Source organism: Rattus rattus, chromosome 7 (genome assembly GCF_011064425.1).
Source record: "Rattus rattus isolate New Zealand chromosome 7, Rrattus_CSIRO_v1, whole genome shotgun sequence".
Classification (NCBI taxonomy): Eukaryota; Metazoa; Chordata; class Mammalia; order Rodentia; family Muridae; genus Rattus; species Rattus rattus.
The window spans coordinates 130083207-130154095 of NC_046160.1; the positions used below are offsets into that span (position 1 = coordinate 130083207).

At 52.1% G+C, this 70889-nt stretch overlaps 2 protein-coding genes across 2 annotated transcripts; one reads left to right on the plus strand and one right to left on the minus strand.

Moving 5' to 3' along the window:
- The first annotated feature begins 9366 nt into the window (after nt 1-9366).
- Nucleotides 9367-16475, plus strand: C7H14orf180 (chromosome 7 C14orf180 homolog). Its single transcript, XM_032908914.1, has 5 exons — nt 9367-9658; nt 13585-13713; nt 15416-15545; nt 15886-15921; nt 16247-16475. The coding sequence occupies exons 2-5, from the start codon at nt 13603-13605 to the stop codon at nt 16459-16461; spliced, it is 492 nt and encodes a 163-aa protein (XP_032764805.1). The 5' UTR covers nt 9367-9658; nt 13585-13602; the 3' UTR covers nt 16462-16475.
- A 2044-nt stretch (nt 16476-18519) lies between these two features.
- Tmem179 (transmembrane protein 179) lies at nt 18520-29616 on the minus strand. Its single transcript, XM_032908534.1, has 4 exons — nt 29162-29616; nt 22733-22870; nt 21469-21547; nt 18520-20278 (listed from the first exon to the last, which is right to left on the minus strand). Exons 1-4 carry the CDS (start codon nt 29464-29466, stop codon nt 20099-20101), a joined length of 702 nt encoding a protein of 233 aa, XP_032764425.1. The 5' UTR covers nt 29467-29616; the 3' UTR covers nt 18520-20098.
- Nucleotides 29617-70889: the final 41273 nt, after the last annotated feature.

Here is a 70889-nt window from a genome sequence, read left to right on the forward strand (position 1 = left end):
CCCACAGTGAGAAGCAGCTCTCCTGCTGATAGATCCTGAGGAGCCTGCAGGATACAGAGACCTCGTCCCACTGGGCACCACGCTTGCAAGGGCGGGTTAGTGGAGGCTGACGCTAGGCTAGACCAGGTTACTCACCACCACCTGCCTCTCGGGTAGACAGAGTCATTCTTTACCATCTGTCATTTGGACTAGGATAGGTGATCCGTCATCACCTGCCTTTGAGCTAAGCCAGGTAATCCATTGTGATCTGCCATTGGTCCAGCCTGGGTGATCCATCGTCATCTGTCACTGGGATGGATGATCTAACACCAGCCAGGATCCGTCTGCTCATCAGACCCCATAGAGTAGAGCTGAGTAGAGATGCGGTAAAGACTACAGCCTGCAACCTTCCTGCCCTTGAAGTGGTCCTAGGTTTTGTATGTCCCTTACGGGCTATGCCCTTTGTCTTAGTCAGGGTTTCTATTCCTGCACAAAACATTGTGATCGAGAAGCAAGTTGGGGAGGAAAGGGTTTATTCAGCCTACACTTCCACATTGCTGTTCATCACCAAAGGAAGTCAAGACAGGAACTCACACAGGGTGGGAACTTGGAGGCAGGAGCTGATGCAGAGGTCATGGAGGAGTGCTGCTTACTGGTTTGTTTCCCCTGGCTTGCCCAGCTTGCTCTCTTATAGAACCGAGGACCACCAGCAACACAAGGGGCCCTCCCACCCTTGATCACTAATTGAGAAAACGCCTTACAGCTGGGTCTCATGGAGGCATTTCCTCGAGGGAGACTCCATTTTCTGTGATAACTCCAGCGTGGGTCAGGTTGACACACAGACTGGCCAGTACAGCCTTACTTTCTCAGTCAAAGGTGGAATAGGCCATCTCTCTGGTTTCATCGTGCTAGTTCTGGCTTTCCAGGCTGTCCCTCTGTCTCCTAGTACTTTCAATAAAGCACCCTTCATCTCCTCCTTCCGGAGGCCGTAGATGAGGGGGCTGGGGAAGGCAGAGACAACATGGTAGGACAGAGCCAGCTTCTTGTCCCACTCGGGTCATACCAAGAAGCAGGCCTCGTGGATGTTCATGATTATTTCCTGGGCCAAGGAGTTGATGTGAGGGCTAGACCAGCCCTAAGAGAAAAGGGCTGCAGTTATGCAGCAGGGGCCTGAGGTTGACTCTAGAGATGTTTTGAGATCCTGCACCCATTACACTGGAGTCCGCCTGCCTCGTTTATCACTAACCTCTACACTGTGAGTTGCGACCCCTTTAGGGGGTCAAGCCACCCACTCCTTCACAGGGGTCGCATGTCAGATACCCCACAGATGTGCTTTACAATTCACAGCACCACAAACTTAAAGTTATGGAGTAGCAATGGAACTAACATTGTGGTGGAGGTCGCCACAACATGAGGAACTGTATTGAAGGGTCACAGCATTAGGAAGGTTGAGAGCCACTGCTCTAAGCCCCTGCTCTAACCACGGTGCTATTGATCCCCTAATGTCAACTCAGACTCTGTATCCAACTGCTTTCAGTTGTTTTTTTTTTTTTTTTTTTTTTTTCTTTTTTTTTTTTTTTTTTCGGAGCTGGGGACCGAACCCAGGGCCTTGCGTTTGCTAGGCAAGCACTCTACCACTGAGCCAAATCCCCAACCCTCAACTGCTTTCAAAACATCCGGGCACTTCTCCCTCCTTGCATATGGCTTCCGTTGAGTCTCTCCTACTGCCCCTGACCCATGGGGCCTGACTGCACAGTAAGGTCAACCCTGTGGATGGTGCGAACATCGTTAGAACTCGTACCCCTCACCTGGGCTAGGAACCCCAATGAGGAACTCAGTGTCCAAGGAAGGAAGCGCACACAGAAAGCCCTACTGAGACACCAGAGATCCAGTTATAAGATCTTGGCTGCTGCCACAATGGTTCCAGCACAGTCTAGTCCTGGGTGTCCGTGTGCCCTCCCTACCTAGACTTCAGCACACATAGCAAAGCAAGGGCTCCCACAGAGGAAGGCTTGGCTGAGCTCAACTGGGCATTGGTTGTCTCGTAACACAATAAGGCAGTAGTGAGCTGGGGCCCCGCCCCTGGCTCTAGGGTATCTCACACCATGTCTAGCAGCTGCATGGCTGGTGTAGCTCTGTTGCCTGCCACCCCCTCTGCCTTTGGGCATGACACTGCCTCTTTGGAACCCTAGTCTATGTCAGCCAGTGAGGCCATGGCTGGAGCTCAGCGGGGATTGAGAAGACATACAAGGATTCTTATATTCCAGCCCTCAAACACTTCTGTGACAGACAGTATGGCCCATGTGAAGGCTTCCGCCTGGGATAGGCACAGCCATGTTGTCTCCAGGGGTCCTTGTGGCCCAAAGACCAAGGATAGAAGGCTATCAGAGCCCATACAGGAATCTAACAAGCTCTGGGCAAGAGCCTGATTCTGCAATGGTGTTACCACCAGACCACCCTGAGACAGGGGCTCCTCCTGAGCCCTCCACTCTCAGAAGGCTGGATGTGGCCCCCTGCCCCTCCAGCATCCCTGAGCCTCCTCCAGCCAGCCCCAAGTCCTTGCCGGAGAAACAGCTGTCGCAGCGGCTTTCGGCAGCCCCTGTCTCCGTTAGGGCTTATGTACAGCCCCCCAGGCGGCAGGCTTGTGGGGAGGGACTGACTTTATAAATAAAATTTATCATTGTAATTATGGTTCCTGGAGAGAGCTGAGGACTTTTACGGCCTCTTGGAGGTCATGAATAATTTAGGGGAATGGAACCAAGACACTTTTGTTAGTGTACAATAGGACCCAGAGGTTGCCATCACCTGGCTGCGGGTGGCGCTGTGGCTGGCCACTCTGAGGGTCCCACTGGAGGGGACTAGCCTCTGAAACCAGGAGCCTGTTGGGGGCCAGGGACACTGCCCACATCCTCCTCTTACTGAGGTTTCAGGCTCAGTGACCGGTGACCAGGTTAACTGTCAGAGGTCCCTGCCTCAGTCAGAGACTAGCAAGTGTCAACCCCATATCCAGGCTGTGACTCAGGCAAGACCTTTAGCTGCACTCAAGCCAATGTGTCCCTCCCAAATGACATTCCCAGGTCACACAGCAAGCACGTGCTTTCCCTCCTGCTGCCTGCGCTCCCTGCCGCGTGTTATCCCAAAGGTCTGTGTGACCCTTGAGGATTGCAAGAGGCAGGAAGCACCCTTGCTTACCTCCAGTGACGGAGGACTCACTACCTTACTGCTGGAAGTTCTTCATCAGAGAGTTGTCTACTCAAAGTTCCCCAATCAGCCCACAAGTACCCTCTTCTCCAGACCGTGGACCCAGCCCAGGCTCCTACCATACTCAGTGGAGTCATGTCTGCCCTCACCAGACCCGTCATCTCCTTCCTTCTCTCTCCCCTGAGCTCCCTTCCCTCATGCCACACATCTCCCAGGGCAAGTCACCTGTTAGCTACCCTGCCATGTCCAGTGGTGACTTTGGAACCCTTGACCCTCCCCCTTCTCCCTCAGGCCTTGGGAGCCCCAACACACCACATGCAGGAACCAACTCTGTGTCTGGTTTCTCCTCACCATTCTAACTTCCTCATGCTAGAGCACCTAGGGCCCCACGTAATCACCACGTGCCTCTGTCTCTGAGCATCCCGAAATGCAGATGAAGCTCACACCGAAGGGAAGATCCAAACCCAGGTGTTGGCAGGCCATGGTAGCTTAGGGTCCCCCAGCAATGCGGAGACCTTCCTGCATCTTTGGCTTCTGGTGGCCACTGACACGCATGGCCCATGGCTCTGCCATCAGTCTGTGCCCCGTGGTCACATCTTCTCCTAGTCTGCATCTGTCCCCTGACCCCTGCCTCTCAGGGTCTGTGTGACAGTGCACTGGACAGTCCAGTGTCCCCTCCCATCTCAAGGTCCTTATCTCAGCTTCCTTGCAAAAACCATCCCAGAGCTTTATTCACAGACTCCAGAAATCTCATGGAGATCTCTTTGGGGTATCGTTGTTCGGCCTGCTGCAGAGGGTGACCCAAAACTCACCTCCATTTGGATAGTGTGAGCATCCCAAGATGCATGCATGGACCCACAGCCTTGGAGGTCTCCATCCATCTTTACCCAGACCTCATCTTCTCATCCCCTTGACACCCCAAGCTCACTCATCCACCTTTGGAAAGCAGGAGGCTGCTGCTTCAAAGACATCTCCACGTTCACCCCCAGAGTGCGGACATGCTCAGTGCCCAGAGAACTCTGGGGCAAATAGGCAGGCTCTCCTCTCTTCCAAAGCCCCTGGTTCTAGGTCATCCTGAGCTCTGACTCTGAAATAGGTGAGAGAAAACCAGCAAACAGCTGGAAGCCAAAGCCCTTCCAACAGAGGCTACCTCTGCTTATTGCAGCATATAGAGACGCCTGCAGTGGCCAGACAAGCCAGGGCCCATCCATGGAGACAAATGTGGATCAGAAACTCCAGCTAGCTGCCTCAGTTTCCCCAGCCAATGTGGCTGGGTGTGGTAAGCCCCACTTCAGCAATTTTTTTTTAACCTCCGCTCACTCTCAGCTATGTTTCAGTACGGCCCTGATTTGACGGGGCTTTGGGGACATCGGCTGCTTCTATCTGCCACCTGCTGTCACTTGCTATGTGTTTAATGATGTCACTCTCCAGACAGGAACAGAACACTTGGACACTGTATGATAGAGAACAAAGGCTGGAGACTTAGGATCTATAGGTTCAATACTGTCCTGAAGGTGTGGTGTGTGTGTGTGTGAGTGTGTGTGTGTGAGTGTGTGTGAATGTGTGTGAGTGTGTGTGTGTGTGTGAGTGTGTGTGTGAATGTGTGTGTGTGTGTGTGTGTGTGTGTGTGTGTGTGCGTGTGAGTGTGTGTGTGTGTGTGTGTGTGTGTGTGTGTGTGGGGGAGATGGGGGTGCTTTGCTGGCTCCTCACCCACAAGAAGGACGAAGAACTTGTTCAGATGACGTTCCATTGTTGGCTTCCACGAGCAGGCCTGCAGGCATCTATCCAAGCTAGGAAAGAACGTAGTGGGACCCTCCCCAGAGCCTTGAAGGTACTGATGTGTCTTCCTCTCAATCCGTGACTCAACTCTGAAGTAAGGGAGGGGCTAACACGGTTAGCAGCACTTGTACTAGCAGCAGTAGGAAACAGCCTGGCCCGCCTGCTCACATGCCTAGCCCGTAAATGCCTTGCAGCCACCAGCACCCCGTCTCATCCTCAACTGGTCCCTTTGGTATTTGCCAAGCCTTCAGCACGAGCTCTCCTACCTTCTTCTGGGGTCCCTACTCTGCTTGCCCTACAGGCACAAGCCAGCCCATGACTCACCTGTGCCCTGACCTACCCCTCTCCGAGCCCTTCTCTGTATCCATCAAAAGCTGATCAGTCAAATCCCTTCTTGCCCACGGTCCTGTGGTTGCAGCCTAAAGGCCGTTCCTAACTCATTGCCTCTCTGCCTTGTTTCCTGCTGCTCAGTCCTATTCACAGACTCTTCACACACACACACACACACACACACACACACACATGCACACGCACACTCATGCACATGCTTGCACACTCTTATACACATACATGCACATTCCCATACACACATACATGCACATGCCCACAGGCATGTGCCCACACGCTTTTGTGCACATGCGTACTTCCTTATACAAACATGCACACAAATTCACACACTCTTGTGTGCACACATGCACATCCCCATACACACATTCACACACCATTCCCATACACACACATGTGTGTATGCACCCACACACTCTTGTGCACACACATGTAGACCCCCATACACACATTCACACACCATTCCCATACACACATATACGTGTGTGTATGCACCCACACGCTCTTGTGCACACACATGCACACCCCCCACACGCACATGTGCATGCACACATGCACATGCATGCACGCACACATGCACGCACACACACAGACACACAGACACACACACACACACACACACATACACACACACACACAATCTTAGAGCCTTTCAGAACATCTGAGGCTAATAACTGACAGTACAGTCAGTGGCCCCTGGTCCAGGGTCACAACCCTTCACCCCATAGGCTGCAAGAGTGGGCCAGAGAGCACTTCTGAATGAAGTCCCAAGACTGGATCTGAAGATGCCTCACTTCACTGACAATATCCCAGGGCTGTGTCTCATAGTGGAAGCAATGGCCGTCAGACTCCAGCTTCACCTGCTAGACTGAGGCAGCTGGAAATTCCTACTTGGGAGATCTTTCTGCTATAGCACATAGGATCCTACTCCCCACCTCATCCTGCCCCAGACCGATGGGCTAATTCCTGCCCAGGCCCCTGCACCTCTATCACTACTTGCTGCTCACCCAGGGACCCAGTGTGTGGTGGTCCATAACCTATGACCTTCCCACCGTCCTGCCTCTGTGGAAGGGACCTCTGCATTCCAGCCAGACAAGGCCGGAGAAAGCTTGGCAGCTAGGCCAGCATAACACAGCAGTGGGAGGAACCGGAAAACAGCCAAGGGCTGATAACACAAAGGTCACCACAATGTTCACTGTGTGTCCAGAGAGGCTACGACTACAGAGCCTCCCGGTCTCTGCCCCATGGGTCACCTCCTCCCAGGAAGAAAAACAGCACCATCCCTTCTCCAGTGTTCACTGCCTGTGGCCATACGAGATCTTTATCCTGCATGAGGCCGGTGACTTATTGGTCCATGTCGCTCAGATGACGTAAGACTGTAGTGTAAGAGCAGGGGCGGACGGTCTGGTGCGTAAGTCTGGTCATGCCTGCCTTTAGAAGAGAGGCCATGGTTGTTGCTACTGAGTCATCTGCTAGCCCGGGCCTTATCCTTGACAGGATCATGGCTCACAGTGGAATGCAGCCAGTATAAGCAGACCTGAGGCAGCAAGGCCTGGACAAGCGACTGGAATCATCGGAGGACCCAGAATCCCAGTGTCCCTGGAGTAAATTATCTCTCCTGGTAGAGAGCAGGCTGGAGGTGCAGGGATGTGAGTGAGGGGGTTGCAATGCGACCATCATCGTCTTCATCTCAGGGTTTTATCGGAGTCAGTCAGCATGCCTACCTCTGTAACTTGGGCCCTGTACTCCCGGGGCAGGACACCATAGAGAGCACGAGGCCTCAGACAGACTAGAAGCCATCTCCAGCTCAGAGCTCTACTGTCTGCCGTCACCCCGCCTCTCCAGCCTCACGCATCTGCTCCGCCCTTGATTCCACAGTACAGCTTCTTCACAAGGTTCGCAGCTCTGAAGCTGGCCTGGTATGAGCGAATCGTGCCAAGGCAGGCAGGAATTGTGGAGATGACCCATGCGCAGGCCTGGCCTGCAGTGCACTGGGGCCCTGAGGAATGGAACCTCCCAAATCTGGAGCCAGTGGCCTGTCTCAGGGTTGTCGCAATCTCTGTCAAAGGGGAGGCAATCATAGCTCAGCCCTGGCTATCTGTCTGACTCTGTGGTTCAGCGTGAGGGTCCCGACAGGCAACACGGACCAGCAACAACTGTGCCCTGTATAGAGGTAGGCAGCCCCTTCAGAAGGACTTCTGTGGGGAGCAGCGTGACCTACAGGTGACGTGCAGGGCCTCCCTCTTGAGCGCCGCTGACCGGAACCCACCAGGTCCACGCTGGACTGTGCCCCACAGCCGTCCTGCAGAGCATGGTTGCTTCCTCCTTTGTGGATGCAGGAGACTGCCAGGTGAGTAAACCAGCTCTGGGGACCCGATCTGAGTGACCTTCCCTGTTAGGATCAAGATATCCAGTGACAAGTGCGGGCAAGGCAAGGAGCCAAGTGGTGGGCAGCAGGATGAAGGCCGTCTGAGCAGAGATGACACAAGTCACCATGGACACTCCCGAGGGTGGCCGTGATTCCCTTGCACAAGGCCTGAGGGGCTTCCTGAAGTGGGAACGGTCACAGATAAACCTCAGCTCCTGGTAAAACCAGAATGACATGTGTGTGTATAGGGGGTTGGGGAGAAGCTCAGTTTCAACCTGGTGCCCCTAGGCTTTGAGAGGCTACACCTGGCCTAGGGCTACAATAACCCTAAGTCCATGCCCTGCCCAAAGCCAGGCCTTCTTTGGGAGGAGCAGGCGAGTGACCAGTTCAAACCTAGATGCTGGAGGGCTGGCCTGTGCCCACATAGAAGATGCTGCAGCAGACAGAGCACAGAACCAGGGGCTGCTCCGGGGACAGCACAGGGCCGAGTCAGCGTGCCACAGTCAGACCTAGGCTGATCCGCCCGGTACCTGGCAGCTGACAAGTGGCTTGCAGCCTCCTGGGTTCACCTCAGTCTAGGCTCTGCTTAGAGGAAGATCCACCCTGTCCACCTAAGGCTTTCAGGGCCTAGATCAACCCTGCTTCACTTCGAGGCTCCCCCTAACCTCATCAACACACCAGGATCACTGTGTGGCTACCACTAAGAGAGTGAGGTGCAACTGAGCTGTGCAGACCTACATCTCTCATGAACAAGGCTGGGGTGGGGTATGGGTGGGGCATGAGGCCAGTGCCTGCTCCTGCTCCTCCTGCTCCTCCTGCTCCTCCTCCTGCTCCTCCTCCTGCTCCCTCCTCCTGCTCCTGCTCCTGCTCCTCCTCCTCCTCCTCCTCCTCCTCCTCCCTCCTCCTCCTCCTCCTGCTCCTCCTCCTCCTCCTCCTCCTCCTCCTCCTCCTCCTCCTCCTCCTCCTCCTCCTCCTCCCTCCTCCTCCTCCTCCTCCTCCTCCTCCTCCTCCTCCTCCTCCTGCTCCTCCTCCTGCTCCTGCTCCTGCTCCTGCTCCTTCTCTCCTGCTCCTGCTCCTGCTCCTGCTCCTGCTCCTGCTCCTCCTCCTCCTCCTCCTCCTGCTCCTGCTTCTCTCTCTCCTCCTCCTCCTCCTCCTCCTCCTCCTCCTCCTCCTCCTCCTCCTCCTCCTCCTCCTCCTCCTCCTGCTCCTGCTGCTCCTGCTCCTTCTCCTCCTCCTCCTGCTCCTGCTCCTGCTCCTGCTCCTCCTCTTCCTTCTCCTCCTTCTCCTCCTGCTCCTGCTCTGCCTCTTCTTCCCACCTCTCTGTGTACATCTGCCACTGCTCCTCCTGCTTCTCTTCCTGCTCCTCCTCCTTCTCCTGCTCCTCCTGCTCCTGCTCCTGCTCCTCCTCCTGCTTCTGCTCCTCCTCCTGCTCCTGCTCCTGCTCCTGCTCCTGCTCCTGGCCACGGGTGTGTGAATAAAGCCTAGTTGGGAGCCTTCCTGAGAACACTCCCTCTCGCCTAAGTCAAGAATGTTTGGTATCTGGAGTGCTTCCAGACTATTCCTGGCTGGAACATGGGATTAGGAACAGCAGCCCTTCCAGGGACCCCGCTGCCTTCCTGGCCTACAGGCAGCCTCCTAGGGAGGTGAACAGGGGAGGAGTGTCCACGGTTTCCTGTCTCCCTTCCAGCTGGGAAGAGCAACAGCTCGCAGCAGCCTCTGCCTTCTCTGCACCCCTTGGAGGCCTGTGGTGAAGCTGCTGAGGGGTCTGGGTCTAGACTCAACTCTATGGGGGCTACTGGGCCGTGTGCCCAGCAGCCCCTATAGATCCAGCTGACTAAAGGCCAACAGGCTGCAAGCCTTCAAGGCTGCTGAGGCCACTGCCCCCACGTCTCTGTAATGGAAACTTCTCAGCTGCTCTGTGCTCAACAGCTCGGGTTCCTGCCCCGTGTGGGGCTCTAAGAGGCGGCAGATCGCAAGACAAGGCAGGTGGGCGAGCACTCGCAGGACACAGGAGCCAGGTGGGGCTGGTCTTGGTGTGTGAGCATGTGTGAGCGTGAGCGTGTGTGTTCATGTGCATGGACCCATGTGCATGTAAGGGAAGCCTCACAGAGGCTCTGGCTTCCAGCACCCGGGGCCACCTTCAGTGCGTCCAGGGTGTCTCCAGAAGAGGTGGTTTTGCAGCAAGACAGCCAAGAAATCCAGTACTGATCAGAGGTGGAGACACCCTGTCCCTCCAGGTCCCCAGCATGGAACAAGTGGAGGGAGTGTAGAGGGGGCAGCCATGGCGCAGTGCCAGCCACTGGCCAGAGCTGAGGAAGGACCCTACCTGGGTGGGGCTGGCAGGGCTGGCAGGGCTGAAATTACTTATGTGCCAGCTGTTGCCCTTGGCACACTGCCCTTCCTCAGACTTCCCAAGACACATCACAGACCGTGGAGGTGCGTGAGGAGGGAATTGGCAGGCTCAAAGGTATAGCCAGCCTAGTGAGTAGGATGTGGCAGGGGGGTCACTGTTGACTCCCAGAAACTTCAAGAATCAGGGAGAGGGGCTTTGGACAGATCCTGCCAGGCAGTATAGAAGCTAGACTCCAGAGGATCTCCCGGCTGGGGCTTTGGTGAGATTTGGGATCTAATAAAAAAAAAATTAAAAAAAAAAAAAAAAGAGCTCTGGAGCCCCCGGTTCAGGCTGCCAGCGTTGACTTCCGGACAGATCCCTCTCTCTCTGGCAGCGTGTGCCCCAGCTGTCCGCATGCACCATGCTCACCTGTCTGGACTAAGGAGTGCAACATCCAAGCTTGGCTCTGACACCTGGCTGGTGGTATTCTTTGCCTGGGTCTGGATTCCCGGAGCCCAGAGCCCCCTTGCTTGCTCCTGGACTAGAGGAACTGGGCCTTGACACCAAGTGAGGACAGCTGCTGGGTTGTTTCCCTGAGTGAAGGGCACAGCCCTAGAGGCCAGCCCCTCCCTAACCAGCATGGGGTAGCCATGACACTCCACAGGCCCCAGGCTCCTGGAACTATTTTCCACCCCTTATCACTCATCTGTCACGAGCCAGCCTCTGAGCAAATGCACACTCAAGTTACAGCCCCTGCTGGGGGCCCCTATTGGGGCCAAGGCCTCTGCTCTGGGGCTAGCAGGAGGGGACACCAGGAGGCTTGTCTGTGTCCACTACGTGAGCCACAGATGCATCTCTCTGGACGCTTGATGGGAGTATAAAAGCCAGAGACCTCACTCTACTTGATGAGGTCACAGAAATAAGGATCCAAGACAGATACAACACACACACCTACACACACACACACACACACACACACACACACACCCCACAGACTCACACTCACACACATACACACTACACACACTTGCACTTGCACATTCACATACGCACATACTCACACACACTCACAATACACTCATACACACATTCACATAACACATACATACACACCACATCACACATACACACACTCACATACACACACTCACATTCACATACACACTCACATACACACGCTCACACTCACACACACACAGACTCACACTCACACACACATACACACTACACATTTACACATGTATACCATATACACATACCACACACACACACCAAATGTTCATACATTTACACTTGCACATTCACATATGCACATACCACACACACTCACAATACACTCACACACACATTCACATCACACATACACGCCAAACATTCATACACACCACATTACACATACACACTCACACATACACACACTCGTACTCACATACACACACTCACATACACACACTCACACTCACATTCACACATATATACCTCACATTTACACATGTATACCATATACACATACCACACACACATTCACACACACCACGCACATTCACACACACACACACCATAGGTAAATATACACACACACGGTTCAGGAACATCCATGTTTGTACAAACATACCTACCTGTACATACACAGCTCACACGCATATGTACTTTCTCACATGCTAGCAGACACAAGCCACACAGTTACATTTACATGCACACATGGGCTCTTCACAGGTCCATACTCATATGATACATGCTCATACAAACATGTGTCCTCTCATATGTCATACAATCCCATGTATGTACACTCACTCAGATGTGCATACACACACACACACACACACTGTTATGTATGTACAAACACACACACACAGGTCTAGAAAGACTCAGTAGTTAAGAGACTTGTTGCTCTTACAGACATGTTAGTTCCTAGCACCCGTGTGGTGGCTCACCGCCATTCATAGGATCTGATTCCCTTTTCTGATCTCAGTAGGCAACCTGCATGCACACGGTACGCATACATGCATGCAGGCAAAAACTCACACACATAAAATAAAGAAAGTTTAAAAACTGTTAAAAAAAAAAAAAGAAAAAAAAAAGCACTCACATACTGTCTTACAATCCCTCAGCAGACCCTGGCCACAGAGGCCCAAGAGTGAGAGCTAGCAGCAAATACGGGAGGAGCCACCCCTCCCTTCTACTTCCTTCTCTTTCTGCTCCGTGTAGCCTGCCCCTTCTCTACCCTACTGCAATAAAACCTGGTGCTCCCTTCTGAAGTAATTGAGATGTGCAAATGCATCCGGGCAGACATTGTTAACAGGGCCTCAGCCACCTGCTGTATTTACGCCCGCTGAGCAGAAGACTGGCCGTTCTGTTATCCTCTGTGGAAGACAGTATAGAGGCCACTGGATTAACCTTCAAAGCAGTCATTTTGGGGGAGTCCTCCTTAGGGTAGGGGCAAGCGCCTTACTCTGGTCTCCTCTCAGTCTTCAAGGGTAAAGCCTGTGGAAAGTCTGTGGGAGGCAGAGCCATGTCCCTTGAAACTAGCATTTAGCCCCATTTCAAGGGGATAGTGATGCCCACTAAGAGCTCCAGGCCAAAGACCTGAGAGAATCTGGGTGTGAGAGAAGGAAGACATTTGCCCCGTAGTGTCCTTTCCAGCTTGGGAAGGACGGGGACCACCCTGCCAGCAGCCCTGGAGGATACCTACTTTCCCTCTGACCTCTATGTCTGTACATTGAAGGAGGATGGTGGTCTCATACCTGGCTCCCATGCCCAGACTCCAAGCAGGGTCTGCACCCAGAACAGTACAGGAGGGCCCAGAAGGCATGGCTGAAGCTGGGCTGCTGTGGGGAGTGGAGGAGGGAAAGAGCCATTGCTCTGCAGGCAAAGGAGACACCACTTCACCCAAATGGGAGCTGTAAGAGGGGAGAGAGATGGATTCGGAGATGGAGGTGTAGAGAGAGGGAGATCCAGACAGGGAGACTGGCAGAGAGACAGAGGCCGAGAGTTATGCACCTACGCAGAGGTGGTCAGAGTCAGATAGGACCAGAGATACAGAGGGAAAGACAGAGGACAGAGACAAATGGATTGGGCTATACCGTGCCCCGTCCTTCCCAACACAAAGGCCAACTAGAGGCAACACACCTTCCAGAAAAGCCCCTGCCGTCATCGGCTGCCCGTGTCTCGGCTGTGAGGGCTTATCATACTGACAGAAGTGTTTGCCGCAGCCTTATCAGCAATCTCAGAGCGCTACAAACTCCCGCAATAAACTGCAACCTTCCTGAGTAGCCCACGAGAGTGGGTGGGCGGCTGTAAATCTCAGAGCACCAGCCCAAAGGAATATTACACAGCCATCAAAGGTGGTGATTATGAAGACGACGCCTGCGGAGGAAATTGCTGACAGCAAGCTTTGGAGATGGCAGGGTACGGGATTTATCTGCACTGTGAGCCTACAAAGAGAGGCTGGTGTCTACAGGTCTGGGAGAAAGATGCAGGCTAAGGAAGCCAGCCTGGCTTCCGGGGAGGAATTTTCTCATCCTTTTATCTTTATCTCTGCGTGATTGGCTTGCCCAATAAATAACGCCTTTCTTATCAGAGGACCATGTCCCAGTAAATGAGGTCTGCAGCTCCAGTCTCTCGCCCTAATCCCCACCCACGGACACGCCATCCAACCAGAGAGAATGAGGGGACCACGTGGGGCTCACAGCCTCCCAGGACCGAGAGGGTAAGGCCACATGGCCAGTTGGCTGGCAGTTGTAGCTTTGAAGACGTGGGCTGCTTCTGGGAGTGGGGAGAGAGGCAGGGGCCAGAAGGACAGACAGGATCCCTGTCCTTGTTCTTAAGTTATCCCCTGTCCCCTATCCCTTGTCCCTGGAGCTCCGAGATATGGCCTGGGGCTCGTTGCAAGGCAGGGAAGTGGCCCCATTTTGAAGGGTTTGGTCTTGCCAAAGCACAGGGTGTGGCATAACACAGCCAAGGTAACGGGAGGATGACAGAAGTATGGAGCCAGGCTCTGTTCTGCACCAGGCCAGCCACAGTATGGAAGGACAGAGATATGACAATCAGACTGAAGAAGTTGGAGGGACAGCGGAGGATACTGGGTAGAAAGGGGGTGGGGGCAGAGTCATGGGTAACTATGGAGATGGTAGCTTAGGAATGAGATGTCAATAATGAGAAAGATGCAGACACAGCGGTGGAGGCTGGAAACAGCTCAGTCCAGGAGTAAGCAAGAAGACAGGACAGGGGAGAGATTCAAGGAGCAAGAGAGGGGCTCCAAATAGGAGGGAGCCCAGACCTATGACACCGATGCTCTGTTGACCCTAAGCAAGCCAAGGACGAGGCAATGATATACCAGGCTAACCCTAGCACATGCAGCCATGGGTGGAGCAGGGCAGATCCCCGGGGCTTCTCATCAAGCTCTGCACAGTCCGGTGCCCCGCCAGAGGCAACTTAAAATGGCCCTGGCTTCCTCCCTGTGCTTTGTCCCCACCAACAGCCCGCTGTCCCAAGTTGGAGATGAAGACCTTGAGGTTCACAGAAGCTGATGCCTCAGGGTGATGAGCTGGGTAGGAAGGTACCCCCTTGGGCATGTAGCGTGTGAGCACCGCCTTCCTCCACCTGCCGGTCACCCTGAAGTGCGACCTCAGTGAAGGGAGGGGAGATTCACACAGGATAGGCTCTAACTTGCAGGTTGACTGTAGCCATCGACCAGCTCTGGGATAGCTTGGCCCAGGGCCCCATTGGAGGAAATCGACACACTTCTATCCCTACACCGAGGACCCTTCCCTAAGTCCCAGGTTCCCCATCACAAACCCCTACTGGGGTCTGAACAGTAGCCAGGCATCTGAGCTAATGTAGAGAAGTTGAGGGGAGCAGAGAGGTACATTTCCTCTCTGCTGAGGCTGCAAGGCCAGGTCTACGCTGCCTGGCAACCCCTGCCCAAGGGACTGTGTCAGAGGCCAAGTGTGTCTCCAGCCAAGCACATTGTGGAGCTCTATACCCAGTCCTTGCCGTCCATGTTCCCTGGCCACTGGGCCCTGTGGCCTCTGAACTGTATTCCCAGGGGTCGGTCGGTGTGGTTGTGTATAGGCTGTCTTGAGTTGCTGGGGTTATCTTTGGCTGTCATCATCCCTCTGCGTGTGGAGAACTTCCCTCAGAAGCCCCAGGACTGACAGGGGGACAGAGCCTGTGACACAGCATGGGTCTCCTAGGTACTAAGGTCATTCCTGGTGCAGGCTTCAGTCCATGGAGCAGCAGTGTAGGACTTGAGAGGTCGATGACTGCTCCTGAGGTCTCCGTGCTCCTCTCTGCTCCTCTGCAGCAGGTCCCCTGCATGAAGCCCAGAGGAGCCTGCAGACACCGCAGTCCAGGATGCCAGTCTCGAGCAGGAAGGGCTCACAGCCATCTATTCCCCATCCCCACCCTAGGATGGCGACAGGAAGTGTCCTCCCTCTATCCTAAGACCCAGACGGCAAGAATGTGGGTGCCCTGGGGGTGAGCCACAGAGAAATCAAAGGCACGTGCGGTTCCGAGAGCCCCTGGAGGTGGCTGTCCACTGTAAGAGGGGCGAGGGGGTTTGGTGGGTCTGGGCAGGGCAGGTGGGCAGATGCCCTTGTAACTATGGCATAATCCGGGGCCATCTACTCCTTATTCTGTCTTCCCAGACAGAGCCCCAGTACACCTGCAGATGGGTTCATGGGGTTGGGCCACGGTCAGTGGGACAGCAGCCAACAGAGGAGACTATGGTTGTGGCCTCTCCATCACTGCCCTCTAGGGAGAGGCCAGGTTCTGGGATCTCATTTCCCAGTCAGACCAGCAAGGCTTGTCTTGGTACCTTTGCATGGTGGTGTGAGAGAGCTCATTTCCTGACTAAACCATTTGTGATCTCCTTCCCCAGACATTGCCCGCAAGGACAGGACAGCTGCCATCAAGGGTGAGTTCTGAGGAGGAGCCCCCGTCGGTCGATAGGTCCTGGGCCTCCACTCCACAAGGCAGACCCAGACCCAGCCTTAGCACACCCCTGTCCCCGCATCCCAGCCTCCCTAGACCCTGACTCAGGCTCCCCTGATTGCCCTAGAAGTGATCCCATCCCTACGGGGCCATGCTCCGGGTTCCTCACATGTGGGCCAACTACAAGTTGACCATCTACAGCCAGACAACTCAAGCCCCCCTCCACATCAGCCCCACCACAGAGGGTGCACTTTGCAGGGCCTCAGTGTGGGGGGGGGCTGCTGGACTGACCTGTCGCCCTCCTACAGTCCCCCGCCGTGCAGCTCCTCACGGCGGCTCTCCGCTCCAGCCAGCATTCTGCGGTGGCTCCTTGTTCCTGTGGCTGATTCTGTGTGTTCTGCTTGGAGTGGTGCTGGGCCTGTACTGTGGCCGGGCCAAACGTGTCACAGGAGCCCTGGAGGACCTCTGGGCTCAGCTCCTCGTCCTGACCTCGCACCTGTGGCGTGCGGTCCTTGCCTGTTGACACTGCCTCCTGCAGCTCTGGCACGTGCTGAATGGTGATTCCACCTCTGGAGAGAACACTGGAGGTTGATGCTGTTGGGGGCCTGGAGTGGTTTGCGGGGGATCGTGCATGGTGGGGGCGCCCAGGCACTAAGGCTAACCCCAGGACAGAGCTCTGCTAGCCTGACAAACCCAGGAACTCCAAGGGGCGGCTGTAAAGGTTTAAGTGGGGAAAAAGAGGAGAACACTCTGGCTTGGTGCTTTGGGCAGCTCCTGTCTGGTCAGCACAGGCTGGGATCTTGGGATTTTAAGACTGAATCGGAGAAAGAATTCAACCATCATAACTGAGGATTCCTATGCTCCTGCCCAGTCCTCTGTCTTGGGAGCCACAGCCTGGATGTCACCGTGCATAGCTCTTTGAGGGTGAGCATTCCCTGCCTCTGAGGCGCGTCTGGGAAGGCAAGCCCCGACCTTCAGGAGACAGGGCCTCAGGAGCCTCCCTCTGCAGTTCCTGGAGCCTGGGAGAATCGTGGTCCTATTCTCTGAGCCCAGCTCTGAATCCTCAACTTCAGGCCAAGATCCGTCAGGGGTCACTGTGGTGTGGGAACAGAGTCCAGCCCTGAACACAGTTGCTCTCATAACAGAAGTGTGGCACCAAGGTCCTACTTCCAGGGCCACACACAAGCCCAAAGCCGTCAGGCCCGCCCACCAGCTGCGGGACCTGTGCGTCTTCCTCTGTCAACACAGGCAAAGGGAAGCAGGCACAGGGCAACAGCTTCGGGACATCCTAGACCTGCCTGGAGGGGGAGCCCTGAGCACAGCAAGGAGGCCCAGTCAGACACCAGGAGGATCCACCAGGGGGACCCTGCACTACCCTGGAACAAACAAATGCAAGGTTTGGGAGCCATGGTGAGACTTGGGGTTGTCCTCCTAAGGTGCCCCTCTACTTAAGTGGGCAGACAGAGACCCCATATTAAAATACCCGCGGCCTCTTCAACCTCACGGTTATTACAAGATGAGCGGAGTGAGACACTTGTTGAGGAATCCCTCCAGGTCCAAGTACGTTAATCTAGCTACCAGAGCATACCCCTACCCCTCCACCCACCCACCCACCCCACAGCCCACAGGTCCCTTGCAGCTTTGATTCACAAGGAGTTGGGGGACCCACCATGTCTCTAGGATCACATCCTCCCCAACAAGACATGCCAAGATTCCCAGATCACTGAGGTGCAACCTGCCCGTCTCTAGACTTCAGTGTCCCATACAGTGGTCTCCAGCTACAAAATATGGAGGCACAGTAGGGGAGAGCCCAGTGGAGAGAGAAACCCTGCTTCCAGATGTGGTCTAAAACGGACCAGCCTGGAAAGCCACGCATAGGGATTGGCCATCATCATGGTTGCTGTTTCCTGAACCAATCCAGCTACCCCAGGACCTGCCCCACTCATCCTGCCCTGGTCAAGGACAGGCTCCTTATTGGCTTGTATTCCAGATACGGAAACAGACAGACCTCCAGACCACTCTTCCTTCCCTGCTTCTGAGGGTGGATGCCCTTCAGGAGGGGGACTGGTCACCCCATGTTTTACAATGGAGAGCCAGGGCTTCCCACTTCCATAGCAAGCATTTGCTGCAAAGGCCACAGAAAAGGTGTGCCCCGGTCGCTCTGTAGGGGCCACAAGACTGACCCAGCTAGTTTTGGGTTCCCCTTTGCTTTGCTTCATTCTTACAGTGCGAACACAGCACAGCTAGGCAGAGTCTGCCACGGCTACGTCCCCAGCCTTGTTTTGTCTTAGAATAAATGTTCAAAGACACACACAGAGATACACGTGCCCCAGAGGTGTCACCAAACCCCATCCTTATGCCTGGGGTGGGGGTGTGTAGGAACTGTGGAGGGGGGCAGCCGCAAGAGTCAAACTCCTTACAATGCACAGGCATGAAGGACCACCCCGGGAGCCCTGGAATCAAACAGACTGTTTAAATCCTAAACAAACAGCCAAAGCCTGAAAGCCAGTGGGTAGGGGGTGGGGACCGGAGGTGGGGGCCTGGAGCAGACTGACTAGATAACAAAGACAGACACCTCGTCCACACAGCATCTCAGATGTTCCGTCTTTATTTTAGTTTGACTTGAGGATGAGACACATGGAGGTATAGGGCTCATCACTGTCAGCCTCACCAGGAAGACTGAAACCAGGGCTTCCCTGTAGCAAGCTGCAAAGCAGCAGAGGCGTCTTGCAGGCCACCTGGGGACGGCTCTGCAGCTCCTGCCTGCCTCTTGCCATCCATCCCATGAAACCTCTCTTGGACACACATCCCTGCCCATGGTTACGGCCAACAGGTCCTGCCAATACTCCTAGGCCAGAGACCCTTCCCCAGGAGACCCTGGAACATCAACATCTCGGGGACAAGTCTAGGTGACCGAAGGTCTCCAGACCGGACCAGATCCCAGACTAACTCTCCAGAATCCATGAGAGGCAGGGGCAAAGGCAGACCCACGCCTGAGGCAGAGTCTAGGTCCCAGAGGCCCCATCTAGCCTCCCGTTCCTTCGGGTCCTAGATGGCTACAACCTTAGTAGGTGCCAATCCTGGGGAGACAAAGGAGGAGTCTCAAGTCTAGACAGTGTCCCAATGTCCCATAGATTAGGGCTTGTCTGGGCATCTGGAGAAGAGACCAGGTCAGTTTGGAGACCTCAAAACCCTCCTCCAGCACCCAGATCCTCTGCTGGGAGTTCAGTCAGCCCTCAGAGAAGCCTGGAGTGTCAGTCAGCCTGACCCTGGCCTCCCCAGATAGGTGCCCCTTGCACGCTGACCATCTTTGCCTGCTTTAATTTTTAGGGCCCAACCAACCCCCCAACACACACACACACACACACACACACACACACACACACACACGCTCCTCACAGTGAACCTGGAAGTTAGCGTCTTCCCTCTGAAAACACACCAGCCACTGGTAGAAAGTGGACTTGGACACAGGTCAGGATCACCTTGCTTGGAAATAGGAGACAGCATTGGAGTACAACCTCAGGCTAGGGCCAGGAACACTGAATGCACTCACTGAGATGCAGACGGGCTGGGCCTCTTCTGCCATGGGGCCTTACCTTTCCAATACAGACAACCATGCCTAGAAAGCCTCCAAGGGAGGAGGGTGGAACTCTCCCACTACAGCCAAGCAGCCCCACATGTCCTCTCAGAGCAGGGAGAGGAGCCCAGTCCAGGGTCCTACATTCCTACCAGGATCACCCACCTGCTGCCTTCTGGGGACCTTGGCTGAATGCCGTAGGATGGGAAGACAGCCCCTAGGGGAGGGGCAGGGACTTGGGTGTGCTGGAGCCTGTGGTGGTGCCAACCTGACATTGTCACCTCTGTTCTGCAGTCACACTGCCATCCACACACATGCTCACATACATGCACATATATGGACGAACGATCACACAAGAGAAGGAGTACGCATCACGCTAACCAAGGCCAGAACTAGAAGCCAGAAGCCACTCCCAAGTCTCTGGGTCTCTGCCCCCATCGCTGTCAGGATCTCCAGGGAAACACAGGTCCTCTGCTCACGGTGGGTGGGGCCAAGAGACACATGCAGAGCCGTGTTGGCCAGCCTGGGGGAGGGTTGGGGGTCCCAGGCCCCCCTCATGCAGGCCTCAGGAAAGGGGGTCAGCCTAGATGACAGCACTCTTCTCCCCCTGGAAGGAGGTGCGGGAGGCTGGTCTGGCCAACAGAAGCTCCTTCTCGTGAACCAGGCTGTCCAACAGGTCCTCCTGGCGGTAGTTGTGATAAACCTTCAGGAAAGCCAGAGTGGTGATCGCCAGCCAGGCCAGCCAGGAGGCCCACAGTCCAAACTGCATGGAAGACAGAGCAGCGTCAGGGGGGCGGGGCTCATTGCCCAGTGTGCTCAGTATCCACCTCCTCGCTCTACCTCTGCAGGGAAGGGAACACTAAGGTGGGAGGAGGCAGGGACCTGGGAGCCCGTGCACACCCACATTTGACTCATTTCCTGTGGTAATGGTTACGTCCTACACCCACAAGAACCCAGCTTTGTGCAGAGGCTTGGGGTACTCGGCCATTCTCACCTGAACTGGTGAGGTTCCTGGAGGAGGAGCAGTAACTGGGCTGAGCTCTCCTCCCACCATGACCCTGGGCTCTAAGGAATGCCTATAGATCAGGGAGCCCCTCTAGTCAGGGGAAGAAATTGACCTTTATCTGCTGTTTCCAAACAGCTGAAGGAGAAACAATGTAATCAACTCTGGGTCTGCGCTGCATCAAACCAATTCTCATTTGAGCGTGCTGGTCCTCAGACTGCGCATGCCTCTGTCTAATTAGTCCAAATTAGTCCTAAAGCATCTTAAGCTAAACTTGGCGTGAAGGTCTCTTTGACCGTTTCAGCTCATCTCTGCAAAGAACTTTTGGACTTCCAAGGGCGTTAGCTGACAAGAGTCATCTCAGCCTAGCTTTCCACAAACCAGAGCCTCCAGAAGCCAGCATGGAGCATGGAAGGGCGTTGTGGAGGGTGAAAGCCACAGGCAGTATGGGAAGGGACAGGTGTCCATGTCATGCCTACGTGCCCCTACCCTGCACCACCTCTGCTTGGGGCACAAATGAAAAGTCAGGGGATAGGAAAATCATAAAGCTTTCCCAGGGTCCTAGAGGTCCCCAAATTCACATGCAAGGTAGAGCAACCTGAGGCTGGGATCTCCCTAGGGTAGACCCAGCCACCCAGAACTTTGCATTCTCTAGCTCCTGAGTTCACTCCTCAGGTCTGCCTGTGCCTTCTCTTATCCCCTGCCTCCCCTAATCCCCGCCCATACAAGTCCTGCTCAGAGACCCCACTCTCCCACCTGCCCTAGGATTTCTTCTCTGCTCCTATAGCCTGCATGGCCCCACCATATCTGAGTCTGTTTCCTTGGGATCCGGAGTCTGTTCTATCTGTCAAGTCTCATCCCAATCCCCAGTACAGCCATTCTCTTCCTGCCCGAGACAGACCCCGCCTACTTGCCCGAGACCACGCCCACGCGCCCGAGACCACGCCTACCTGGGCAATTGCAAACTGATGGTAGAAGGCAGAGTTGTCCACGTTCAGCTCCAAGTCCGTTTCCTGGAACTCCTCGCAGCTAAAATAGCATGGAGCCAAGTGGCTAGTGACTTGCGAGCCCCTGAGCCCCAGAGCCCCTGAATCAAAAGTCAGCAGAGCATCTGGCTGGGGATTCCCCTAAACAGTGAGTGGTGTCTTAGATCAACCTGATACAAGCTAAAGTCATGAGAGGAGACAACCCCAATTGAGAAAATGCTCCCGTAAGACCAGGCTGCAGACAAGTCTGTAAGACATTTTCTTAATTAATGATTGGTGGGAAATAGCCCAGCCCATTGTGGGCGGGGCCACCCAAAGCAGGCTCCGCAGATCACCAGGAGCAAGCCAACAAGCAGCATCCCTTCAAGGGGCCTCTGCGTCAGGTCCTGCCTCCAGGTTCCTGCCCTGCTTGAGTTCGCGTCTTGACTTTCTATGGTGGTGAACTGTGATATTGAAGTGTAAGCTGAATAAACCTTTTCCTCCCCAAGCTGCTTTGGTCATGATGTTTCATTACAGCGATCATAACCCTAAGACAGAGGGGCAGTCCTCAAAAGGACAGATGCCTCTAAGAGCTCCACTGGGGGTCAGCTTTGCCCCCTCACTGGGTGGAGCAAGACAGGCTTCAAAGAAGAGGAGCTGCAGACCTTTGCAACTGGCCCTGAGCACAAGGGTGAGCCTCAGCCATCTTGTCACTGTCTGTCTGGCACTCTGCTCTGTTTAGTCAGTCCTTCAGTTCCCAGTCCGAGATGGCCGCGATGCCCCTGAGGCACACTGCAAAATGTCCCTGCATAAGTCTCCACTCACCAACCACAAACTAATTTCAGTGCTATACAGTGGAGTTAGCTTCAGAGGGAGCTGCAGCCAGCTAGTGAGCCAGGCAGTCAATTGCACAGTCCCACCTGGCTCCTCTTGACCCGCAGGGACCTTCCATATGTGATGCTGTAGAGCTACTAGACCAATGAGGTGCCTGACGTTGAGTGGGCGGGTCTTAAGGACAAGGCAACTGGCGTGGGGTGGGGCACAGGCGTGGGTGGGGCACCGGGGTTGGGGGGTGGGGCACGGGATTGGGGGTGGGGCAATGGGGTTCGGGGTGGGAATGGGGGGTTGGGGGTGGGGCACGGGTGCACAAAGCCTAAGATTCGGAATGGGATTCAGGAAGAAAAACATCTGGGGACCCAGGTAAGGGGAGGGTCTTGTAGGTAGCAGAAGAAGCAGGGACAAGGCATACCTGTGAGGTGCAGAGCCCTTCTCAGTGATGGTGTCACACCACATGGTGAAGCCCACACTCACGATGGTGCTGGCAATGAAGACTAGGAAGACCACAAAGGCACTGACCAGGAGGTTCAGGAAGGCGTAGAAGAAGGAGCTGCAGTGGAGTCAAGAGATGGACGCTGAGGGAGACATCCAAAGTTCGGCCCCAAACAGCTCCCCTTGAAACAGGGATGGGAGATGACCAGGTTTTCTGGTGAGCACCTAGGGCCCTGATGGGACTGAATGGGGCTCAAAGGGCTGCTTCTGTCTCCTCTGCTGCCGTCCCTGCAAACGTTCCAACGCTGAGCAGCCCATCCTGCTCTCTCATAGACTGGGAGTTGGGAACTTGCCACCATGATGTAGTGGGGAATCAGGGCCAAGTCAAGAACCCAAGATCATGAGTCCAAAAGCCTAGGAGCCAGCGTTCACAGTAAGACCACTATACACTCTCCTAAGACCACCTACTATCTTAGTCACTCTATGTCACAGCTAGGATCTGGGTCCCTCAAATACACAGGCCGAAACTCCAAACTCCACGGTGTGAGCACCAGGTCCTCTAAGCCCATGTAGAGAAGGGTACAATCAAAAGGAGACCCCTCTCCCTTACCCTCGGCTGCCTGACTCCAGGTCACAGATCAACCCAGCCCCACTTCCCTACCCAGAGAAAGAGGGTATGTAGGAGACCTCACAGAGTCACCAAACAGCAGGAGGTCCTTAGCAGAGTGCAGAGCAACCAGTTAAGGACCCTGACCACCTCTAGCCTGTGGTGATTGAACACCAGGGCCAGGCCAACTGTGCTCAGATACTTGACGTAGTGACAAAAGTGGATTCAGGGTGAGCAACTGACAGAGAGGTCTTAAAAACAAACAAGCAACCACAAAACAGTGGGTGCTGTGACCTAAAAGCCACCTGCGCTGCCGGTGGGCTTGTTCACCTATGCGTTCATTCCCCAAGCCTTCTTGGTCCCATGGCAGCCCTGAGCTGAACACAAGGCATAGGAACAGTGTAACCCTGACGCTCACGGTGAATAAGATAAGGGTAACTCCGGTCACCTCTGCCCAACCCGCCACAAGCGATACCCATCTCTCCTGGGATCACACAGGGATGCCTGTGAAGCCGCAGAGCCTCGGGTGACCATTGGCTGACATGGGTAGTCACAGCATGAAGGGCAGTCAAGGAGTGGTACCCTAATGAAGCTACACAACCCAGGGAAGGGGCCTTGGGATGCTTCCCCTGCCTGTGAGCAGCTATGTGCACCTCCCACTTACCCTGAGCCTGTCTCTGGCCCCACATGGCACTCACGGCAGTCCTGGCCCTGCCCACCCAGCACCTTCACTGGTTTTCCTTTTAGCTCCCCTCTGTCCTTACCCTGAGGGTGACCCAGGGACCGGAGCAGGACCTGATATCCTCAGCTCTTATGTGGACCGGGGCAGGGAGATGACGCCGTCCTCCTCCAGCATGGACAAGGGCAAGGACCCACTTTGCTTCAGGTAGGGACAGGGAAATGGAAAAGAGATATCCCCAGTCTCCTGAGGACTGTCTCAGACTAGCATGTCCCTTCTGATCCTCCCCCACAGGATCCCTAGGTCCCCTGGCCAGGAGTGGTGACAAAGACACTGTGGTCCTGTGATGACTGTGGGACATTTTGTTGATCAAGGATTGATATGGGGAGCCCAGCCTGCTCTGGACAGTGCTGCCCCTGGGCAGGTGATCCTGGGTTATATAAAACAGCAGACTGAGCAGACCCTGGGGAGAAGCCAGTAAGTGGCATTCCTCCATGGCCTTTGCCGCAGTCTCTGCCTCCATGCTCCAGCCTTTGCTTCCCTTCATGATGGATGAGCTAAATTCTGTGAATGAAACCTGCCCATCTGAGCCTCGCTTTCTCCCTGAGTTGAGTTCTAAGAGACCCTCCCATGGATCACTGAGAAAGCAGGGACAACTCAGGTCAGTGACGGCTAGTGAACATGGAGCCCATGTATCCTGGAATGCTCGCCGACCACCCCATACTGTTGCAGGAGAGACCTGGGCTGAGAAGGACCTGCTTGCCTCCCAGCCCCTCATTGAGCTCACCTGCAGCTGTAAACAGGTACAAAGTTGACATATGGTCACCCAGAGCCCATTCCAGCTATGTTGTCCCCACCACGGAAAAGAGGGTGATCAAGGGCAGCCACAACCAAGTTCCCGTGGGCAGAGGCAAGAGCACAGGACTCTCCGGGTATAGAATTCTATCTCATGGGACAGCTGAGAACTGAAGATTTGGGACAGAGCCCCTTTTAGGGGACATCTGTCCCTCCCTCTGATGGACAGCCTCCTGCAGTTGCCTCCCACCACTGGCCACAGTGCAGACAGCAAAGTGAGACCTGCCACAACCCAGCATCATATCCTGTCCTTCTCTGAAGGTGGCAGGGCAGTGTTCTGAGATCTCTGGATAGGTAGTGTGGGGCAGAAACACTTTGCAGCATCTGGCCAGAATCCCTTCAGAGGAGGGAGTCCTTGTAGCCCACGCCCTGAAGTGAGGCTGATGCAGCAGATCTGAGATACAAGGGAACTCTGGTCCTAGCTGAAAGTCCACTAACCTGGGTCACCACCAGGCAGAAGTCTCCAGTTCTTGATTTATTATTGTGTTTTGTTTTGTTTTCCTGTGTTTCCTTTGGTTGGTTGGATTTTTTTTTTATTTGTTTATTTGTCTGATTTTTTTTTTGTTCTGGTTTTGGTTTTTAATGTAATATGCCGGGCCCTCCAGACCCTTGAAGAACTTGTGCCCAGAGCCACACCTGGGTCCTGTTTCCTGGGTTTGGAATGCCACCCTCCCCTGTCCCTGAACACACATTCCAAGGACAGGCTGACACAGAAGAGTGAGTGGAAAGGCGCAGCACACACAGGGTTAACCCATCTTCCTCTCCTTGCATCTCAGGGTGCCCAGCCTTGGATGTGCTGTCTCCATGGCGACAGCTATCCTGGGAAGCCCTGGGAGCAATTTGAAGGCTGAGCGACAGGTGTGAGCAGGCAGATGGGTTATGCTAACCAGCGCTCACTATTCAGTCAGTCCCTCTCACAGATGCTCACAACCAACCCCAGCCCAGAGAGCTGCTCTTGGGTGAAGCCTTAGGCACAGGGCTCACCCGGGCCCTCTCATCCCCCCTGAAGAATGTCCCGGAAACTAGAGGTGTCAGGGATCATTCACTGAAATGATACAGCCCCTTCTACAATGTTGTCCTGGACTCTGCCTCTCTGCACCTTGATGCCTCAGCGGCCAGAGCCGGCTTAGCATGGCAGACAGGCCCTGTATGTGGAAGGGATGGTTCCTCTGCCACAGTATACGGCCGGTGGGTTCAGCACTAACCACTAGGTCCGTGAGAGGCTACAGGGTAGCACTCTGCCCCACAACTGACTGGAAGCCACCTCAGAGACCTCTGGGGTTGGCACCTAATCTTACAATCAGGGAATGCCTGTAACATAACCAGATAAGCCCTGTAAGTCCCAGGACTAGCAAGTCTGGTATCCTCCACAGGGTGGATATCCAGTGGCCCTGCAGGCCCTTGAGCTCACTATAAATCCCTGCCCTGCCCCTTTGAGATTCCCTCTGATGGCCAGACACTTGCTCACTTGGCCTCTGCCGTCTGACTGGTAATTGTGCTGAAATCACTCTTTTCCATAAGGGCATCTTACTGGTTGCTGGCCTCTGCAGACCCAACCATCCCAGGGGGAACTGAAGAGCTGACTCAACTCTTAGCCATGAGTGAAAAGTCAGAATAGGGCCAGCTGTGCAGCCACAAAATTGCAAACCTCACGGTCCAGACACTTTTCTGTCCCTCGTCATTGTGTGGTGACTCCTGCACTCCAGGCTCCATGCTTGGCCTGCGGACAGAGACTCAGGTGTGCCTGCACTGGCCTCATGCCCCTGGGCGTGATGGGTGTCACAGCCAGGGGTGGCTCAGCAGAGCTGTGCCCCAGTCCCACAGCATGGGCTCTGGTAAGCACTGGCAGCACAGTTGGCTGACTGCCACCTGGATCATACAGGGGTCAGGGTGAAGGACAGCGGCCAGGCAGTCACACGGCCCTTGCCTGGTAGCCAAGCAGGACCGTCTATGTCCCTGGAAAAGACAAGGCTAAACATAGCCATGTGTTTCTAGAAGCCTGAGCAGAGGTCATGCGTAGTTAGAAACAGGGGAGCACCAAGAAAGGAAACATGGGATAAGAGAGCCCAGTCGTTCCACAAGACAGGGTGCCAGACCTGGCCTCTAGTGTGGACTCCAGACCATGCTAGATTTCCTCCAAGTATTACAATGTGTCAAGTCACCTACAGTCTGTTAAATCCTGCCACGGGCTTTGGCTGAGTATGTGATGGAGGCCATCTTACCCTCTGCACCTCTATGTTTGGCAGCCGGAGCCTGTTTACCACAGCAGACATGCCCTATATATGTATATACGTCAGTCAGCCTGAATCATTTCTCAGAAGGGCAAGCACATCAAAGGAGCCCTGGTAGCTGGAAACTCCAGGCCTCTCGATGCTGGTATGGCCTGGATCTGCAGCCTAACAGTCTACCCTGTGTAAGCAAGATTCCCACCTGTAAGCTCAGGGGCTCTTCATGTCCCCGTCTGGTGCCCCAGCCTCTGGTGGCCCCATAGACAGACCATACACAGAGAGCTGTCCTTGGGTCTACCTAGCTAGACCATGTCTACCATGAGGCTACCTCTCTTGCAGGAAAGTCCAGGAAGCCAGAGGAGTCAAATCAGGCTATCTTCCCACTGACCACTGCCATGTCGCCTGTCTCAGGGTGCTCCCTCCTGCCCCAATCTGCACTCAGTGAGATGACTCCCGCTTTAGGGACAAGAGCTCTCAAATTCATCTGCACAACCAAAGACAGGGGGTCCAGGAAGGCTCCTGAAGAGGGAGAAGGCTCTGTCCTACTGCTGACATGGACTCACTCTAGAAAGAACTTCATCCTCTCAGCCAAGAGTTTGGTCCACATCACCCGGAGGCTCTGAGGATCATCCCTGGCTTCCAATAGACTCCCATCGGAACCTTACCACAGTGAGTTGAACTGTATCTCTTCAGAGCCATATCCAAGTTCTAACCTTGCTACCTGTGAACATGGTTGTCTGATCTCTCAGGAAAAGCAGGGTCAGAAACTGGCAGGAGGCTATTCAAGGATAGAGGCAGAGACTGGAATACACAGGAGTCTGAGGTCGGCAGGAATAGAAGTGTAAGAAAGACCTTCTCTAGTTCTAACTCTAAGGACATTTTGATTCTGGCCTCTGGGCCTCTAGCATGGTGAGAACGTTAACTGTTTCAAGTCCCTCACCTGTGGTACTAGCAAGAGTCCCCTCCTGCACCCTTGCATTCTCAGAGACCCTTGTTCATTACCCACCTCCTTGCAAGGGGTGAGGAGCTACTAAAAACATGGATGGGGTAGAAGATAGGTTGGGGAGCACTAGATATGGGAATTCCTTCTCCATTGCAGGAGCACTGTCACTCCAGGACCCAGGAAGCCTCAGCCAGGGAGAGGATGGGCTCTAGGTTGTTGCTGGCTAAGGACACCAGGTGTCCACATTCCACTGGCTTCAGCCAAGTGACAAAGTACAGAGAACGCAAAGTAGACACACAAACACACACACAGAGAAAGAGAGAGAAAGAGACAGACAGGCAGGCAGACAGACAGACAGTACACACACACATAAAGACACACAGACACAGAGAGAGACACAGACACACAGAGACAGACACACACAGAAACAGACACATACACACACAGAGACAGATACACAGTACATGCACATACATACAGACACACAGAGAGAAACAGACACACACACACACACACACACACACACACACACACACACACACACACACACACACACCTCCATGCCTCCAGCCAAGGCCTGCCTCCAGCCAAGGCCTGAGTGTCAGGGGAGAGCTTAAGGAGCGCTCCAGACATCCTCTGCCATATTTTCCCAAGAGGGGCAGCAAGAATAGAAAACTGCCCACTCTTTCCCAAGTGTAGTCCCTTCCTCTACCCACAGGAAAGGGGTGCAGGGCTGCAAATGGTCCCAGGTCCCAAGGAGTATGGCCTAGCTGAGCTGGAGAGCCCAGGCATACAGCCATGACAGTGCAACATCTGTGCTCCAAGGGGTCAGGGCTGGGAACCTGGAGTGATGTTCACTCTGGTAACAGAAAGAGGTCATGTGGGTCGGACAGACAGCCTCATAGCCCTGGGCCTGTGTGTAAACAAAGGGCCAGCTGCTTGGAAGTGATGAGGCTGAGAGTGTTGACACGTGCAGGCCTCTGCAGCAGGAGAGGTGGAGGGACTCATGGCCCCCAGAGAGGAGGGCCTGATGGGTGCCAGGAACCGTGTGAGTGTTGATTCTGTCTGCGCTGGGCTGTTGAAAGGCCTAAACTTACCCCTCGTGTCCCTTGCAGAGGAAGAAGAGTGTGCGCCATGCGTGCGCAGCGGCCAGCAGCAGTGACAGGAGGCTAGCGAGCAGGCTGAAGCGGCAGGCAGCCGGTGGGCCCCACTCCTGCACCGTGAAGCGCTCCCGCCCCTGCATCGTCAGGTTGGCACTCAGCCACATACCCTCGGTAAAGAGTAGGCAGCGACCACGAAAGTCGTGGCCATTCTCGGACAATGGCACCACCACCACGAAGCTGAACAAGAAGGCCAGAAAGTAGCAGACGCACTGCGCGAAGAGGAAATTGTTGAGCGCCATGGTGGTGCCAGGATGAGAGGAGCCGCCGAGAAGGCCACCGGTCGGAGATGCGACCACTCCAGGAGCCGGGCCGCGAGTCTCCGGCGCCGCGCAGGCCTGGCCCGAGCAGCGTGGGAGGCTGCGCAGTGACGGCGCCCGCGGGTCTCTCGCGTTGCGCGCAGACGCGTGCGCACCGGCCGAGCGTGGGGCGCGCCTGCGGTCAGCACCGCGGACAGCACCCGCCGCTGCAGGGTCGGTAGACCAACTGAGCACTACACTGGATAAGGCCAGACTACGTTGATGGAGAGGTGCCTTGGGGACCTGGCAGGGGCGTGAGCATTACTAAGTCAGCTTGGGGAGACCTGACTCTGTCAGTAAGGGTACCAGCAGCTAAAGGCTAAGGAGGAAAAGGATGAAAACCAATCTGCGGTTCAGACTCCTTTGCCAAGGCCTTTGTATTCAAAGTGAATGGAGGAGGGAGGCAGAGAGTCAAGTCAGTAGGCGTGAGGATAGAAAGGAGGAAGGGTTTAAGTAGTCCTAGGTGGAGCCGACTTGTGATCTGTCTGTGCTCCGAGAACCGTGCCCTCAACCCCACAGTGGAGCCCTCCAGTCTGTGTTTGTAAGATAAATAATGGCTGCCCTGGGCACCTCATTAAGACCTCTTTGCTGTGATGGAGCTGCTAGTGCATTAATTAATAGAATTAATGACTTTTCGAGTTTCTCTTAACACCAAGTAACTGTTAGTCCAATTCCCAGAATGAGCGAGCCCTAGAGCTTTCCTTCTGGATATAGATTACATCAGCTTTTTTTTTTCCTTGCAGGCACTAAAAATTCCTTTTGTTTTTTTGCCGAAGCAATGTGCGCTTGGTTTTTTTTTTTTTCAATTGCAATGAGGAATATGTGTAATGCAAAGACTCCAAGATTCTTCCTCTTCCCTTCACCCTGTCACATCATCACCACTTGTGACAATCTGATGTCTACCTATCCAGATATCTTGCACATAAGCACACACAATTTATAAAAAAAAAAAATGCTTCACACCACGCCTGTGTCTACAGGTGACCCGGTCATCCAACAATATGCAGTTTGCATCATTCCCTGTCTGCACAAGCCGGCCGGTGGTCTTCTTTCTAGTAGTTGTATAGCATGCCATACCAATGACCGTTCCATGTGGCTGTCCCTCTGTGGGGGAACGCTGAACGTCTTTGGTATTTGCTGTTTCCAGCTCTACTGTGTGACATCCCGGTGTCTGCGTTTGCGCGGCCATGCAGGCAGCACATGAGTCTCTATGAAAGTCTTAGGAGAGGAATGGTTGGCTCAGGGGGTATGAACATTTGAAGTGGTGTTGGCAGGAATGGCCAAACTGCTCTCTGACAATACCGTGAAGGTTACCCACACACCCACTCTGCAGACCCTTCTCCTGAGCAAGGCTTTCAGACTGATTGGTTCTACGCAGAAAGACGGCTCATCGATTTGTGACTTGTCTTCTGTTTATCGGTGGGAGGTCACATATCCGTTTATAGTCATAATCATTTGTCACCTGCCTCTGCACATAGAGAATTCACTTTGCCATCTCTTGAGTATCTATATGAAGGAACAGGGTAAGGTCTGTGGCAGCTACCCTTTTCTCAGAGAATTTTCCCGGGGTTTCTTCTACTGCCAAATCCTACAACTCAAACCAGGGGGATCATAGGGAAATTCAGCCTTCCCCACCTAAACAAAAATCCTACCCATTCATCAGCACTTGAAAGTTTTGACCAAAAAATAAAACCTGACAATTGAGAAGGAGACAGATTGAGTCAGAGAGATGACTAAATGCCAGCATCTAAAGGGACTCTGGTACTCTTGCTTATGAGTTCCACTTAATCTTTAAAAAAAATCAGGGGCTAGAGAGATGTCCTGGTTAAGAGCACTGGCTGCCCTTCTAAAGGACCAAGGTTCAACTCCCAGCAAAGTTCAACTCCAATTCCAGAAGATCAGGTGCCCTCTTTTGACCTCTGCAAGCGCCAGGCATGTAAGCGTTGAACAGGCATGGGTGCAGGCAAAATGCCCATACGCATAAAGTAAAATAACAAAAAGTTAATTTAAAACAATCAGAGATTCTCTTGGTATTTGTGTGAGTCCAGATTCCCCAGAGCAGCAAAACCAACAGGATGTATATATACACGATGTGTGCAACCTGATGCCAGCGTGTGTGTATCCTGTTTCAGCAGAGACACAGGTGAACCTGGAGGATGCCAGCTACATGTCCTCATCCCGCTGGAACTCTGCTCTTGTAAGCACGTTCTTTCTGGGCAGGCATCCCATGCTTTGGTTCAAGCTCAGGGTTATTCTGATGTGGGATTCCTTCCTGCTCTAAGTAGAGGAGGTTTGTTCTATACAGACCTTCAACAGATGGAACCAGGGTCACTCACAGCATGGAGGAAAACCAGCTTTACTCACCTGATTTAAATGCCAACTTTATCCAAAAGATATTCCCATGAAAACTTCCAGAACAATGTTTAACAACATGTCTGGGCACCTTGTCTAAATAAACCCATACAATTAATTGTTTTATTATTGAAATGATTTCAACATATAGAAACTATGGAAAACTTCACAATTCTTGTGGTGTGTGTGTGTGTGTGTGTGTGTGTGTGTGTGAGAGAGAGAGAGAGAGAGAGAGAGAGAGAGAGAGAGAGAGAGAGAGAGTGTCTTTATTTTTCCTGGGATGGCCTGAAATTCACTATGTAGACAAGGCTGATCTTGAACTCATAGGGATCCACCTGCCTCCGCTTCCTGGGTGCTATTATTAAATCCATGCACTACATCCTCACATTTCATATTTAAAAGTCAATATTGGGCTGGAGAGATGGCTCAGTGGCTAAGAGCACTGACTGCTCTTCCAGAGGTCTTGAGTTCAATTCCCAGCAACAACATGGTGGCTCCCAACCATCTGTAATGGGATCCGATGCCCTCTTCTGGCGTTTCTGGAAAGAGCTACAATGTGCTCATATAAATAAAATAAACAAATCTTTAAAAAAAATAAAAGCCAATATTACAGTCATAGAAAAACCTCATTAAAACTGAGTGGAAAAGAAAAGAAAACTGCACTTACAAACATCGATGCCAATTTAAAAAAAAAACGGTGAATTGAATGCAATTCAGTGCATTAATAAGAAAATATGGATAAATAAAATTTATCCTACAAATGCAGGAAGAGCTGAGCCACGGGGGGTTTGCCAACGAGTAAGGGGGAACCCTGCATTCTGTGTAAAGGCATATCTGAACGCTGTTGTCTTTCACTCAGTATCCCCTTCCTGGTCTTCAGTTCTGCGTAGAAATAGAAGGACACTATCAGAATATGTTAGTCTGCCTTTAAGACACCAAGTTTGTACCTGTTCAGACAAAAAAAAAAAAATCAAGACGAGAATGCTCACCGTCACAGCCATTGTTGACCGTTTGTTTGATGATTCCCTCTAGTGAACAGAGACAAGAAAAATAAGATTCATAATGTATCCATGGAAACCAGTGAAATTATCTTTATGGGAAGATAATGTGACTTTACACCAAGAACTCTCAAGCTATTCTACTGCAATAATTAGGATTTTCAAGAAGGTTTCTGTACGATGCTTGGATACAAGACAAACAGACAGAATCCAATAGCCTTTCTCTGAATGGACGAGTGAGACCCGTTTCCTGGGAAACGGGCTGAGGGCCACAAGCAGCAACATGGTGGCGGTGCATGGTGCAGACCTGGCCTGGGGGGATCAACTGTGAGGTAGCTCTGATAGGCACACTTCTTTCTCTTTGGCCCTTCCCTTTGTCTGGCCCGTGGTTCTGGGTGGAAGCCGACTCAGATTCAGAAACCAGACAAGAGGTCACTATGTTTGACAGGGCAGCTGCCCTCAGAATAAGAAGGGTAAAGGGACAGTCCCATGTGTCCTCTAGAGAGGCTGCTGGGCCGCCCATCCCCACTGCTCCCAGTACCCTGTCATTCTGATCTCTCACTTTCTAGCTCCTTGGGGGTTACCTCAGAATTGGGTACTTCCACCCTGTACCTCCAGGGGGCGCCATTAGGCTTTCTCAGCTGTACAGTTGTCTCCCTGGTGCAGTCAAAGAGCTCTGCTAAATACAGTCTCAACAGCCTCTCTCTTGGGACACAGGCCTCAGTTGGGTGTCCCAAAGGCCATTGCACACCCTGTGTCTGAGCCCTCGGCCCCGCTGCCCCAATCTGCCTGGTCCACTGTGGCATTTCACAAACCCTCTGTGCCCCGAGCTCCTCAGAGATAGTAATATGCATGTTCTCTTGTTATCAGAACAAATGACACCAGACCCAGTAGCTTGGACTGCACTGATTTATCCCCTGACACCCTGGAGACACAGAATTTAAACCCATGTTATGCCTCCCGTCTGGAGGTTTTAGGGGAGGGTTTTCCTTATTTCCCAATTTCTAGATACTTTGTTCCTGACCCTGTATTTCCATCTTCAAAGACAGCAATGACTGTTTAGGTCCTTCCTTGGCTTCACCTCAGTGATCTCCTGCAGGTAAAAAGGTGACCTGTGCTGATATTAGGTCCAACAGGACACTTCCCACCCTCGAGGTCCCTAAGTTTCCTTGTAGAGCCAAGCAAGTGCTCTCCTAATGTGCCCACCTTTAACTGCTTCAGTGCCCTTAGCCAGTCACATCTACAGAGCCCCCAAGACAGTATGGCTATGAAGTATCCCCCAAAAGCTCATGTGTTGAAGGTTTGGTTCAAAATCGGTGGATTCGATTGCTAACAGGGATTTTGCAGTGAGGTCCCCTGGGTACGGCATGACTATTGTCACCTTGCAATCAGACCAGTCATCTACATATGGCTCTAACAAGACCGATCCTGCTAACAACCCCTTGTAGAAAGTGAAGGCTCATGGGCGTGGGAGTCTCAGAGTTCTCTACCCTCCCCCAAGGATATGTCAGTGATTAATGGCTGCCGGGGAGGGAGATTCTTCTGCCAATAATTTGCCCATGATCCCGTACGCAACCCCAGTTAAACTCATTGCTGCACCAAGCTAGACTTGGAAGGACTGTTTCTTCAGTCCATTGCCCCCTGGCGTGAACAGACATAGATTCCCTAGGAAGAGTCACAAAACACTTGGCCCCTGAACAGGGACTGACACAACCAGGTCTGAGTTTGGAAGGAGCAGCCCTTGCTGTGAGTGACAAGAAGACGTGTGACTGACGCTAAACCGTGATGGTTAAACATCCACGGGAACGGATGTGACATCCTTCCCTGCGAGATACGGGATCACATCCCTTCTCGCTGACACGGCCATGGTGCTGTCCCTGCTGTGTGTGATAGGCCGTGCACCTGAGGCTGCTCCATCTGCAGGTAGAATGCCGAAGGGAGAAACTCTGGGGTGACATCTTCTGTGTGTCATGGAGTGACACTGATGGCCATGCGAGTGTTGGGACATTCCCTGAGTGCCTCGTTGATTAGGAAATGCACTGCAATCTGTCAAGCGGCATGTATGGGACAGGATGGTAAGCAAGCCGGTAAGTTAGAGGGCTGTGGTGCTGGTGTATAGCCTTGGTATGGACACACTGAGTCTCAGCTGCCTGCCCAGAAAGAACGTGCTTACAAGAGCAGAGTTCCGACAGGAAGAGGACATGTGGCTGGCGTCCTCCACGTTCACCTCTGACTCAGCAGGAAACGTGGGAAGCAAATGAAGTCACCTGCAAGTCTGACCTTTACAGAAGCAGAGAAAATCCATGACTCAGCACGCAGCCGGAGTCCTTAATAATGACCTGTGCCGGAAACTTGATAATCATGGAGTACTTTGCCCGTGGACTGGATGAACCAGGAGAGGCTTTTCAATGAAAAATGAGAGAACACGGGCAAAGCTGTGGAACACGTGGGTGGATGAGATTAGTCTCAGAGCTGCAGATGCCGACAGACTGAGACAAAGGCTGCTTGACCTGAAGCAACACGGACAAGTCTTGGATGAAGTAATCCATGCCAGCCACTAGGGACACTTGGCCATCAGCAGCTGAGGTCCCTCTGGATATCAGAAACTAGACTAGCAAACGGTAAAATGGCAACTGTCCCATTGGAGAGTGGCCACCCTGCCACCAGTGAGATGGCCCTGCCACTGATTCACCAGCACTGGTCCAGCTCTAAATTCCACTGCCCCAACATCAGAGTCAGGTGTTTCCCAGAAACCCAACTTGGGATGATACTATGAAACAGGCTGTAGTGTGGGGGCCCTTTGGGACTAAAAGTCAGACAAAGCAAAGCAAAACAAAGACCAAAATCCCACCTTGGGATGGACCGAGGGAGGCATACCAAGCACAGACAAAGGTCACTGAGACCAGCCGATGCCATAGGGACACAGGACGGATAGACTTTTGCATTCTAAATTAATCAGGGGCTGAGTGTGGCTTTGTCTACTGCTCTGTTCATAAGGACCAGCCTTGGACTTGGCTGGAATCCTGTTACCCAAACGTCAGACAAGTGCAGCCTGATCCAACAGACACATAACTGTACCTGCCCCCATCAAAAACAAAAACAAAAAAAATGGAGCATAAATGTCATGTATGCTCTGGTATCTGGTGCGCCCAGTGAAATTTCATGGAGAAAGACAAGCCACAGGACCACTCCGCATAGTCACAGGTGACCCTGCGACACAAGACACAAAACCAAGAGCCATAAAGCAAAAAGGCAAGAAGATTAAGTGGCAGAAAATTTTGAGCCCCCTGTGGTAAAATGGACTACATTGCGGTTCGAGGCAAACGAGGAACAATAGGCAGAGAGGAAACACTTGTGCTTGTCTGAACAGGCGTTTCCACTACTTGAACGTGCAGCGCGTTCTGCAAGTTGATAAGGCAAAGGAACACGCCTGCTTTCTGGAATACAAAAGACATCTGCTCTTGCTCAAAGCAAGACGAGTACACAAAGGCTGCTGGGCAAGGCTGGCCCTGTCCAGCCCCAGCCCGAGGAAGCTGGAGCTCTTAGGACTGGCGAGGGAGATGTCCGGAGAGAAACCGACGGTCAGGGGATGGAGCTACAGTCTGTGCCCTTCCTCTGAGCTGTGCCTCTCTGACCGACCATCATACCAGCGCAAGCTGCATTTTGTAACGACATGAGCACAGACCTTTAATCTGTTTGTTGTAGCCAGTGACAGAAATTGCTAGACTGTTCCAGAACCAGGGGGCTGGATAGGTTCTGGCCATCCTTAGGATGGAATTATGCAGTATTGAGCAGCAGTCAGATCTCCGGGAGTTAGCATGTATGATTGTCTGTCACAGAGCTAAATTTAAAGTGCCAAGGTGATGGGAGTAGACACCCTAGGTTGTATGTTAGCATCCTTGGTGGTGTTAGCCACCACCGTTGTGTTAGCATAACCCCTATGTTAATCCAGCAATGCACTGATTCTGCTGCTCTCAGTTCCTCATCTCAGGACCGTGGAGAGCTCTGGGTCCACACCACTGTGGTGAGGCTTGGGGTGCTCTGCTGCTCAGACAGAAAAGACAGGCTGGGAATCTAAAGAATAGGGACAGGGGTTGGGGATTTAGCTCAGTGGTAGGCGCTTGCCTGGCAGCGCAAGGCCCTGGGTTCGGTCCCCAGCTCGAAAAAAGAAAAAAAAAAAAAAAAAAAGAAGAAGAATAAAGGGACATACTAAGCCCAGCATTGAACAACTGCCTCTGGTGAGGGGCTCCTTGCTACCTGACAACGTGAAAAGGGACCGATGTGCCAGGGGAGACAAAAGAAAGACACAGAGACACAGAAGTGGATAGAGACAGAGGTACAGAACCAGGAGTGCTTGCTGCTCTCTAGATGACCTGGGTTACGTTTTCAGAACCCATGTCTTGTAGCTCATAACTGCCTATAACATCAGCTCCAGGTCCAGCACCTTCCTTCAGACCTCTATGGGCACATACAGACATGCAGCATACTCTAATGTATGGTATACATAAATAATAATAGAATAAATTAAGTTTAAAAAACCTAAAAGAATGGAAAACAAAAACCCCTGCACAGGTTTGCTGGTGGTAGGGTGGACCCTGGAGAGGCAAGCTGGAGACTGTGCCAGCATCCCAGGAGAAATGAAGGGGGCTGGGGGGATCTCCACCTCTCTTCTTCCCTGTGAACTTTCCTCAGTGGCTGACCACTGCTCTCACAGGGCTGTGTGTCACTGGTAAACTCGGGTGGTGTTTGAACTCACTGAGGCTCTGTGGTAGAAAGGTTGTCCCCCTATACTTCAAATCTAAGCACATTTATGTCAGGTGTCCTCCAAGAATGCGTCCCACCCCCACCCCAACTCCAGAACTGACGGGGAGTAGAGAAAAACAAAACAGCCCGAGAGTCTAAACAATGTGTCCCTGAGAACAGCTAAAAAGTGAAACATCTCCAGAAGACGTTGCTAAGGTTGCTACTGTTTATCTTATGATGTAACTTCCCCACCTTAAGAGAGAAGCCTTAAGTTCAGCCATGAAAAATGTATCAGAGAGAAAACTCAATGAAAAATTCCTGCTGACTGCCTCAACTTCCCCACTTGGTTTCTGTGGATATTGTGAGCATCCAATTTGGATGATGCTGTCTCTGCCTGTTCCTGTTCTTTCACTTGGAAGCCTGACCTGAGGGGACTTGACTGCGCCTGGGACTCTATCAGGATCTCCAGACAGCTGCCTGGACAGGGCTTCCTCAGTAGAGAGGTCAGCTGGGTGCTTAGAGTGCTTAGTTTGATGTCGTCTATCTGTCATTTGGTATTTATTCTTTTTACTTGCTATATACTTAATAAACTCATTCATTAGAAACCAAGAGCTATTGTAAATCATTCTCTCGACTGTACAGAACACCCCCAAGCAAATCCTGTTCACCTGGCCCAAGCGGAAGGAAGACAATGGGCACAGGTATGACCCACCATCTCCTCAGGGAAAAGCTTCTCAGAAATACCTTCAGGTGGCCAGCCATGACCAAAGTAGCCCTATAGAGGCCTTTTATGAGGTGTGGGACTTGAACGTGGTCAGGAAGGAGAGGCGGGCAGGGTATAAAGAGCTGAGTGGTGTGAAAATCAGCCCAACCCACCCTCAGTGGAAGGAGCTCAACGTGGCTTTATGCCCTGAGCATCCTGCTTGACCTAGGAACCCCCATATGAAGTGTGGTTCTCTCCCGCTCAGGGGCCAGCTGGCTCCATCATGATTGTCAGAACTCTGAGAACTCTGAGGCAGCAGAAGGGACAGGGTACTGCCCCTATGTGAAGAACTTGTCACTCGTGTGTTCCAGAGAGAAAACCTGACCCGGTGCCCCGGCTTCACTATCTCAGCTGATTGGCAGGTGGATGGTGCAGCTTCACGGCAAGCTTTGTACTCCCACGAGCTTTGCCACAGAGAACGCGTCTGACCGTGGCTGTCGGCAAGCTGCCTGTTGTTCTGCAGGGACCCAAAGGTCGTTTTTGCCTGAAGGTGTCCAACAGGTGGCTGGAATGGGATGAGAAGGAATGGCAGCCTTGTCTTCATGTCCTGCCTGTCGCTTCACTGTCTTAAGTTGGTTCTGCATGCGGCATGATGGTCACGGAGAAATGTTCTGTCAGAAACTACACGTGGCTCAACCCAAACTGCAAAGGAGCCAGCCGCAGTAGGACTGGTGGCCCCGGGAGATTCCCCTGGGAGATTCCCACTCTCCTGACAGAGACATGAAGGTCAGTATGAGCCATCTCCCCTCATTGCTGATTGGACAAGGAAGCCCCCACCCTCAGCATGGCCCCGACCCAGCTATGACTCTCAGCCCTGGAGTGGAGAAACTGAGCTGTGAGCAAAGCTTCCTCACCTCACTCTCTGGACTCGGGTTTTTCCAGAGCCCCAGCATCTGTTTTCCTGGAAGGAGGCTCTCTAGTCAGTGAGCTTCCCGACCTGGGCTCTGGGACCAAAAAAAAAAAAAAAAAAAAAAAAAAAATGCAATTCAAGAGAGGCTCTGCCCTCAAAGATGAGGCTCCTTCTCCTCTTCTTCTACCTCTTCCTCCTCCTCCTCTTCTTGTACCCCCTCCTCCTCCTCTTCCTCCTCCTCTTCCTCCTCCTCTTCTCCTTCCTCCCAACTCCTCCTCCTCTTCCTCCTTATCTTTTTCTTCCTCTCCCTCCTCTTTTTCCTCCTCTTCCTCTCCTGCCCTTTTTTCTCCTTCCTCCTCCTCCTCCTCCTCTTCCTCTTCTCACTCTCTTTTTACTTTCTTTCTTTTCTTTCTTTTCTTTCTTTTTGGGAGATGTCTCTATGTATCCATGTATACCAAGCTGGCCTCTAATCTACAACTCTTCTACCATGGTCTCCTGAGTTTTTGGACTGCCATCCTGCACCCCACACACATCCTGCTGCTGCTGCTGCTGTTGTTATTGTTATTATTATTATTATTATTATTATTATTTAACTTTATACATGTACATAATAAATTTGGTCACTCCTTTTTAAAGAGAAAAAATTTCAAATCTAAGGAAATCATAATGGAATCATTTTTTAATGGAATTGAAACTTATGTAGAACAGTAAATCACGGTGCTTTCCCTCGGATAGTCCATTGCAAGGTGGGATGTGCACACGAGATCTGCGCACAGGAGCAAAGAAATCGTCCCTGAAGGTGAGAATGAGAACGGCCCGAATGCAGCTGACCTGCTAATTGCCTTTCACCAACAGCATTTGTGCAGATGGCCTCAGGCTCTGCTGCGTGGCATGGACCACACACACCCATGGCATTTTCCACACTCATTCCTTTAATCTGGACCTCAGGGTTGTGAGTGCACCAGCTGCCCAGCCCGCCATGATTATTCTTCTCCGGACACCCGGGGGCTCTTGGCCCTGCCTCCTCTACCCATCTCCCCATGTCCCCTGGCCTCTGCCGAAGCTTCACACAAAAGGAGCCACATGCACTATCCCATGTCCTGCATGAAGGTCTCAACCCCAACTCTTCCAGTCCCCTGCAGATGCTGGGGTGGAACCATCCACCTGCAGTAGCGCTTAAGCCTTTCAGTCCCAGCAAGGACTGCAGGTGATGCAGGTTTGGAGGAACCATTCTGAGATGAGCTGTCCTCATACACACAAAGATCCGAAATCAAACCATCACAAGAAAATGTCAAGGACCACAGAGGGGACCAGAGGCTTCACTGCTGTTGGGTCCAATTCCATCCTAGGTCAGGACAGACCAGGAAGAAGAACGTAACCATACAGAAACCGCTCACTGGGCAGACAGCGACAGAATACCCATGTGGGACACAACTGCAGGAGAAAGGGCAAAGCCATGCCTCTGGCAACTGCCCCAGGCATAAAGGGAGCAGGAACAGAGTAAGAATGGTTGAGGGCAAGAGAAGATGAAAGCCAGTATCGGGGCCATCACTCTGAGGCCTCAGAAATAGAGAATCATGTCCTAGTAGTCAGTACTCACTGCAGAGGTGCACAAGGCAAGGCAGTGGCCCTGGGGGAAAGCCAACAGGAAGTGCCTATGAGTAACCAGTACAAGAGGGCGGGACTTCAGGTCCCACGGAAGAATTAAACCAAAGACTTGGTAAGACACAAAAGTCCTTCCCCTCCCATCATCACCCAGACACAGAGCCGTGGAAAAGTGAGGAGGAAAGATGGGTGACCTCCCCCACCTCCCCTCCACCCCCAGACAAAAAGGAGGCCAAGAAATTGTCTTTAAACACAAAAGACTCATGTCCCACCTGAGATAAAGTACTTAAGTAGCAATAACACAGTCACGAGCTCTAGAAGACATAGCAGTGCTGGGAGCCGGTGGGGGTGTGACTTCTGGCCTGCTCCTGAACAAGGTAGACGAAGGGACCAGAAGGACAGCACCTGTCCTCCTCCGGGGCAAGGCCAGTGACGGAGTTAGGGTGCTCGAGGTTATGAAGCCGCTCCTCCAAACCCCTGAGCCTGAGGAAAGTCTCAAAAACTCACCTGGAGGCTCTTAGCAAGGACTGCTCACTGGGGGAGTCCCATGTGTCCTGAGGCCACCTGGCACTGCCATGCCTGGGACAGCCCAGGAAGGAGGTGGCCTTGGGCACACACACACAGCTGTCAGCTAACTGCTGTCATTGTGGCTGAGCACCACATTTCTCCGGAGAGATCTGAATGGCACTGCCAAACAGCCATGAAGGACAGAAGATCTACACAGCAGTGAGGAGGGAAGGGCCCTGGCTGTGGAGTTCACAACCATCCCCACACGGACTCAAACCTGGAGGTGGGGGCAGCTGCACCCTCTCAAGCATGCATGTAACAGTGATGGACGTGGATTTACACAATGGATCTAGGAAACAGTACAGTCTACAAAGCAGAAACATCACAACTGACAGTCACTGATCATACAGGATAAAATGAAGTTATCGATAAGACAAAAAGAACAAAACGCCTTCCAAATGGGAGATGGCGTAACCTACTGGGTAGGTGTCAGATGAGGAGACTTACAGAGCTGTGACAGTGTCTCTCCTGCTTTAGATCATCCTGCCTGTGGCACTTTGTTGGCAAAGAGAAAAAATTCCCAGAAACAGATTTGTACCCAAACTCATCTAATAATAAGACACAAAACATAAATGGAGTGATTTTCAGGGACCACAAGGAACGTTCCCAACCAAACTGTCCCAAGTCAATGTGGCTTCCCAGGGGAATGCTGCCCAACTCCCAGAGGTTTCAGTATCCTTGGTGAGAAAGGAAGACATCCTAAAATAAGAATCCATGGATATTTCTTCACTTGCCTGAGTCTATAAACAAGCACGAAGATGCCGTGGACAGCAGACATAGTCCCAGAGCCTGTATCGTAACAGAGCCGGGTGCCAGACGCCTCTGAGACCAGGGCAAGTAAGGGCTCTACACTGGCAGGCTTTGCAGGTTCACGTGAGGGTGTGAGTTAACGCCCAGAAGCCAGCAGTCCACACTAAAAGCAATAAGAGTGTTCCAGAAAAATCCCCAAAAACAGCAAAGCAGGGGAAATGCTTAGGAATAAACTTTTTTTTTGCAAGAAGCAAATTATTTACTTTTTTAAATTTTATTTAACTTTGTATCGACTCTTTGTGCATTTCGCATCACCCACCCCAACCCCACTCATCTCTCTGTCTCTTTGTATCCACTCTTCACCATTGGAACCTCCTCCCAAAGGAAAATAAAAATAAAACAAAATGAAACGAAGTCTCGTCCTGGAAGTTGTAACGTGTCACAGTGTGTCACACAGTATACACTTTTGTCCACACATCTTTACTTGCAAAATGTTCACTGGTCTGGTTTGAAGCCTCTGGCTTCTGCTTCGATATCAATACTGGATCCTCAAGGGGACTCCTCTGAGATAGACTGGTTTTGCCCTGTGTCTTGGAGACCCTGTAGTTTGGGTCTGCAGGACCGGCCCTTTCACGTTCTAGTAGTTCATAGATGAGGCAGGTGTTGGAGAGGGCCAGCTTAAAGCCCTGGGTCTGGGCCTGGGTGGAAGCTGATGGTCAGCCTGCCGGCTCCCCCACGTCCACACCACCAGGGCGAGCTCTTGAGCACTGCCCTGGCTAGCTCACCCAATGCCACAGCCACCAAGGGGCAGGGCCAGCTCTCCCTCTCATGGCCTCAGGGTTGGCTCACCCATGCCCATGCCACCAGGGCCAGCTCTCCTGAGTGTGGCAGCCTGACATAAGGGATGTGGGTGGGAGCTCAGTACAGTGTTTAGACCTCGACATGGCCTCAGATGGCAGCCCAGACCAAACGCATTACTAACCAATCACCAGCGAGATTATTGGGTTTTGGGTTTTTTGTCATTGCCGGTGGTGGTGGTTTTGGTTTGTTTGGTTTGGGGTTTTGTTTTTGTGTTTTGGTTTTTTGTTTGTTTGTTTTTTTTGTTTTTTTTTGTTTTGTTTTTTTTTTTTACTTTTTGTTGGAGGGAGAAAAAAACAGGAAAATGCTAGAAAAGAAAACCTCAGGGTAGGAGGACTGCCTTATCAGGGTCTCCATACCTTCCTGGATCCTCTGCAGAGGAAGCATCGGGTGCTGGCCTGTGACAAGCTGTGCACTGACCCCAGAAGCCCATGATTGAGTGAGTGGAGCCTGCACCACCCAACAGTTCAGCACAGGGAGTCGGCAGAGAGAGAGAGAGAGAGAGAGGAGGGGGGGGAGAGAGAGAGAGAGAGAGAGAGAGAGAGAGAGCATAGATTGTAACTTCCTATTTTGCAATAATCGTGGATTCACATGAAGTTGCAAAGAAGGTACCCAGGAGAGCAGACGCCCCTCCCCAGCTCACGTTGGTGCCCTACGCAGGAAATGCTGACCGGCCCATCTCATCAGCCTTCTGCAGTTACACGAGTGTCTGCATCGGCCACTGTGTGCCTTCCCAGTGTACTCTGTGCGAGCTCATCTCTCCACCACAGCATCCTTTACAGCGGCTTTAATGCCACCCTCCAAAATGCCCATCAGAGACAACACCTCTGTGGCGGCCTTGCTTCAGGAGTCTGTTGTGTGAGTAGGTGGTCCAACAGAAGCCACTTGAAACATGTCACCCTGCAGCGTGGTCCCCGGGTGCGTGTGTCGCTGTGTGCCTTTACTTCTCAGCACCGTGCTCTGTGCTTTGGGGGCAAGCTGCCTACTCAAGAGGAACTGGTGAGGATCTCACCACAAACATAGCAGCCATGAGCATTTTGTATGGGCTTTTGCATAAATCTAAGACGACTTTTTAAAAGTTACCTGTATAGAGGATTTACCCACTTGCCTGTCTGTGCACCACATGTGTGCCAGGTGCCCGAAGAGGCCAGAAGAGGGCATTGGCTCCCCTGGAACTGGAGTTATGGGTGGTTGTGCACCAGCATGTCCATGCTGGGAATTGAACCCCTGGCCTCCGGAAGAGCGGTGCTCTTAACTGCTGAGCCATCTCTCCAGTCCCTAAGATTTAATTTTTGTTAATCTACTTTATGACACTAGACATCTCCCCTGAGTTGACATCTCGTACACATGAAAACAAGAAAGCCCGTGACAGGGTCCTCTGGACAGGCTGTGGAGACACAGTCACTCATGAGTGACAAGTGAGGACATGAACTGACCAATAGTCACATCACTGAATAGGTGAATGGACGACATCCATGGGAGGGGTGGTCCAGGCTTCCCAAAGTTCACCCCAGCGCAGCCCCCAAGCCAGGGGTGATTCTTCCAAAGAGAGATTGTACCACACAGAGTGCTGGCTCACCAGACTCTGCCCCCAGGATTCCCACTGGGGAGGGGGCTGGTGACACAGCAGCCACTGCCCACCTTCTGACAAAATTCTAGACTCTCCTGAGGAGTGTGTTCAGCAAAAGCCACACCTCACACTGAGACCAGGAGCAGCTCTGGTCCATTCTAGAAGTGTCGGGCTCCTCTTGACACAGCATTCCCAAAGTCAACCCAGGGACATCCATCTTGGGCTTGCCATCAGACTCTTGTACTGAGACATCTCCAGGTGGATGAAGTGGGGTCCCAGAGTCATGCTCATGGAAGTTGCAGGCAAGCAAACATCATGACAGGAAACAGCATTAAGAAGAAACAGAGCAAAGCAGAAAACAGGTCCTGTACGGCTTCTACACCAGAACACACGGATGAAGAGGCTTCAGAAACCGAAGTTCATTTCTCATGGCTCTGAACACTGGCAGTCCAGACTCAAGGCATCATCCAGACAGGTTTGGTTCTCCTGCAGCAGTGTCTCTCTTTGCTTTCAGACAACCCACCTGTGCACCAAACCTCCACATGGGCCTTTCCTATGTGTGGCTCCTCCTCTCCTTAGATGAGCATCTGTCAGATGGGATCGAAGCCGCTGTGTTCAATCCCCTCTGACAAAATTTTTTCCAAGCACAAAGAATTGGAAAGGAAACATCATCGTTTGGGTGAAGTGGGTCACAGTCCTGCTCATGATGTCAGGAAGTCTGCAGCAGAGCTGTAATTCGGCTGATAAATATTTACCAGAAGCATCAGAAGGCAGAGGGTGGTGGGAAGATGCCTTCCTGGTGCAGAGAGAATGTATCACGTTGTCAAGTGAGGATTTTATACCCAGCTAAGTTGCCAGATGGGATTGGGAGCTATAGCGGGAGGAGACTATTTGCAATATATTAAAATGGAAATTTTAGTATTCCTATTTCTTTACTCTGAGACACTCAAGTAAAGGGATGAGACCAGGAACTCTGAGAAGCAGCTGGAGAACATGCTTACCATGCCTGAGAACAATATCTTATTCAAGCCACAAAATCCCCAACTAATGAGCAACATGCTAAATGTGTCTAGACCAAGAGTGAGATTCAAGAAGCTTGCAGACCAGCCTGGGATGTGTGTGTGTGTGTGTGTGTGTGTGTGTGTGTTATAAAAAATGAAACTGGAGGAGAGCTCAGAATAGTGTATGAACAGGTAGGCTCTCTGCAGTGAGGATGGATATTCCCAGGTCCACTTAGCATTGGGCAGGCTGAGAATTCTGCCCAGATGCTGTGCAAATCTTAAGGATAACTCCCGCCGGCCACAGAGGCGCATGCTTATGAGCCCTGCACTTGGGAAGCTGAGACACAGTAGGAACACAAATCTGTGACCAGCCTGGGCTACTGACCCCATATAAGAATAGAAATAGAAATGTATAACATCCCTGAAAAGAAAGACGAGGGGTGGGGGGATCAGTTCAAGAGGAACTACAAGAAATGAAGGGAGAGAGTAGGTGGTAGGGACTGAAAAGTAGAATCGTGGAAATAAAGCCAAGTGTGTCACTAGATGTTAACTGTGCTCGCAAACTCAAGACAAACAGAAGTTTCACAAAACAGAGTCCAGCCGAACATTCCCGTAAGAGGTGTCTACCACAGGAACACTGGTCCAGGCGTGGTAAGCGGGATTGTTAACTGACTCCAGGAAATCAAGACCAGCCTGGGCAACACAGCAAAAACTCACCTCAAACAAACAAACAAAAAAGAATGCATGAATATAAACGTCTAAAAGGAATAAAAAATTAACTTAATAGGCACTGCTCTAGCATCCTGAGGGTCATCTAATACTCCTGTCAGACAAAGGTGCCAAGTAAGACGCATTAAGAGACCTGCTGAAGATTTGTAAAGATAGCTTCAAACTCAAATTTAAAAAAAAAAAAAAAAAAGCGCAGAACTTCGGCAAACTGATATTCGGAACTGGAAGACCCTAGCATCATGCTGTAGCTCAAAATCCTGAAACGATGATGATGACGGTAAACGGGGGAAAGGGGCGGAGACAAGACTCAGGAAACTGCAAGCACCCGGAGACCCAAACTGCAAACTTGAGAAGTAAGAGCACAGGAGACCTAGGCCCCCTCTACCCAGGCTTGAACCAGCAGCTCCAGCTGGAGACTGCTCGCTTCCTGTGGGGTTTTTGAACGCCACCATTCCCACTGGCCTGCTCGTTCACACCTGAGGGTTCTGTTATTACCTTGCTCCTGAGTTCAGTGCGGTTTGATGAGAGTCCTCCCCCGCCCATGCCCCCGTGACCCGCAGTTGGTATTTCTGACGACGCTGTGTGGCAGATTTCTCCAACTGTCCCCTGCCGGCTCTAATTGAGGCAGCTGCCTGTGTCACTGAGCAGGCTAATTGTGTGTCCCATCGTTCCTGTCCTTATGGTTGTTGTCATCGTTACTATGGCTGAAACGCGATGGGTCCAGTTGCAGATGTGGAATTTTACATCGTACTTCATTAAATTAATTTAAACTCTAAATAGCTGTGGGTGGCCCGTGCTGAGTCTGGTGTTGCGCAGGACAGGAGCAAAGTGGTTCTGCTTGGGGTGTTCTTTGCACTGGGGAAGGATTTAATTCGATTCCTGCCTTACGCCCCAGACACATGGAGGAGTCCTGCCACCACCTGAAGGAGAAAGCAAGGGAAAATTTGCTGTGACACGAGCAATGTCTTAGGCTGCAGGATCCTCGAGCAGTGGAAGGAGAAGACATGATACATGTGTCTGAACTACAGCATGCCTGCATGCCAGACTAGACACCGGCACAGCCCGCAAGCAGGGAAGACTGAGTGTAGTACATGTGTGACTAGTAAGGAATTCGAATCCAGAAAGTGTAAAGAGTGCCTACAAAGGTAGACTTAAAAAGAAAAAGCCGAGGGTTGGGGATTTAGCTCAGTGGTAGCGCTTGCCTAGTGGCGCAAGGCCCTGGGTTCGGTCCCTCGAAAAAAAAAAAAAAAAAAAGAAAGAAAAAAAAAAGAGAAATGGCTCAGTGGCTCAGCGGTTAAAAATGCCGACTGCTCTTCCAGAGGTCCTGAGTTCAATTCCCAGCAACCACATGGTGGCTCACAACCATCTGTAATGAGATCCAATGCCCTCTTCTGGTGTGTCTGAGGACAGCTACAGTGTATTTCTATATAATAAATAAGTCTTTAAAAAAAGAAAAGAAGAAAAGCCATGTGACCCAGACAGGAGAGTAGAAGACAGAACCACGGAGACATTGTATCCAAACCCTCATATCCAGGCCTAGGGTTCTCACTACCTGTCACCCCCTTCCCCCCTTCAGTCCCCTTTTCCCATTAATATATTGATTTATTATTTTTACATCCTGATAGCTGCCCCCTGTCTCCCTCTCACACAGTCCCTCCTCCATCTCCCCTCCCGTTCTCTGAGAAGGTGGAAGTCCCCCTAGGCGTCCCCCCAACCCAAACACATCAAGTCTCACTAGGCCAGACAAGGCAGCCCAGTTAGGGGAAAGGAATCCACAGACAGGCAACAGCTCCAGTTGTAGAGGACCCACGTGAAGACTGAGCTGTGTGTAACTACTCCATAAGTGTGGGGGGCTCGCTCCAGCCTGCATATCCTCTTTGGTTGGTGGTCCAATCTTTGAGCACCCCAAGGGTCCAGGTTAGTTGACTCTGTTGGTCTCCCTGTTGAGCTCCTATCTCCTCCAGGGCCCTCAACCCTTAGCCCAACTCTCCCATGAGACTCCCCGAGCTCCATCCAATGTTTGGCTGTGGGTCTCTGCATCTGTTTCCTTCAGCTTCTGGGTGGAGCTTCTCAGAGGACAGCCATGCTAGGCTCCTGTCTGCAAGCATAACAGAGAATCATTACTAGTGTCAGGGATTGGTGCTTGCCCTTGGGATGGGTCTCAGGTTGGGCTGGTTATTGGTTGACCACACCCTCAGTCTCTGCTCCATCTTTGTCCCTGTGTTTTTTATCAACAGGACAAACTCTGGGTCACAAGTTTTTGGGTGTGGGTTGTCCTTATCCTTCCCACTGGGTACTACAGGAGGTGGCCACTTCAGGTTCCATGCCCCCACTGCTAGGAGTCTCAGCTAAAATCACCCCCACTGACCCCTTTTAAATCCTTTGCAAACATAGAACAGGTCAGACAGGTGACAAGTATGGCTGTCTGCCCTTTGTGCACAGAACATAACTTTCCCAAAGCTGTCAGTTGCTGACTGCTGAAGCAGCCCCTGGGTGGCTCCCAGGAGAGGCTGAGGGGACCACAGAGGAGCAGTGCATGTCCCAGCTCTTCACCCTCTCTGGGTGATGTGGGAGGACTTTGTCTCACTCACACACAGGACATAGGTTTTCTCCACAGGAGCCCTCCACAGGAAAGAGCTGACAGTCCCACCTTTCTTCCACAACCCCGGGGCACCAGAGGCGAAATGTATGGATACAAACTCCTGCGTCGTCCAGGGCTGGGGTCCGCAGGGTGAGGGTGTCATGTTTGACTTCTACAGGGAGCAGCCACAGGAAAAGGGCCAGGTGCCATCCTTGCCTGTGTCCTGAGTTTCTGGTCCCTGGAGCATCCCGGCCCTGCATCTCTGAGTTACAATTAACAGAATCTCTCAGTGCCACGCCACACGGTCTGCCCACTGAGCCCCTCTGTTTCCTGTACTTGCCTGGTTCTGCACATCTGACTTCATCCGCATAAGGAGCGTGTGTGATTCCCCAGGAACAATTCCTCCTTTGGTGGTGAGGTACCCGGAGTTGAGAACACAAGGTCCAGAGCAAAGCAGAGGCTGAAGCGATACTGGGCCCTCAGCAGCGAAGAAGAAAGACCCCCACAGTGATAGAACCATGCTCTGGAACAAGCTGTACAAGGGCCATGACTCCTAGACTCAGTCTATTTCCCTCCCACTGCAGCCGGCAGGGCACACTTAGAACGCACACACACACACACACACACACACACACACACACACACACACACACCTACCCTGTTGCTGACAAATCCAGCCCAATTCATCTTCCTACGCACAGTCTGTTAGAGGCTCCGGGGACACTGGCACTGATTAAAGGACTGTAATAGACAGCATCTATCAGCCGTCAGGTGGAAAGTCACTGCTGCAAATTGTCCCATCGGGCTCTTCAGGCAGCCAGAGGGACCAGCCTGGCCAAGATCCAGCCCATACCAGCCCTGGCCTAGGTGCTCTGCATAGGGCTGGGAGGCGGAGAGAGATGAGAAGGGTGACCAAGTGTCCTGCCCATGTTCCTTCTGCCTATTCAGTCACACTGTGGCAAGTGCCTGGACAGGGAAGGTAGACAGGATACCATGCCATCGTGTAACCCTGTAGCATGTACCCAAGTCACAGACCAGAGAGGAACTACCCCCAATATCCCCAGATCTTCCCAAGACCTGGAATGAGCCACTGCCCAATATCCTTGTCTGAGTGAACAAAGGCCACACCAGGACCCCCAGCTCCAGCTGCCCACCCTCCCCGCCCCTCGACTGGAGAAGCAGCGAGCTCCCACCAAGTCTGCCACAGTGTCTGTGATCACTGTCTCCATGTTATAGAGAAAGGAAACAGGGTTAGATGGATGAGGTAATAACGACCTACCACCAGCAACAGTAGGGTAGGAAGTCTCCAGCCGGAAGGACAGACTCCAGACAGCGAGGCAGAGTGGACCTATCATTGCTGCCCTTGGAGCACAAGTACTCCACCAGGATTCCTCATGCTGGCCCCTCTTCATCTCAGTTACTCCAGATCTACCTTTTATCCCCCACCTCACCTCACACATGCACACACACGCGCACACACACACACACACACACACACACACACACACACACACACCCTGCCGGCCTCGTTCTGGCACATGGCCTGTGCTTGAGCCTGAGAAACACCTCTCAGTCCTACAGGTATCGGGTGGGTCTGTGTCCCCACACCTGAGTCATGGAGTTTTCTGGATCTTTCTGCTTCCCTTGGTAGACCCCTGGGAAACCCCCTGAAGTAGCCTCATTGAGACTGAGGCCTCAGCACAGTGACAGGTCACATTCAGAGAATCCCAGCTGCCTGCTCCCAAAGCCAACAATATAGAGCCCAATGAGGTGCATGCATGTGGACACACACACACACACACACACACACACACACACACACACACACACGGTGACAGCACCAGAGGCCAATGAAGGGCGGCGGTGTCCAGGAAGAGCCCAACTTACACAGGTCCACAGCATCCAGCCCCAAGGAGCCGCTGCAGACTCCTACTGAGCCTAGTGAGGCGAGGCACCAGAGAGGGACCCAGGAGAGGCCTTTTGGGCTGGCACCCCTGCAGCAGACAGGGCTCTACACACCCAGACAGCAGCAGCACTCCATGAGGCACTGCACCTCCCTGAGAACACCCTCACTCCTAGAGAAGCAAACTTGCACCCGTGAAGGGTAGCTCTGCTCCCTCTTTCCCTGCCACAGCCATCCCCCACCACCTTCTAAGTCAAGGCTGCAGGCGGGACAGGGCAGGAAGCTCCAAGCTCTTCTCTCCTAGCAGGCTGTAGGGGCTTCTTGACCCTGCCAGGAGACACCACCTGCACCCACCACACACGAGGATAAGCTGAGAGGCGGAAAGTCCAGGACGCACTGTCTTGGGCAGATTGCCCTCCCGAGCAGGCTCAGGCACACAGCCTTCAAGTGGCTCCAAGGTGGTGCCCAGGCCCAGTGGCTGTCGGTGAGTACAGAGGCTCCCAGGAGTTTAGTTAAAGCGGTGAGGCCCAGCCTGAACATCCCTTCTCTTCCCGACCTGGCAACCAGACCAGCAAGTACTGGATTTAATGCTTCGGTGGCCCCCGAACTGCTGGCTCTATTTTATGACTAAATTAACGTTATACACACAGGAGCACGTTTAAGATGCCACCAGGGAGGAGTGATCGCAGCACGGGAGGGGATAAATTCTTACACACACTGTCTGCGGGCCATTAACAGACTGCGTCCATCCTTTCTCGCTGACCTTTACCCAGCCCGGAACTCCTGGCTACCTAGAAATCAGTGTGCCTGGGCTTTTATGGCCCACTAATTTACCCCGTGTTCGCGATATATCGGGTTTCATAACTTTTATATGCAAATCAATAAAAAGCCCTTTGCTATCTCATTTAAATCATTGAATAATTCACTGGACTATGCCCCTGCCCCAAAGCTCCATTGCTCCCTGCAAGTGAGAGGAAGAGAGCACAGTACAGCCCAGACTGGGGACGGTCAACACGCACTGTCCCTATCCTGGAAGGAGCAGCAGGACCCGACAGATCTAGAAGGCTGGGATGTGGTCACTTGTCTGTGATGTGATCTACGTTAGTCTATGACCCCCGACCCCGCCCCCCATGTCTCAAGAGACTGGCAGAGGCTGTGGGAGTCTCTGCAGGCTCCCATATTGGAAAGGACATGCAGGCAGAAGAAGCCCTACCACTACTGAGGAAATCCACAAGGCTCTTGCAGGGCTAGCTACTTTTGCCCCAACCCCACCCTCCAGGCTGCTTGTTCAGCGCTTCCCACATGGAGGCACAGTTACTCCTGTCCTTGGCCTAAGAACAGTCCTCCTCGATGGGGAAGGCCATTCTCTTCAACTGAGTGCACAGCTCCTGGAGCTATGCCAAGAACCGTGAGGGAGAAAGGAACTCCTGCCTACCCGGCTGATTCAACCCTGGAGGTCAATGAATGACAGATGTCGCAGCAGCATCGCTCCATGGTCAGGAAAACCTGGATAAAGTCTTTTGAACAGAAAGTGTCCGGACACATGCCCTCCATTAAACCCACACATTTTCTCCATAATGCTGGGCTGTGTGAAGAATATGTCTGGCCCGAATTCTGATACATAAGCTTCGAAGAAGCTCAGAATCACCTGATGGTAGGAGAAACTCTGTACCTGAGTTTATGCTAATGAGGCGGCCCATGGGGCTACCCACCAGAAGGACTGCCCACGGGCTAGACAAGGTTGGGATGGTAAACCATGATTAACATGTCCCTTGCAGGACATCTTGGAGGACTGCCCATGGGCTAGACAAGGTTGGGATGATGAACCATGATTAACCTGTCCCTTGCAGGACATCTTGGAGGACTGCTCATGGGCTAGACAAGGTTGGGATGATGAACCATGATTAACCTGTCCCTTGCAGGACATCTGGAAGCCCCGAATTGCCAACCAGTTGGTCAGAAGTGTGATAATGAATAATGAGTCCTTCACTTATAGCTGTCACCTGAAATAGCAGCAGGCTTGTTGGGGACAGTGTCCTCTAGCCTGTGGGGGTCTGTGCACGATTGTCATGCAGATCCATCCCCCCCTAGGTACAAAGAAGTCTTGTGGAATTTTACCTAAGAAATGTCAAAAAATAAACAAATACAATAAAAACTTACATTTGCCCCTGATAGGACGCCAACAAACCAAAGGGAGGATTCTGCCCAAGTTCAGTCGGAGAACGGATGGTTTGTTGTAGCCATTTCAGAAGCACAGGGTGAAGGAAAGGAAAGGCAGCTTCAACGCTGAAAACTTCCACACCAGAATGGGTGATGACCTCACCATAGTATAATGGAATTGCTCTCCCAACACACCTCCACCTCCTGTACACTCTGGTACCCCGAGAGTACTGACAGCTGTAGGGCAGAAAAGAGTGGGTGTCCTGACTCTCAGGCAGCCGTCCGTCCAGGTGTCCGTCGAGGCGTCCTGCCTAGCTTCTTTTACATTGCCGTAATCAATGCCCAACTAGAAACAGCATTTAGGAAGAAGATTTACTCCAGGGGTCCAGTCTACCATGGTACGGAAGGGAACACAGCACAAGTATGAAGCATCTGGTCAGGCTGCATCTGTGGTCAGGAAGGAGATGGGAAGTGAGGTTAAGAAACTTCTAGGCCCTCTCCAGAAACTTGCTTCCCAGTTATACCCTGTTGGATGAGAATGTTCCCCTCAGGATCAAGGATTCGAACACTCGGTGCCCAGTATACAGCACTGTTTAGAAAGGCTGGGGAGCCTTTAGGGGGTGCGGCCTCGTTGGAGGAAGAATGCCGCCAGCAGTGGACTTTGACGTCCATGACCTTGCCCACTTCCTACTCATGATCTCTGCTTCCTGCGTATGGCTGAGATGTAACTTCAGTTTCTTTCTCCTGCCCCCATCCCTTCCCTACCATTATAGAGATCTGGATCTCTGGGACTAGAAGCCAAATAAAATCTTCCTTAAGTTATTCTTGGTCACCATGTTTTGTCATAACAACAGAGCACAACAACACACCCCGCCCAAGGGGTGGCCAAGTGTTCAAACACATGAACATACAGAGACATTTCCCATCCAAACCACAGTGGGAGCAGTAACAGACCCATCACCGATGCCACAAGTCTACGAGCGATTGACGCATGTTTTGTTTGTTTTGTTACCGTGACTGCACAGCCCAGCTATTCTGTAGGTTGCCCCAATAGCTTTTGCTCCTAGCTGGCAGGCCCAGAAGAAGCCACTTCTCCACACCACTCCAACTCTTCTTCCAGCTCCTGTGTTCCTTCCCATGCTCTCTTCCCAATGCTCCATGAGCCTTGAAAGGGGCAATAGAGACATACATGACTGTCTTCTGAGCACTGGATCGCCGTGACACACCACAAACACCTGTGCCCTGCCGTCTGACTGGTTTTGAATCTTGTCAGTTCCGACCTAGCCTCATTTTGATTTCTCACATCTTGAAACAAGAGCATGCAGGTCTTCAGCAATGGCCACTGGCCATGCCGTTCCGGTACACGCAACTGCAGTGGCAACAGCACATATGTTAGTGGAGGCTCAGGTGTCTCCTTCACTAACCAACCCCACCAAGCACTGGAATTTGCATCTAGTGGCCTCATAGCTTCTGATCAAGCTTTCCCCATCCACACAGGGCCCCCTTACAACCAACTCAACTGTTGTTTGCACTGTTCTTCCCAACGGTTCCCCCAAAACTGTGAGACACTCAGTTACAGTGTTATATGATGGAACCTTCTTAGATTAAAGTGAGTGGAAAGTCTCTAAATCTACCACCGTCAAATGTCCAAAATGAGTGACAACAGATCGTGGAACTTAGAAGTTAACTGAATACAGAACATCGTCAACAAGGAGCACAACCGTTCACTTCAGCGTGAAAAGACCTGTCACTCACGTTACTCTGTTAAAAGAATGAAGTTGGGTACAGAGATAAAGGCAAAAAGGACTTTATGTAGCTCTCTGCAGCACACAGTCATTCTTCAGGAGCCCTACAGCCTTCCCATCAGCCACCGCTTCCCAGCCTTCCCATCAGCCACCGCTTCCCAGCCTTCCCATCAGCCACCGCTTCCCAGCCTTCCCATCAGCCACCGCTTCCCAGCCTTCCCATCAGCCACCGCTTCCCAGCCTTCCCATCAGCCACCACTCCCCAGCCTCCCCATCAGCCACCGTTCCACAGCCTTCCCATCAGCCACCGCTCCCCGCCGAAATGACTTCGGTCTTGGGGAACATTAGGTTCATGTTTCCCACCAGCCATGAGGAAGCACCTTCTCACTCCACACCCTCAAACTGAATTCCCCCACTGTGACACGCAGGGCGTATTGTAGCCACACACCCACCTCCAGTAAACTTACCCTGGTGGGAGAAATACGACATCATCAGGGTGACCCACACCCCTGTGATACGCCCTGCTCTATCTCCATATTGATCTACTGCTACCCACTGTCCCCAGTGCTTGGGGTGTTGGTGTGAATCAAGGCACACTCGGCTCCAGCATCTTCCAAAGCCCAACAGTTCTGAACATGAGTAGAGGGACAGCAAATCTGTACCCCGGCGTGCTCTCTAGATGCCTAGTATAGTCTTCAACTGCAACCTTGGCCACTTAACGAGGGGAACGGCTAGGGCTGTCCTCGCTTAGGAGATGGCATTACTCCCAGCACACATTCCTGAGGAGAGGAACGTGTTTTCTTTCTTTTGGCTTTGCCTTGTATACCTGGAGTAGACTGTAATTCAAGCTCTAAACCTTCCTGATTTTCAAAGGACACACCAGGCCCTCTGTCAATCTTCTCCCTAGAAAATCTGGCTCTACAACAGATCGTGTCACCTCTGCTTATTAATAACACGAGCAAAACATTTTCTCTGTTTTCTTCTCCTTTTATCTCCACCATGGACCTCAGCAGCACCACAGATGCCCTCACGCAACTCTGGGAGTCCCTTTTGAATGAACTCTCTTAACTCTCCTGTGGACACAGGCCTATGGCCTAGAGAAGTGAGCATCACACACAACCTCTCAGATGTCCGACTTCCTCTCCCTCCTCATTGTTGATTCTCCCTGTGAGTTCCAAGGTTCAAATCCCAGAAGGGGCTCTTCAGCACAGGTCAAATGTATATTCTCTTACCCTTGCACTCGCCCAGCTTTGAGGAATGTCAAGGCAGCACCTCCATGACATCCTTCCTCTCCCCCACTTTCCCCGCCAAATCAGAATACGGTAAGGTGGAAAATCACACCAACATGTCTGTCTCCCGTTGTAATTTCTCCTTCACATGAACACATTCCTCTGGACACACACTGCAGCCTCAGCTGTGTCTTCGCGCCCGTGGCAGGGGCAGGCAACTTCGACTATAGCCCAAAGACTTGCTGTTCTATAACACAAGGGGAAAGATGGCTGTGCTGAGACTGGCCCCCTAAAGGAACCCTTCGGCCTCAGCTGCACCTGTTACTGCTTAAGTAAGAACGTGCCCCCTGCACCTCCCAGGCTCACCTTTGGTTCTTTTGGGTCCCCACCAGAGTGACAATTTGTTGCATTACTGTTCCCGGTGACAAATAAGAAAAAATGTCTAACCTCCTCCAGAGAGGGCACAAACAGCCTGAAGAAATGTTCCCATCCAAATTAGTTCATTTAATTAAGAAATTTTAAAAGAAGAGATCCATCTAAGCCCATCTCGGTGAACCACTAAGTTTATTGGTGTTAACATATAGGAACCTGGGTAATGGGTTCTTTACAGGAACACGGGTGACTAAGAGCCACTGCTTCACTGAAAATCCCACTGCAGCATGGGCGACTCTTGCGAAACCTGCATCCCTAGCTTCCTACCCTCAGTTAACCTTACACACACTCACACATGCACATGCACACGCTCATGCACATGCGCATAGCTGAGAAGGAAGAACAAAGTGGTATAGCTGATGGCTACCCTCCCCCTCCTCCTACCCATGGAGTATTGACATCTCCATTCTCCTTCCACCGACCTCAGTTTGCCCATTTTATTGCCATGACCGTGGGACCAGGACATTCTCTCAGTCACCTCAGCCATGAGCTCCGTCATGGTGTGTGGTGACATCAGGTCTGGAAGCAATCATGTCCCTACAATGTGTGCCCGAGGATGGGCCTCCAGCCTGAGTGTTCAGGCAGCAGCCTGTGTGATTGTGCTGTGAGCAGACCCAGCACCTCCAGCGGCCTAAACAGCCAGGGCCTACTGACAAGTGCATTTGGAGGAGTGCCTCCAGAGTTGTCTACAAGGCTTCTGGAAGGTTCCAGTCAGATCAGGAAGTAGCAGTGCCTTCAGACTGGTGCCAGCAGTTCCACACGGAGCCTGAGAGACAGGACTCATCTATGAATGCTGCGATCTGCGTGCTCTCCCTGTGATGATTCTTCTGGAGAAACAAGGGCCCCGGGAACACCAGTTGGAATCCAGGTCAGGGGATCCCAGTTCTGGATGTTCAGACATTGTCGTGCCACTTTAACCTGTTTTTATTTTCCTTTTTTATGTATGCATAGAGTGAGCTATGATAAAAACCTATGATTAAATAAGTCCCCAGGAGCTCTTTGCTGAATATAAAGTGGGACTTCTATATGATAAAGAACTGTGTCAGGGTTTTATAGGCGGTGTCTTTTCTTTCTTGGAGGTGCATAAAACAACAGCCCACCTTCCAGTCAGCAGCATTGAACAAAGTGGTTAAAAAGTAATAGCATACAGCCTGTCAGAGGGGCATGAGAGACGCCCAGAGCTCAGCGGCCGGACTTACCTAGTCCACCCAAGGACTGGGGGGAGGACTCCACAGAGAGTCACGGTGGACACAGGAAAGGCTCTGTAAATCTCAATGCCTATTCATAGCTTCTCAAACACCCGGGAGGCTGGAATGAAAGGCCTCTCTTTCCCTTGGTGGTACCCATCTTGCAAACCCTCTGGAGGTGTCGGACATGAGAGAGACCTCCCAGTTCCAATCCCTATGTGACCAGAAGTCACATGGGGACATTTCTTATCGCCTCACTGCCTGACATCATCCCGAAAGTCCCGAGCAACGCTGCAAGTCACATAAAGGGAACAAGAGGTTTAAGACGGGCAGAGGAAGAGATAAAGCCGTCAGGACTGGTGGATAATAAGGCACCTGGGTGGGAAATGTAACCGGATCAACAAACTGCTGGAAGGAACTACAGTTACAAGATAAAGCCACAAAGATCAATAATATTCCTGCACGCCCCAGGACTGGCCAGCAACCAAGACCTGTTCACGGCAGCGGCAGAAGCAATTAAGTAGCTGGGAATTAAGCTACCAGAGAATGGCTAGGCCCTGTGAAAGGACTCAGCTGAGCAACTGAAAGGAGAAGGTGCCCTGGTCAGATGGGTGGGGGGTGGGAAGGGGGCAGCACTCCGGATAGCGCGCCACCAACAATTGTCCCCAAATTAGTCTCTCTGTTAATGTCATGCAAATCACAGTTCCCGCAGGCTCTTTTCGGGGAGGGGGGTTGGAACTCGACAGCCCTATTCTCAGCCGGGCGAGGGAAGAATAAAAAGCCTGTGAATGGGGAGGCTGATTGGAAAGAAGGCAGGGGAAGGGCACGCTCCCGCCAGGATGGAGACGGGCTATATAGCCATGGTAACTAAAAATAAAATGACAGAAAGCAGGCAAGGTGCCACAAAGGTGCCACCAAGGAGCACGCCGACTCTGAACAGACTTGTGTAGGTCAGGGGGGACCCGGCACATGGGGTGGGGGGTGGGGGGGGAGACCACATAGTTGCAAGGTAAGTGACTCTCGTTGTGGAGCAAAATGAAGTTAGATCCTCGTGCTATGCCCTCTTAAAAGTTGGCTATGGCTGCATTAAAGCGGAGTGGGCAAAAGCAAAATGTGAGAAGGGCTGGGGGGTTGGCGAACACGGGGCAGACATGTTCTATTCGTGTGACGACAGAGATCTGACCTAGCAACCCTCCAGTCCCCACACTAGCCACGTCAATACTTAGAGCAAACAGAACAAAGACACCGCTGGCCACAGGACTGGGACAGCCAGGAATACAGCCTGGAGATGCTCTGACCCTGCACGCAGCCTGCTGGAGAACAAGCTTCCTGAAGCCTGGGTGTTGGCACCACATCCGATCCCTTCTCCCATTCTCACCACCCCCCAGCCAGCTAAACCTTGCTAAGAAGTACATGACTGACAGATTCCTGAGCTAATTGTTAGAAATACTGGTTTTGCAGCTCGAGGCAAGGAGGTCTTGGCAGGTACCTGAAGGTCAGCTGGAGCTTTTAGGGAACTCGGGTGTGGAAAAGGGGCAGGTTCTGACTAAAGCGGGAGCTGGTTGGGGCCAGAGGCTGCAAAGGCATGAGAAGGCCAACTGACTTACTCCAGCCCTCCGCCCAAGCACTCCCTGGAGACCCCACTCCCCCCAAGGCCACCATAACCACCAGCTTCAAACAGGTTCTTTGAGGGGGAGGAGAAGCAATCTCGTTCATATAAATGTTTAACTAGGAATTAATATTTATGAGGCTCTTGAATGACGGGCTGTGGGTTTAATAAATATTAACACAGACTGGGCTTCCCTTCCCCTTCCCCTCCCCCTCACTTGGTGTTGGTATCTCCGTTTGTGTACCATGCATTATTTAGCTCTCCCTGAGATGGGACCTACTCCTTGCTCCCTGGCTCCTGAGAGGAGGCCTACAGGCTTCAGGGAGAGAAGTCACCAGACTGGGGAATTCCTGATGCTGGTCCCATCCCCACCCGCCCCCTGGCCACTTATTCTAGCTTAACACAGCCACTTTCCCAACCGGAGGAATCGCAGGGTCCAGCCAGCTTCAGTCAGTCACTTGTTCTCCAGCCAAGCATGCCCTCGGTCACAGGAAGCCCTCCCGGTCTGCTGGGCCTTCTGGAGTCCCAGCCTGGCTTCAGGCAACGGAATCCCTGAATCACTGAAAGGGCCTCTTCAGTCATGAGCACTGGTGGAGCTCCAGTGCCCCCCTGTGGCTAGTGTGGCCCAGAAAAAAAAAATGACAGGAGATCAGGCCTGGGATTGGAGTCTTCCTGCATTAGGTTCACAAGTAGTCATAACCCTCACCTGGTTTCCCTCCTGGTCTGGGTCACATGAATTGGTCAGCTGAATTGGGAATGGAGCTCTGCCCTCTGCATCTCCAGTGATGTCTGCCAATCTAGATCACATCAGTGGGGCTGTCCCCTCTATGAGATGTCATGTCTTCCTAGTAATGATTCCTTAGAAGACACAAGATGGAGCCTAAGGTCCCACACACACGCCCAGGGACAAGCCTCTGAGCTTCTTTGCCCAGACCACCCTTTACCGCTGTCTGGGTCTCCTCCAAGCACTACCAATGCCCCAGAGATAGGCAAGCTCATCAAACAACTCCTTCCACACGTGGAGCTGAGGTGTGGGAAGACCAGTCCTCCCCTCACCTGCTGAAGGGAGACAGACAAGAGCCTTGGTAAGGGCAGGCTGAGAGTGAGGGAGGAAAACACCCAGAACCAAGGCACCTCCTAGAGGTGGAAATTCAGGCAGCACAGACTCCAGTGAGAGGAGAGGCCAGGCCCTCTCTCCAGGTCCTGTACTGCCTCTCATCCCCAGAATCCACAGAAGGCTTTACCCGGAGGAATAAGAAGACAAAGCCAAGAAAACAGACTCAGGATATAGGCACAGCAGCTTTCAAGGGCTTTGGGAAAGGCCCTTGTCAGCCATGACCTTCCACATGACCCTTACCTCGATGGGAAAGCCTAGTCCAGCCTGGGACCAGACTTGTCCAGATAGGGCCTTAGCTGGACCCTCAGAGATGGGATACAGTGGGATAGGATATCCCCACACTAGACAAAGTTGGTCTTTCCTGTTTCTTGCTATTCAAAGATGGCCTCAGCCCTCCTGGGACCAGATTTGATCTCCCATGAAACCCTTTGAACCCCGCCCTTCAGTAGTGTCATTCCTGAGTTCCCCTCCTCATTCCGTATGACTATGGGCCCACCAGGCCAGGTGGTGGAGCAGGTTGAATGGGCCAGCTTGACCGTAGGGAAAGGCACCCCCATGGGCCCCAAGGTCCCTCATTTCATGTAAAGCCACACACTTCACGGGCCCTCCTTGCCTCCCAGTCGGTCTCCAAAAGGGCTCAGGACTAGATCAGCTTCCTACTGGACTAGCTACCCTTTCTCTACCCCAGCTTATTGTGAGTCCGTCCCCCCTCGCCCCACCCCTGTCTGTCTCAAGTGGCATTCTTCACAAAAGGCCCTCCAGTGGAATCCCATGCAATTCAAACCCCAGGGAGCCCAGTGGAGCCCCTGCACTGGCCTAGGGAGTTTCTGGAGAAGAGATAGGCAAGGCAGTGAGACTAGGCAGAGAGCTGGCAATGATGTCTGGGAAAGGAGAGCGAGGCTTCAAACGTACTAAGAACGGCTTTGTGAGTCAGACACTAGATCCAACACACTCATTCGCTTTAAGCGGCAGCCCTGAGCGGTGCATTTCTGCCCGTCTATGAGTGTGGGTGTGGCTATGGGGTGGGTGTGACCATGGGTGGGTGGGGCTATGAAGGTGGGAGTGGCCATGAGGGTGGGCGGGACCATGAGCTTCAGTCCTCAAGGGGACTAGAAAAGAGCACTAATAGGTAGGGCTTGGTGAACATTGCAGAAAAGGACATTCCGATTGGATGATGGCCTGATAGCAGGTCACCCACACACGATTCCGATGTCAAGGGCGGAGACCAAAGGGTAAGTGCTTCGAACTGAGGTCAGAGAGGACCAGACCAGGACGGCCCTGTGCTCTGGACTAGAACTGGAAGACCCTGTTCTAGCGGCCTAGGTAGCCAGGAAGAGAACCTGATCCCTAGAGGAAGGGAGGCTCTGGCGTTGATTCCACAAAGCTGCCTCTGACAGCGGCTAGTTTTCCTGGTGTCTTGTTACTAAGGTGAAGAAAGTCTCTCCTGGTCTTCTGGGAAGGCCACACTGGTTCTTTAAAAACCTAAGGGGAGTGCAGAAGGCACGCGGGAAGACTCCTCACTTTCTTCACTTGCTCCCAGCCCCTGGGAAGGTTCCAGTGCCCACCCATGACAGTGCAGGAAAGTGGGTTGAAGTTAGGGTGGAAAGGGTGCTGTGTGGGACGTGTGTGGGACCTGCTCACCTTCCCTCCCATTCTCTAAGACCCTTCCCTCCAGTGGCTCCTGATGCCTGTAAGGAAGATTGGCCTACTGTGCAGCCAGGGCCCCAGGCAAGGTGTTCTGCCACAGGAGAAGAGGAATATTGCTGTCTATTTAATATGGATATCGAACAAGGTGAGGTTTTTGGTTGGGTTAGGGAGGTAGCAATGGAATATAAAATATCTTCTATTCAGTTAGAAGTGCCCTGTTGTGTGGTTGTGTGGGTTTCATAGACCTGTGCCCTTCTCAGTCAGCAGTAAGGCCTTATGGACAGACAGACGCAGACAGACATTGTGACACACACAAACCACCTGCCCTGCCCCCACCCCTTAAAGAGGGAGGGTCTGCTGGGAGGAACGTAACTCAGAGCACAAAATAATCTGAGTCCAGTGCTCTAGTCAGTCCAGTGCAGCAGCCAGGGTCACAACCAGGGTCAGGTCGTGTTCTCCAGGGAGACAGAAACAATTGGATCCACAGTATCTGAGCTGGGAGAGCCAACAGTGTAGGTAGGTCCCAAACTGAAGACAGGAGAGCAAAGTCCCAGCCCCAACAGGCAAGAGGGCGTCCCTCTTCTGAGCCTTTGCACCTCATTCTGGCTTTCAGTTGACTTGGTGTAGCATCATGGAGAGGAATTCCAACATGCTTCACTCTGCCTTCTTAAAATAGCAAACAGCACCTGATCTATGAGACGCCCCAAGACCAGCCCAAAGCAGGTGTCTCCTAGGGTGCCCACAGGAGTCACATCAAAAGCCTCAGGCCTTGGGGCAGGGCCCAGCAAGTTCTGGTGAATACTGAAGTGGCCTGAGTCTCTGGGGTGGTGGGGAGGAGGGTTCAGGGGACAGCAGGCCTTGGAGCAGGAGGATGGTGCAGCCCCAGGGTGACCTCATGTGGGTGTTGCGGGCCTTGTTGCTTTCTGTTTTTCAAAATTCGTTCCATTGACATAAGAAGTCAGGCAGTTGCTTTTGTTGTCCTAAATCCTTAAGGAGCAAAACTCCACACAATCTTGGAGGAAATTGAATTCAGAAATTAGATGCAAGGCTTGGCAGAGACCTTAGCGGAGCCCCGACAGGGCGAGACAGACACATCCACTGAGACCACATCACAGTTATTAACCTTTTGCTCCAGAGCATATGGAGAAAAGCTGCTAGACACACGGGGAGAAATTTTCTAAAGCACAGGCACAGTGGGAGACTTCAACATACCTCATCAGTAATGCCAGATGAAAAGCATGGGTAAAGTAAAGGGGAATTCACAGAACAATTAGCCACATGAATTAACAGATATGCGGGCCTTGAAGGAAGCAGCATTCCTTTCAAACATTAAACAAACACGGAAAAGAGCATTACAGGAACCTTGAGTAAGTCTGAGCAGACTCTTAGAAAGAGAAGTAGTCCATGCTACAATGGGATTCTGGGCATGGTATAATAAATGACGGGAATAACCGCAGACATGTGTGCGTGCATGCATGTGCAAGTGTGTGAGTGCACATATGTGAGTACACGTGTGTGAGTACATGTACATGTGTGTATATGTGTGCATGTGTGTGTGCACGTGTGTGAGTGAATGTGTGTATATGTGTGGGTGAATGTCGGTACAGGTGTGTATGTATGCATGTATGTGTACACGTGTGTGAGTGCATGTGTGTATGTATGTATGTGTGTGTGCATGTGTATGAGTGAACATGTGTGAGTGAATGTGTGTGTACATGTGTATATGTGTGCATGTGTGTGAGTGAATGTGTCTGAGTATGTGCATGTGCATGTGTGTATGTGTATTTGTGCATGTGTGTGTGCATACGTGTGTGTGTGTGTGTGTGTGTGTGTGTGTGTGTGTGTGTGTTCAAGAGGGTGACAGCCAGAGAACAACCATGGTGTCATTTCTCAGGATTATCTTTTTTTAGATAGTCCCCATTGGCTCCACTGCTTTTATGCTTGTGGAGAGGCAGAACATAGTGGGGAAGAGTGAGCCTCAGGGATACCACACCTCTGCCTCCCTAGCACTGAATGGCAAGTGCATGAAACCACGCCCAGCTCTCACCACTTCACCAGTGGAGCTGCCCTCTTGGTCCCCATATATTCATAAAGCTGTAGCCATCACACATCCTCCCCAAGGCTCGGGGATCGTCTCAGAAGAGGGAGGACAGATTGTAAGAGCCAGATGTTAGGAGACTGAGGAGAAACTGTCTTCTGAACATGAAGGGGAGGCTGCATTGAGGAACTCACAGCAGCTGCGGTTGCCAGACCGGCATAATAAAATAATAAAAATATTAAAAAAGGAAAAGTTCAACTTCCAATCTACTTGGCAAAATGGTCAAAGACATGGCTGGAGACCACACTTGACTGACCCTCTGTTCTTATAGGGAGGCTAAGTCTGCTTCTATGTCCCCAGAATTAAGTCCAGCCACCACCTACACGGCCTCCCTCTGAGTACTGAAGGTGAGGCACCACCTAAGAGGCAGGCACTGACCGCTCGGCACACAGGCAGCGCAGAGGAGTGGACGCACCAGCACAGGGGAGGCATCCAAGCCTCTCAGGCTCACAGTGGACATGCCATGCTCAAGTGTAACGAGAGCACTGCATCTCAAAGATCATGAACTCAGGCTGGAGAGATGGCTCAGCGGTTAAGAGCACTGACTGCTCTTCCACAGGTCCTGAGTTCAAATCCCAGCAACCACATGGTGACTCACAACCATCTGTAATAAAGTCTTAAAAAAAATTAAAAAAAAAAATCATGAACTCAGGGCTGGGAAGGATGGCTCAGTAGTTAAGAGCACTGGTTGCTCCTTCAGAGGAACATGGGTTCAATTCCCAGTACCCCACATGGCAGCTCACAGCCATCTATAACTCCAGTTCCATGGGATCTGACACCCCCTTCTGGCCTCTACATGTACTGCACAGACATGGCGCATATACAAACACACAAACAAAACACTCAAAAATGTATTCATAAAATAAAGATAGTTATTTAAAATATAATGGACCTGGCAGTGGTGGTGCAAGCCTTTAATCCCTGCACCCAGGAGGCAGAGGCAGGTGGATCTCTGAATTTGAGACCAGCTTGGTCTACAGGACGGCCAGGGATACTCAGAGAAACTTTGTCTCAAAAAAAAAAAAAATCAATCAATCAATCAATCAACCAATCAATGGGCAGGACTAGGAGGATTAGCCGAGCCATAGAGTGCTTACCTAGTAGACATGAAGCCCTGGGTTCTGCCCACAGCACCGCAGTGAACATGTGTGCTTGTGTCCAAACTACAGCAGGAAAAGACATCTTCATTAAAGAGGCCGAGTAAAGAAAGGAGATATGACCCAAACTAGTTTTAGTGGCACGTAAATCCAGGGCCTGTCTTTCTGTCTCTATCTCCTCGGTTATCCCTGTATTTTCTGGGTATTCATAGGGAACAGTTTTGCTTCTGAATTCTTTTTTTTTTTAAATTTTTGTTTTCATTAATTTGTTTGTTCCCTTTCCATTCCTATCACAACTCCCTCCCTCCTCTCCCCCCAGTCCCACAGTCCCACCCCACTTCTTTCACCCCCCTTCTCCTCAGAGGATAGGAGGCCCCCCCAACCCACCCTGGCACATCAAATCTCTCCAGGACTAAGCACATCCTCTTTCACTGAGGCCAAACGAGGCAGCCCAGCTAGAGGAAAGGCAGTAAGACAGTCTGAGTCTAAATTCTAAACGAAAAGCAACAGGCTTACATACTAAGAGTCAATCTCCAGCCTCCAGAGCCCACGCACTCGGCACTTTCGAGCCTGCGGAGGGTCTCAGGCTTGTAAAAGTCAGGGACAGGAACACTGGCAAGTGGGCCTGGGCCAGACAACAGGACCACATCAGCCCCTGAGACCTCTGTAGTGTTCATCGTGTGTGTGTGTGTGTGTGTGTGTGTGTGTGTGTGTGTGTGTGTGTGTGTGTGTGTACAATTTTATTAGGAAAGCTTTCAAACGCAGCAAAGTTGAAAGAATTGCACAGTGGGTGCACCTACCCACCTTCTCATATAGACTAACACCAGTGACCTGGATCTGCCCCATCTGCCCTGCCCACAAGCGATCCACCCCACAGCCATCTTGCTTGGTAATACATTTCAAGTCAAGCTGCTGAGGGCATCTTCCACCCCTCCGTGCCTATCCCAGTAAGAAAACCACAGGTGATTCAATCCTGTTTCTCTCTCTTTCACTCACTCACTCACTTTTCACCCCGTCATTCCCCTCCCCCTCATTTTCAGACAGGGTCTCTTTGTGTTACCCTAGCTGAACTGAAACTTGCTACTAGACCAGGCTAGTCTCAAACTCACATGAAAATCCCCCTGCCTCTGCCTCCAGAGTGCTGGGATTAAAGCTTCTGCTAAAAAAGACCTGTATTTGTAAAACACCCCTAGTCTGCCTTGAGGGTGTTTCCCAAGAGGATTGGATGTGAGGGGAGATCTACGGCTTAATCCACTGATGTATTCAAATTGTTACTAGACTGTTGGGAAGAGGTTGGACTATGGAAGGGTGGGGCATTGTCAGAAGAAAGGGGTTGCGGGAGGCTTGCCCTTAGAGCGTCTCTCCAGACCCTGGCTCCTTCCTCTCGCTCTCGCTCTCGCTCTCTGCTTCCTGGCTGCCGTGATGTGAGCAGCTTTCTCCTGCCGCGCCCTTTCTACTTTGTGTTCTTCCTCTCCACATAAAGACAGGCATAAAGGCAGTGGGGCTGGTGACCCCGAAGTGAAACCTCTGAAGTTGGAATCGAGTCGCCACTTGCCCAGCTAAACTGTTTCTCTCGATTCTTGTCACAAATAGGAAGCACAAAGCACTTAGCAGCAAAACGGGTTCCTGCTCCACTTTGCATTTCCACTCAGCTTTGGCCACAGAATTTTGTACTAATTTGATAAAATTTATGCTTGGAATGTGTGTGAGAGAGTGTGTGTATGTGTGCGTATGTGCGTGTGTGCGTGCGTGTGTGTGTGTGCGTGTGTGTGTGTGTGTGTGTGTGCGCGCGCGCGCAGCTCTATCAGTTGCAATTATACGCTCACTTTTGGGTTTAAACGGTGTGAACACTAAGCAACTTTGTTCATACAAACAAGCCCATGGAGACAAAGGGAGCTCTGTCACAGCGATTCCGAAATACACAGAGCTCCATTATCAGAAAGAATGGGAGTGGTCAGCTGACACGCATGGCCGAGGGCCACTGAAGCCTCTGCTTCTGTCTACAGAGGGCTTTGTTTTACCCCCTCCCCGAGCGACCGCTATGCTGCAGGTGGGAATTCCAGTGCAAGGCTCAGGGGGGAAGATGGAAGAGGAAAATCAAGTCCACCTTAGGCCTTGAAAGCCGCCACCCAGTGGTCACGAACAAAGAAGAGTGATGCCCCATATCGCCACCAGAGGGCACCGTGCCATCAAAAGCACGAGGACAGCGAGGGCGCCCCTTTTTCTCCCCAGCCCAACCCGCTGGAATGCCTGTGCCAGAATCCTGCTCCCGGTTAGTCTCCACCCACACAGCCTTGTCTCATCTGCTCTACCCTGGGGCAAAACCTCTGGATCTGGGTACCGGGTGGCCTCAGGATGCCTGGAAATTCTGCCCTGGTGATACTTTCCTTAGTCATTCTATAAAAAGGACCCAGGATGAGGGGACACCATGAACACAGGCTCCTCCTTCTGAATGCTGCAGAGCCTATGTCCCTGCTCCGAAAGGGGAGCAAGAAAGGCAGGGGCAGCTCAGTAACCGCCCACTTCCCCCAGGATCCGCAAAACAACGGGTTCCCTCCTGAGCAACAAGAAAAAAAAGGAGGTGAGGGAGGCTTCCAGGTCCACGGCTCTCACCTAAGGAGGGCCACACCCAAAGCAAACCCCGATAGGAGCGAGACCAGGTAGCAGCTGCGTGCCCAGCTGCTGTGGAGTGATGCTGGGTCTTGAGGTGTCCTGGGCTCACTGTCCAGTATATGCTGACACTGGGTGCCTTGAGCACAAGGGGCCCCCTTCCCCACCGTTCCGAAAGACTGAAGCTTCAGGCAGGCCCACCTCCCCTTGGAGCAGGTCACCTCCCTGAGCTTCAGTCTGCCTATCTGTCAGCGGGCATATTGCTGGCTGACTCAGAAAGGTGAGCTGTCTGAGTGGCCAGGAATCCTCAAGGTGCCCGTATAGATCCAGTGCTCAGAATACGGGACTTTCCTTCCTGTTGCCCAAGTCCAGGACATCAGCCAGGAGACCGGGGGCTCCATTTGTTGTACCGACGATAAGGTCACTCCCCGTTGACTACCATCTGACCAGGCAGAGTCCTCAGCTTGCGGCTCCAGCTGCAGGAAGGAGGACCCCATTCACAGAATGGTCAGTCTAGCCCTGAGAACTAGGCTGGAACTAACCAGACCTCCCTCCAGCCAAGCTTCTGACTGCTGATTAAGCTCTCTGCTCCTTCCTGCCTGGGCTAGGTGGAAACCAGCAAGGAAACGGCTGTCAGGGCCTCCGTGGGCACTCACTTCGGTGGTACTCACTGTAAAGTCCGCAAGTGGACATGTGACTTGTGGAGCTAGAGGGTCTCTTGAGTACCACCAGAGATTGATGGCTAATATGAGCCGGGACCAGGGATGACCGCGACCTGATTTGGGTGGCCAGGCATAGCTTTTTCCAGGGGAAAGGACCTTACAGTTGGGTGAAAAGAAGCTAGCCAACAAAGTAGATACAGGGCCCTAGTTCACCAAGAGATGGTTCTGGGCCTCCGGGACCTCGGCTCCAGCCAGCCATTTGACTTACACTGGGCAGCTCCCAGACAGTGCCATCGGTCCATACAGATGAACAAAAGATTCTGGAAAGGGTCCGCCAGGGCTATGGTAGGCTACTGGGGCGGGCCCAGCTCCTCTCAACTCTGGCCTTTACGGTGTATGGCATTCAAGAGCCCTGGGAGAGGCCGGAATAGTCCTGCTCAGAAGCAGCAGGCCAGGGTTGAGGAGTAGGGGGAAGAAGGGTTTAGGGGTACCTAGCACCTCTGACGAGACCGTTGTGCTTTACTCTCCCCCGATGCTCTGTGGCCTCGGGTCCCATGGCGACACTTGGTTGAGCCTCCATCACCAGCAGTGGGGGGTGGAGCGACTTGGGGTCTCCCATCCTCTTTAGCATTTGCTTCAGTCCAGCCTTCCTGTGGGATGTGAGTGAAGCATGCATATCTCGTCGTGACTTTGACAACCAAACAAACAAGCAAACAAACAAAAAAAACAAACAAAAAACAAACAAACAAAAAAAAAAAAACAACTGCATCTCCTCGGCCATTTTTCTCTTAAACCTCTTTCCCCTTCTTTCCCGCTGCTGCGACCTTCCATCTCATCCCGCTTCTCTCGCTCCTCTTCCTTCTTTTGGAAATGGAGTCTCACTTACAGCCCAGACTCACCTAAAAATCACGATGTATCCCAGGCTGCCTCAGTCTTCCAAGTGCCGGGATGGTGGGTACAAACCTCACACCGGGGCTGCTTCCACCCTTGAATTTATTTTTGCATTTATATGTTTTTACGTGTATGCGTGTCTTTTTCCATGCATGTGTATATGTGCATGGCGTGTGTGCCTGGTGTTTATGGAGGTCGGAAAAGGGCCTCGTGGATCTGGAGTTACATACAGTTATGAGCTATCACGTGAGCTCTGGGAACTAAACCCGAGTCCTCTGCAAGTCACATGTGCTCTAAACTGCTGAGCTGTCTCTCCTTAAAGCTTCCCCAAGTGCTTTCCGTCTGTCTTGTATGTTGATTTGTGTGAGAGGGTTCACCTGAGGAGGTCAGATCTCTCCGTCCACCTCTGGATCCCAGGGATCCAATCGAGGATGTTAAGCTTGTTGGAAATACCTTTTACCCACTGAACCGTCTGGACAGCCCCTTAATTTTTTTTTTAACGTAATGTACTTTTTTTTTCTTTTTTTCGGAGCTGGGGACCGAACCCAGGGCCTTGCACTTGCTAGGCAAGTGCTCTACCGCTGAGCTAAATCCCCAACCCCGTAATGTACTTTTACTATATTCATTCCCCCTTATTTTTCTAACACACACACATACACACACACACACACACACACACACACACACACACACACAATGTACTTTTACCATATTCACCCCCCGGTACCCTTTCTGAACCCCATCCCACTCCCTCTGGATCCCTTTAACGAGTCATCACCCTCCTACAAGGATGATCCCTTTTTATGACAGAGTTTAATCAGTGTTGCTTGAATGAGTGTGGGTGTGGGTCTATGTACAGGAACAACTTAACCAACAGCTAAGCACATCACTGGAATAAAAAAAAAAGGTCCCCTCCTCCAGCTACCATTAACCGCAATAGCTCCTGGGAGAGGAGGAGGAGCCTCATGAGCCCCGCCCACTCCGTGCTGGAATGTTGAAGAGCTTGATCTTGTGCAAGTAAGGACAGCTGTCCAGCATTTCACAGGACCGCCCCCAGCCTGCGTCTCACACACTCTTTCCACAATCCACGGTGTGACTGAGATGTACCAGTTAGGGCCGGCCCTCAAAAGTCAGTTCCCAACTGTGAGTCTCTACATGAACTGCGGGCCGCTGGGAAGAGAAGCTTTTCCACCCAATGCTGAGAACAGTTTCTCATTGTAAAATGTTTCTCTTCATCTTAGCATGGCCCTTGCTCACTTACGCTATTTACTCTGACTTCTACAATGTTTTGGTTTTTTTTTGTTTACTTCGTAATCTTTTCTAAATCCTCCTTTCTGGGTTTATTAATTCTCATTTATAGGATGGTCTGTGGTGGCATCAATGACCCTGGTCACCTCTGTCCTGGTGCATGAGGACTGGCTGTGAAGTTGTGAGACAGGATAAAGAGGCACGCAGATCCGGTATCACGGAGTGTCATTTATTCCAGACTTACAGACCAGACCATGGCACCAGGCAACAGCAAGACCAGAGATCCTCACGGTCTTGGGAAGAGGGAGCCAATCTATATGGTGATGAAGGAAGTTACTTCATCCTGCCTGGCATGTCCCCGGTT

What these genes read in the sequence shown, in the direction of transcription:
- C7H14orf180 (XM_032908914.1), top strand. Translation starts at nt 13,603, where the DNA reads ATGAGGTCTGCAGCTCCAGTCTCTCGCCCTAATCCCCACCCACGGACA. An exon ending in AGCCTCCCAGGACCGAGAGG is followed by an intron (nt 13,714 to 15,415) that starts GTAAGGCCACAT and finishes TCCCCACCCTAG; the next exon opens with GATGGCGACAGGAAGTGTCC. An exon ending in CAGGACAGCTGCCATCAAGG is followed by an intron (nt 15,922 to 16,246) that starts GTGAGTTCTGAG and finishes GCCCTCCTACAG; the next exon opens with TCCCCCGCCGTGCAGCTCCT.
- Tmem179 (XM_032908534.1), bottom strand. Translation starts at nt 29,466, where the DNA reads ATGGCGCTCAACAATTTCCTCTTCGCGCAGTGCGTCTGCTACTTTCTG. An exon ending in CTCTGCAAGGGACACGAGGG is followed by an intron (nt 22,871 to 29,161) that starts GTAAGTTTAGGC and finishes ACTCCACTGCAG; the next exon opens with CTCCTTCTTCTACGCCTTCC. An exon ending in ATCAGTTTGCAATTGCCCAG is followed by an intron (nt 20,279 to 21,468) that starts GTAGGCGTGGTC and finishes TCTTCCATGCAG; the next exon opens with TTTGGACTGTGGGCCTCCTG.